Consider the following 66,948-nt stretch of genomic DNA (forward strand, 5'->3'; position numbering starts at 1 on the left):
CCTCTCCAAATTACTTTATCTGATTTTGTTTTCATCCAGTTTCGTTATCCGATTGTGCAATATGCATCAGAACCAATGATTTCTGGTAGGCCCTAAATCGTTCGCATGTCTGCAAAGAAATTGGACATCAAGGTTAATTATCAAAAGTCTCCAAACACAAACTAATAATTAGTTGTTTCACTGATAATCCATACCAGTCACCAGAAATAACCTCATGTTTTATTAAACAGGATATGTGTGGGTTTTTTTCGGAAGCAAACTTTCATAAGTAATTCTATTTTTGTTAAATAATGAATATCGATGAATCAGAAAAAAATTGAATCCCATGCATTTGCTTTTATTTCATAATGTCATCACCGTTCTCAATGCCAATAGTCTGGGTGATCAAATAAATTTACACATTTGTATTGATTTGAATTGATTGATTGATTGATTGATTGATTTATTGATTTATTTATTTATTATTATTATTTTTTTAATTTATTTATTTATTTATTCATTTATTTATTTATTTATTTATTTATTTATTTATTCATTTATTTATTTATTTATTTATTTGTTCATTTATTTATTTATTTATTTATTTATTTACTTATTTATTCATTTATTTATTTATTTATTTATTTATTTATTTATTTATTTATTTATTTATTTATTTATTTATTTATTTATCTATTTATTTATCTATTTATCTATTTATTTATTTGCTTATTTATTTTATTTTTTTTAAAGGATATTTTACTTCTTCCTCTTCAAATATGAAAATCATTACAATAAATCATGCATAATCATTGGAAGATTGTACATGGACGACTTTCCCATTCAAATCATACACTCGTTACAAATTACCTTGCGATTGATAGAAACATGTATACCTGTAACAAACATACACACACAAAGAAAAAACAAAAAAGTAAACAACGATTTTGATTGACAGAGAATGGGTATGTATACGTTAAACCTTCGTCTCGATCTTGGGCAATAATTTCTGTGCGGGGGGGGGGGGGGGTATTGCTGTTTGGGCTATTTGTATCAAGGAATGCCTTAATTCTTTAAATCATTGAGATGTGTATACAGCCCATCAAACACCTGATAAATAAGTTTATGTACATTTTTAACTTCTCATTCATGATCAGGAAATCGTCTAAGTTTGTGGAATATTGCCTTTACTATGAAAATAAGGAGAAGCCTCCGGGTGGCAGTGACGGGAGTAATGGGAGGGGGGGTAGGTTGGGCAGATGAAGATCCGGTACTTACAAACAAGGGGAGGGGGGCTTTTTAACAAAAACAAAAAGAAAACTTTGACAAGCAATAAAAAAAATCTAGTCTAAAGGCACTGCCCTAAACATGATCTCGCCTCCCCCCGGACACCCACGGGGGGGGGGGGGGAGGTAAATAAATTACCATCCTCATCGTTGGCCTTAAATCAGCCTTTCGATGTCCGGTACATCTGCTATACTAGCGTCAGATAAAGATTTCCTATTTCAAAAACACAAAGCAACCTTGAGAGATAAGGAATCCAAAAAAGATGATCTCCAGATAATATCATTCTTTCGTTTAACAAATGTTTGACATTGTACTTTTAAGCAGGAAAAACGTAAGCAATGATAACTAACTGCATTTAAAATAGTTGAATTGATACATTTTTTTTCGAGGATAGGCATTAATTGATATAACTATACCTTTTTGTCTAAAGGAATTGTATGTAATGCATTATTTTTACTTTTTTCATGCTCGTACGCATATTGGCTTAAAGGACAAGTCCACCCGAACAAAGAGTTGATCTAAATAAAAAGAGAAAAATCCAACAAGCATAACACTGAAAATTTCATCATGACATTTTTAAGTTTCACTTAATTTCACAAAACAGTTATATGCTCATCCTGGTCTGTATGCAAATGAGGGGACCGATGACATCACTCACTCACTATTTCTTTTGTATTTCATTATATGAAATATGAAATATTCCCATTTTCTCTTCATTGTCCTTTGTTCTTTCATTCTTCCTTGAATACGTGGAATTACCGTTGCCTAAACAATGGTTCAGTTAAGTTGGTCCTTATTGTCAAATCTGTAAAAATTGAAATATTGTTTATTTCAAACAATAAAAAACAAAAAATAGTGAGTGAGGGACATCATTGACTCTCTCATTTCCATGTCATTGAGTTGTGCATATGACTGTCTTTGGAAAAATAAGCGAAACTTTAAAATGTCCTATTTTTTACATCCGATTTTGATGACATTTTCAGCGTTATGCTTGATCGATTTTTCTCTATTGATTCAAATCAACATTGTTCTATGGTGGAATTGACCTTTAAATAATGAATAATTTTTAAATGAAAAACAATGTTTGTTTGGTTGGTTGTTTATAACTTACATCTTTACTATAAATTCTTGATTTATGTTCCCGAATTATAGGGTTTTCTCTTTAATGATTATATTTTCTCTTTGTGTGACCGATCTAACTTCCAAGGGTCTAGGTGGATTATACAAGGTAGAGATATCTATATTGTTGTAATTGAGCAGATTTCAACCATCGCCATTTTACCTTATCACATAATTACTTTTTTTAAAAGTCCAATCGGTAAAAAGTATCTTCAAACTCTTCGAATTAAACATGAAATGTATTTAGATGGTATCTAGAAGAGATAAACTCTATTTCCCCAAGGATGATTTGCCAATCACATCAATCTTTCACAATCTGATTTTTTTAATTCCCTATAAATATTATCTTAAATAAGAAAAGGTCTTTGAGTGCGCTGGCGCGAATATGTTTCCTTTTACGTCTACACTTTGACTTGACTGCCAAGTTCGTTGAACTTGACCTTTTCTGAAGTTGTTGTACACGTCCATTTCAATTATAAAAGCGAAACAATGAATACATGTAGATGTGTTCGAAATTATGTGAATAATAATAATATGTCCATTTATATAGCGCAGTTACTATGTGCATATATTGATACTTGGTATCATATTGTTACCCCGGCTGTAGCTGAGCCGTCATATTAATAGGCGCTAAAGCATTCAAGGAATGAATCCTACCGGGTACCCATTCACCTCACATGGGTCGAATGCAGCACAATGTGGATAAATTTCTTGCCGAAGGAAATTACGCCTTGGCTGGGATTCGAACCCACGACCCGCTGTTTCAAAGTCCGGAGACTAATACCCCTTTCATAAACCCATCCTCCAATTAGCCGCCTAAGAGTAATGCGGATAATTCAATAAAAGTTGCGTTCACAAACTCCAAAAATAATCCGCACTATTTTTATGAGCGCCCGTCCTGAAAAAGGCGGATAATCGTCATGGCAACTGCACACACCCCTCCGATGCGGTTGTGTTGGAAAAGGGTGACCTTGTGACCGCACCATGGCAATTATCCGCATTACTTTGGAAACGCGTTCATAAAGTCAAAATCTGGTCCCGATGCCGCTATTATGCGGATAATTGCAGCATCAAAATAATGCGGATAACTCTGGTCCTCCTCCGATTTTACGACCAAATTATGCTGCTATTATACCCCTTTCATAAACCCAATAAAACCTATCCTCCAATTAGCCGCCTAAGAGTAATGCGGATAATTCAATAAAAATTGCGTTCACAAACTCCGAAAATTATCCGCATTATTTTTACGAGCGCCCGTCCTGAAAAAGGCGGATAATCGTCATGACAACTGGACACGCCCCCTCCGATGCGGTTGTGTTGGAAAAGGGTGACCTTGTGACCGCACCATGGCAATTATCCGCATTATGTGGAAATACGTTCATAAACTCAAAATCTTGTCCCGATGCCGCTATTATGCGGATAATAGCAGCATCAGAATAATGCGGATAACTCTTGTCCTCCTCTGATTTTACGACCAAATTATGCTGCTATTAGCCGCATAATTGGGTTTTATTGGGTTTATGAAAGGGGTATTAGCCGCATAATTGGGTTTATGAAAGGGGTATCCACTATGGGCCACAACGCTCCACGAATGGTCTTAAGTAAACACTGCAGAGGGAGAGAGAGGGGGGGGGGGACAGACAGACAGACACAAAGAGATAGATAAAGAGACGAAGAGAATGAGCGTGATATACATGATACAGGGTTGGTACAATACCATGCAGCACCCCAAGGGGTGCTAATAATTTGTACATTGTGCTCATCTCTGCATCGCTAAGGGTGCAGTTAGCTATATTTCTGCACCCTTTACGATGCAGAGATGAACCATGATAAAAAATTGCTAATTTGAACCTTTTTACTGTCAAGTATTATGCACCCTAAAAGGTGAAAAGTTGCACCTTTTAGGGTGCAAACGAGCATTATTAGTGCAAATAATAATAAGAAGGGTGCATTTTACACCCTTTTCTACTAAGGGTGCAAGATTACACCCAGAAGGTTGGTATAAGTGTTTAATTTAGCATGTTTAGGATGCAAACATTTCTTAATGTGTAGAAAGGTAGAAAGAAAGTAAGAAAAACAGTCAGAAGAGACAGAGTGAGTGAGTGAGGGGTGAGAGGGGGGAGGGTGAGAGAGAGCGGCGGGGGGATAGCGATAGGGTCAGGGAGACCCAGAAAGTTTATGAATGAACATAATAATTATTCTTTCTTTGTAAGTGTTTTCATAACATGAAATACAGATATATTATGGCAGTATCAGTCTAATGAGTGGCATTCTGATCGCAATCGCTACCATCTGTTAAAAATAAATCCGATTTATTTAACAGCCTTACATTTTGAAATTTGATTATCTCGAACACAGTAAAACCAAAATGAAATAATCATAGATTGATTAACATCAAATTACAGGCTAGTTTGTTTTTCAGATGTATTTAGAACGATTCCAGGTGAAATTACTAGCCAAATGTTTATTTTTTCATTCCGTAAAAAAAATGTATTTATGTTCGAGCTATGCTTTTTGATGATTTAATTCTGACATGTCACGCACAGAAAACCATGATACAGGTGAATGAGCTATATATTATACTGCACAGTAAAAACGCTTTTTGAATTTTTATACAACGCTGTTCGCTAAATGAACCTTACTGTATAGTTGTTTAATTGTTTAAACAATCATGCTTATTATTTTGAGAAATGAATATTGATAATTAAACTTTGTTTTTTTATTAAAGATGTTAAACACTTGTTTCAACTGGTATTTATCTTTAAACAACAACATAGTAATACAGCTTTGTATATATATTTTTTTCAACAGCGTTTTTAATGTATGATTTTCTGATGGAAAATCACTTGACATCGTGAAATAAACGGACAGAATCTCTTAAATACATTTTCCCCATTTGTTTTGTAGAAAAATATCTTTAAAACATTGATATACTTAAGTATATAAACGTTTTAAAGATATTTGTTCTACGAAACAAATGGAAAAAATTAAGAGTGTACACACGAAAAATAGCACAATCATACATAAAAGAAGATTGGAAATTTAATTTCAATATCAGGGCGAAAATAAGAAAAGGATCAGCATGAGTAAATTACAGAAATAATAAGAAAGGAAAGAAAAAAGGGGAAATATAACAGGAAAAAAATACAGAAAATGAGAAATAAAGAAAAAAAAAAGAAAGAAAGAAAGAAGCAGGAAAAGAAAGGAAATACAAATGGGTGTACATTGAATATCAAATTAATAAAAAAGATATCGCAAGCGATTGGCATATAATACTGTTTAGCTTTCTTTTCTCTTTTTTAATTTCATATTGTCTATATGTTTTTTCTGGATTAATTATCCGATTTAGCATGTAAACATTTATATCAAACATATTTTATGATATGAGTTTTCGTTTAATAAAATGTAACACAAATATAATAATTACGTCATAGAATAAATCTTACATAATACGTGTAATACGTGCACCGTCGTGCTACCTGACATGCCTGACGGAAAACATGAAAAAATACATTATGACAAAAGTCTTAATCATCAAACATTTGTCAAGAAAATGACAGGAACTATGCCTTTCTGTCACGTTTGAAACAGAACAATGAGGCTTTAAAAGATACCTTTTGATGAAAACTGATACTTTATAATCCGTGTATCACTGTTCTGCTACCATGCTTTGTAAATGTCACGAGACGTTTTGGTGCCAAGCGCTCATTAAACTGCGGTAGAAAAAATAATGATAAAAAAGAGTCCTTCAAAAAAATGGAAATCATGACTAATAATGTCCCTGGATTCTAGAAATTCAACGCCACGGGGGAGTTCTACATGTTCTAGGTCAGCATTTCTCGAACTATGATGACAACAGGGAACAATAGTCGAACATTGCTCATGTGAAATATTTGATTTCCTGTCAAACATACTTGGCGCCAAGAAGAATATGATAATAAATCATGCCTTTTTGTTTTAGTTTTTACGGCGCATATCATTCAGTTGTATATGTGCTAAGTATTCGTTTTGGTTATACAGAGAAACTCATTTATTTTCACTTCACAAACATACAAATAAATAAAAAATGAAATCAATATAATTAAGAATGTTACACGGATAAAATGAATATATCAATGATGTAGATAAAACCGGACATTAATCAATAGATTTACAAATAAAAAAAAATCTGTTAGATGATTATTGATTTTTTTTGTGACGTCACGGACGACCAGCTCCTCCATTAGTCTTGTAATATAATCCCCCCTCAAAAAAGCGATATTCTGAAGAAAAAAAATGTAAATGATTTTATTTGAGCATGGGATTTATCATCATACATAAGAATCTTATTCATGTTCCAATGAAAAATGAAATATGGAATGGATTGACTTTGGTCAAACCTTCACAAATTAATACTTCTCCCCTTTCAGCTTTTATTTCAACAAACTTATAGTCAGGGTGAACTTTCCCGTTAAGCCTTCAAAATGAAGGGCAGTGTCACATGACTCTGACCACGTGACTTCGAGGCCATGTTGATGTATGATGTCACATCGCGTGATGTCACAATGAATGTTATTCGCCAATCAAAACAGAAATAACTTGTTTTGGGATGTGTATCTTTTAATCTAAAAACCTTGAGAAGTTTGGGAACATGCACTGCACGTAAAATAAAAGAGTGTGGCAACGTCTCCGCAGCTGAAAGCCCTGGTGGGTGTTTCATAAAGCTGTTCGTATGTTAAGAGCGACTTTATAAGAACGACTGGTGATCCTTTCTTTTGGTAAATGGTAAACACCATTGGCGATGGTTTAGCGCGTAAAAAAGGTTGACCAGTCGTTCTTAAAGTAGCTCTTAAAACCTCAGTCACATTTGCTCTACGGCGGGCGTACGGCGGCCGTAGATAACTGAATTCGAGAGATTTTTGCGGTGGCCGCAGGGTCGACGTACGGTGGATTCCTATTTTTTTTTATAGGACGTAGGGGTGGCCGTAGAATTTTAACGCGGAGTTATAACATTTTTTCTTTTCTACTGACGCTCGCCGTAGAAATTGGACTAGCCGTAGCTAGGCGTAGAACGGTCTACGGCGGCCGTGCGGCTGCCCTTGTGTTTTTCTCCCCACTTTCCCCTTCTCTCTTTGTGTTACTAGTATCTGCTTGGGAGGAACCAGGCGCATATCTAGGATTTTGCACTTCGGGGCCCGACCTATAATTTTGGCCCCTGTGTACTTTTCGAAAAAATGGCGCCCCCTCCCCGTCAGGCAAGCAGGTGCCCTAAATGCATGTTGAATTATCTTATTTCATAATCACAAGAAAAAGGGCAACTGCATACCACTTTTTTAAAGATGTGCTGATGAATAGCAAAATATCCATGATAACTTTTTAATGCGTCCCCATGTCAACAGCATATGTCGTAAAGCATCCTTCGCCCTAAGAAAAATTGGTAAAATTCGAAAATATCTCTCTAAGTCATCTACTGAAGTCCTCATTCATGCATTTATTAGTTCACTTCTTGACAGTTGCAATAGCCAGCTCCATGGAATTCCAGAAAAGGATATTTCTAAGCTGCAGAGAATTGAATTCAAAACTCTGCAGCCCGTCTAGTTTCCCACACTAAAAAACATGACCATGTAACACCTACTTTTAAACAATTGCACTGGCTCCCCATTAAATTTCGTATACAATTCAAAATTCAAAATTCAAAATTCAACATTCAAATCTCTCCATGGACATGCTCCAAAATATCTCTCCGAATTAATCCAGGCATATACTCCCAGTAGGTCCCTTCGTTCTGCAAATCAAAATTTCTTAACAGTCAAAAAAGCCAAAACTAAACTTTTTGGTGATAGGTCCTTTTCAAGCTCTGCCCCACGTCTTTGGAACACTCTCCCAGCTTCCCTCCGTATCCCAAATATCACTTCGTTTCAATCCAACTAAAAGACGTACCTCATGAAGAAAGCATATTCAACATAGCCCCATTTACAGTGTCCTTTAGGTATATGAATTCTAATTTCACTTTTATTTGTATATTTCTTATGTTCTTCATTGTAAAGCGCTTTGATATGATTTCATGAAAAGCGCTATATAAGACTAAGTTATTATTATTATTATTATTATTAATGACGTAATACCACAGGAAGCATAGATTTTTAAGCACTTTCAATCTGTAGTTTGACTTCTCATCAGAATAAGCCCTATTAGAATTATGTGGATGGGAGCTTTTATTCCTTTACCAAGGGTGGATTTAGCTTTCGCCAATAGGGAGGAGGGGGTATTTTCATCCATATTTTCCCGATAGGGCGTGGGGGCGTCATGGTATAGTGGTTACGACTCTCGTCTTTCAATTAGAGTGACGTGGATTCGAATCCAAGCCGTTGCGTGTTTCCTTCAGCAAGAAATTTACTCACATTGTCATGATTGTGCTGCACTCGACCCAGGTCAGGTGAATGGTACCCTGTAGGAAGAAATTCCTCGAATGCTCGATCAAGGTATAGCTGTGATATTAAAGCCGGGGGAATAACAACATTATCATGTTAAGCAGGGCCCGCTGCATGGGAGAACAGTTTTCAGAGCTGAAGCGGCTACCCTGTGTACTGGTGTAATATGTGACGCTCTTATCATCATTATTATTATCATTATTGTTATTATCATTATCGGAAGTTTAATGTTTATTTTTGTTGTTGTTTTTAGGGTGTAGTTCTTACTAAAGACTAACGCGTTTATTAACATTAACTTTATTCATACATGCAAGTTAAAGGTAAATTCCAGTTCTGGTAACGATCTCAAAACGACTTTTTACAGAATCTAATATAATGACCACCCAAGTGTCTGTTTGTATGAATAAAAAATAAGTGCCAAAGGATTCTGGAAGAAATTGTGTAATTGCTGAGAAATAAGCAAAATAAGCGCGGATTCGATCTCTTCCGTCGGGTCTTTATTCCAGCAATAATAATACACTGTCCCACGTGTGCCTATCTGTGTTGGCGATCTTCAGTGTGATCGTATTTCAGCTTAGATTTTATGATTTCACAAAGTTCAATTTATGTAACTGTACCAGATCTAGATCCACGATGATATAGTCATACTTAACCTTGGTTTTACAGACTTTCTCACGAAATTAGTGTTTACTACAACTACGTTCATTTAGCTTTAAGGGAGATTTATTTAATAAGTCCAAATAATTAATGCGAACGCGATATTTTATATTTTATGTATAGACCTGAAAATAGAACATTCTGAGAAGTTTTGTGAGCATGAGCACGATGGTTATCTATCTATCTGTCAGTGCGAGCTGAAAATGTTTGATATTCTGACCCAAAGTTTGGAAATTCTAAGCACAATTGGTAATCATGAACATGATGGACACCTTAATATCATTCGATGCGAGCGCGAAGCGCGAGCTGAACATTTTTTGTATTCCATTTCAAAACTGGACATTCTGAGCAATTTTGTTAATTATTAGGTAATCATTAACATTATGTCCATCTAACTAATCATTCGATGCGAGTGCGAAGCGCGAATCACCCCAAAGGTCGAATCCCCCTTCCTAGGTCGAACATTACTGATCTTATAATATTCAGATCGGAGTCGAACATCAATTTGGCGGCCCCTCGGGCGAACGTCAATTTGACGCCCCTTGGTCTAACCAAAATAGGTCCATGGTCTAACATAAAATTGGCGCCCCGAGTGTAGAATATAAATTTGGCGCCCCCCTTCCTAGGTTGAACATCAATTTGGCCCCCTGCACTTTTATTATTGCCCCCCTCTTTCTCTTCTACTCTTTTCTCCTTTTTCCTTATTCTGTTTTCCTTCTCTTTCTTCTCTCCCTTTTCTCTTTCTCTTCTTTCCCCCTCCTTTGTTATCTCCCTTTTCTTTCCCTCTCTTTCTTCCCTCTTTTTGGCGCCCCCTTATTGCCTACCCGGGGGCCCGAGCCCGAACCCCCCCCCTCCCTCCCGCCCAGAATACGCGCATGGGCATGGTGCGACACTTTGGAAACTTTCTGAAATGAAATGTCTAATGTAAAATATCATGATGAGTGTGACAAGCAATTCATTGTATACTCAGTGTATAGTCCCCCTGCGGCCGCCGTGAGTGCGCCTTGCGGCCACCTCGCGTCTGCCGTAGTATTTGTAAAAACCTACGGCCAGCGCAGGGTCGCCCTAGGGCGACCGTACGTCATGATTTCAAGGACATACGTCAGCTGCAGATTTTCTGTTTCCATAAATTAAAAAATACGCCGTGCGGCTACCCTAACATATGTGACCGCTAGAGTAAGTGGCCGTGGAAATTCTGCGGCGACCGTACAATTGCTACTCGCCGTAGAAATTTTAGAATCTATGGCGGCCGTAGCAAACGTGACCGAGGTATAACTTACGAAAAGCTTTATAAACTGGCCCCCTGCTTGCAAAGCTAAAAAACATGATGAAGAGGAGAATGCTCCTGTGGTTTTCGAAAGATGTTTAAATATTAATAAAGGTTTTTCTAAGTAATTAAGAAACAAGGAAATTAGGTTATTTATTTTCTAGTTTATCATTGTATTCTTGTTATAATGTTATATCTAACTTAATTTGTTTTGTTATTTTTATTTCATTAAGGGGACCCCTTTCACAAGCTCTGCTTCTATGGGGTCCCAAACTTTATCATGTCTTATTATTTTTGTCAAACTGTGTAATATGAATCTTGTTTGAATGGTTCAAAGAAGCTTGAATTTGAACTTGATTAAAATATGAATGCGGCTGGAACAGTCAAAATCATTATTCACAAAAGTAATTATGTTTACTTATATTTCTTATTTTTTGGTTATGAAATGGCAAATTATTAATATACATATTTTTGGATGACTGAAAACTCGGGGAGTGAGGGCGGGGGGGGGGTGGTTAGGCACGGACTATACCCATCACTGCAAATTGTTTTGCCAGACGAGAAGTGAGCAGGGACTTTGGTTGGGAGTTAATGATTAAAAAACGTTGTTTTTCGACCTTATTATCAGGCGGAGCGAAAACGTTGAATCATAACCTTGCATTTGAAGTTGATACATTGTCTCGTTGTCAGACGATCCGTCGCAGCAAAATATTAGGCGCGGTTTTGCGGTGCTCCTAAATTTGGGCGTCTACGCACCTGTGTCCGCGAGACAGGTTTCCCGCCATGCCCTCGGTTAATAATTGGATGAGCTGGGGGAGCTTTGCCGGTCAGATGACAGAGCTACCTGCAAGAGCAGCATGGCGGAAAACACTCAAATCCATACACTTTTCTATTCGTCATTAATAAAAATCAATAATTGAATATTACTTTGGGAAGGACACTCACAAATGACTTATCATTTCCCGGTTGTTATTCTTTTTACGAAGGTCATTTCATTTCATGAAAGTGTATTGTCTGTGCTATGTAAATAGTGTGATGATATTGCGTTACTTTCATTGGTCGTCAAGATATAAGCGTCGATTTTTTTTATAATAATTTTTAATTCTGTTGTATATGCAGGCTAGCTGAAATTAAATATAGGCTAACAGCACGAGAGTCGGACATAGCCATACGCAGATTTTTGCCCCCCCCCCCCATTGGAAACTCGAAAGCCAGGAAGCGAAACGACTGAGCTTGTCGAGGGGCGCTTTTGCATTTTTAAAGTGAAATTAAAATGAGTGCGTGCACTTTTTGTGAATCTTGTGAAGAATATCAGTTTTTAAATATGTAAGTTTCAAAACTTCTGGGTGAGGGGCAATTGCCTCCCATGTATTATATTTCCTGGTTGGACAAGAATATGTAAAATTTGTGAAAACATAGAACAAGAGAGTGCAGCGACCGAACTTTTATTTATTTTTTTAATCCTTCATCTTAACCTTTACGTTGAAATAATCTGGCGCACTCAAGTTGATTTTAATGAAAATTTGCACTTAAGAATAGAAAAAAAATGTTTTCAAAATTGCAAGAGGTAAGTGCCCCTAAACCACCCCGCCCATCCATTTTATAACGTCGGCCATGAGTGCGGATAACATTTGTCACCACCGTTTTCATCACTTTACCCAACCCCTATTCCAAAGCCCCATTCTTGTCCGATTCAACGCAATGTCGACGACTGATACAAAGCCAAGTTGCACTTATTGTGTGGGTAATTAAAGAAGATTGAATTCAATCCGTCAGAAGCTCCCCAATAGGCCATTATCTTTGATAATCATCAAGTTCCTGTCAGGGGAAAATAAAATCATGATTTTAAACATCAAAAAGTCTTTGAAAAGGACAGAGGGTGGTGCGAAAGGTAGGTCAAAATGAAATTAAATCCAAAAGTATAATGAGGAGTATGATGATATGGGCGTGAACGACAGTGTGGGCTACAGAAGCATTCCTCGACAAATCCAATTATGATAAACCGTACGGAAAGCAACGAAACATAACATGTGTAACGGTAATTTGTTTCCATAAACTTGATTTTGACATGAGAAGTAAAAAAAAAAAAGGAAAAAGTTACAATAGGAAGGATAAAAAAACAAGAAATGAGTAGAATTTATAAATTGTAAAATTCCTGACTATGCTTTACTTCATCTTTGTGGTTTTTAAGTGCTATTTAAATCCAATTTGAATTCAATGTCAAATTTAATTCAAAATTCAATTTCAAATTCAAATTCAAATTCTGGGCGCATTCGAAAAATGTGTATGCACGTTTAATATCAATCACCCATTGTCATGCAAAGTATAAGTTAAATATCTTTGGAAAGAAATTCATTATCTTAAAATTGACAAATCATGAGTGAGCGATGAGTGTCTAACTATTAACAGATATTTTGATGAATATGAAACAGCTGAATAAATTGATTTATGGATTGATCGATTTGCATTTGATGAAAGATAAATAAATATGCTTCTTAATTATAGATTCCATAAGTTGATCCCTAATCGCAACAAACCCTCTCCTGTGCCATCGTGACGAATGGCCCCTAAATATTTTTGGCTCATCACCCCTATGGAATAGAGAGTCGATGAGAACAAAATAATTTCGAAAATTCTCCTCTTAAACATATAAGCTTTACAAGAATCAAAGTCACGAGTGTGAGGTCTTTCTCTTCTTGAAAGCTCACACCTTCAAACCCTCGCCAGCACTCAATATCATGAATAATTATCATGATTATGGTGTAAGTTTGCAGCGGCAATGGCAGCGGTTTGGCTCAAGTAATACGAGCAGTTGGAGAAATGTCACGAGGATTCCCAGGGGAGCTAGAGATTACTTTGCGATTAGTTGAGCTCCAGATAAGACCTTGACGATATAAAATTTTCACAATTTTATCCATCCTCTGATGAGATTTTATCGTAAGGAGGAAAATAGGCCATCAATGGATGGCAGAAAATAAAGTGCGAACCGCAATTTTTACGAGAACACAAGATTCAAGAATTTTTCCATACAAAAATACACCCACGCATACAATCCCAGGATTTATAAAATACATATCGGTACAACAGTCCGACGTCTTTGAAAAAATACCTTCCTTTGGGTTAATATGTCGCCAAATTGTCGAAAGAAGAATTGAAATTGAAAAAATAGCGAATCCTTGCTTTTGACGGTGCCAAAATTCGGTGCAAATGCCGATGGTATCATACAATTTTCTAAAGGTCATGTTTCAGTATGTGTAATTCATTAAGCAGTCACTCATTACATGTCAAAACATATGCTACCCAATACATTAGATGATATAGGGCAGTGACTTGGCTCAAAATGGGGAAAGTGTTATGACCAGCGCCAAGTACTTTCGAAATGAATATTGCCGGTTTTTATTTTCGTGTTTAACATTAATCATGATTAATTCTCCCATAAACAGCTTAGGACTATAATGGATAAAAATTCATGAAGCATCCCCTGAATGTGCATGAACGTGTGTATGGCCATAGGACAGTGACTTATGTTTTACTCATCGGTGATAACATTATGAAGGGTGTAAACGATTTTGTTGATTGTTAGAGTATACTAGTAATTAGTATCACTTATTCGTACTATTGCTATCTAAATCGAAGCAATTGTAATTATTTAGATGGACGTTTCTTTCGTGATCCGATAGCAGCGTCGATCTATAACTGTCTTAGCCAGACAAGATAATGTAATTTGGGAATCAAATATATTCACTTATATTACGATATTCATGTTTTATTACCCCCCCCCCATATAAATATATTGGGATACAAAAGCTTTGAGCTTTTGTATCCCTGACATGCCTGAAGAAGACATGTGTTTAACGTCGAAAATTTGGACTTCAAAATAAACTGTTGGAGCTAATGCAATTACCACTTTGCCTCATTAATAATATCATATATGTCCAACACGCGGAATGTAATATCGTCATCGTAATATCGTTATATATATATGTATATATATATATATATATATATATATATATATATATATATATATATATATATATATATATATATATATATATATATATATATATTGACGGATGATTTCCTTGTCCTTTAACCAAGAATCGGTAGATTTATGGCGTAAAGATTGCTTTAAACGTGTAACCCAAAAGTAACAACTAATTAGGCGAATGAACAAGAAGGTATAAATTCTTTAACAGCTTCCCTGAAGTGATGTGGTGTAAACCCTGATACCTGGGAGGAATTAGCTGAGGACCGTTCCGCCTGGCGCACCATGGTTAGGGCTGGTGTGTCGGGCTACGAGTCAAGGCGCGTGGACACCAGGGTCGAAAAGACAGAGCAAGCACCATCGCTGTGCCTGTCCCACTGCCGCCCTTTGCTTGCCCACACTGCAACATACTTTTTTCGGGCGAAGATTGGTTTATTCAGCCATCTTCAAACCCACAGGTATTTTTAAAGTTGTGTCGTCTTCGCTAGCGTAGGACGAACATCATCATCATCATAGTTGAAATAGTCTTCAAAATAGTGAACAACTGTTTGAACATTTACATTTAGCATTGATAGCAAATATTCATTAGTTTAATAGTAATTCAAACAAAGACGAAAATTTTGAAGAGAGATGCTTGTTTTTATTTATTGGCATCTTTTTTCATTTCCCCCTCATGACTTATCCAATCGATCTTTGGCATACATCCGATAGCCCTCATGATGACGTCACAAGAGGATCATAGCTTAACCCAAACCAGATGAGAACATTATGCGAATACACAAATGTTGTAAGTATGTTCTGTTAAAGAGAAGTTCCGCGAATTTCGCGAAATTCGATGTCAATTATATCTTAAACAATTTCTTTGTCTAGTTCCTAATATTATAAGGAATATGTGCGAGTGCAAAGCTTTACAACTTATTTGCTGGGTATATAGGCAAGTGACGGGTTGAACAATTTCAACTTTCACCATGTTAACAGGAAAACTTTGCAGATATTTAAGATATTTATTGTTGTCTTGTCGAGCATTTGTCAGCTGAGAATTCCGTTATTAAAGATATACAAAAGGTTGACGCCTTCTTTGCATGCTCCGTGAGTAGATAAACTATGTTGTAAATTATGGGAGCCAAGAATTGAAATAATTGAAATTTACTCTTATAAGAATTGATGAGGGAAAGTGAGTTTATGGCGATGTTTGATCCTTCATTTGCATATACCAGGTATATATAACATGATTTATGACAAAATTGAAACACATCTTTCTGCGATTTTTCTCTGTTTTATTCAAATCAACTTGAAATTGAGTTAGACTTGGCCTTAAAGCGAGAGTATTGGCTACGCAACGAAGATGTAATGTCACTTTTCTTTTCTCAAGAGATCTCCAACGTTTAAGATTGTGTCCCCATGTTCTTGATATTGCGCCTATATAGATTGCTGTTTTGATTATGGCGTAAAATTGATCTTTTCCCCTACCCAGTCTCTGTCCACACCTAAATAGTTCGATCTTAGCTAGGAGGGGTGCTATTTTCTTCAAATTACAATGAAATACTGAAACAAAAATGTGTTTTTCAAGAAAGCCTTGCATTTCTTTTTTTATAAGTATTCTTATTTTGAATCGTTCCGATCTTGTAAATATATAATTATATCGATTTATTTCAATAAAACATAAAAAGGGTTATCTAGATGCGACAGTAAATAGTTTTTGAAAACTCCAGCGAAAGATTAGACGAATAGCCTACCTGCAGAGTTTCACTTTATTTGCCATCAACGGTGAAAAAGCATGGAAGAAATGGGTTAGTTACGACATGTCACTCGACGGCAGAATTTCATCGTTAATGACGGAATTTACGTAATACAGTGAGTCTCAAACCGAGAAACGTGTGACCCACAATCTGGAAAACTATCCACCCTTTTTCCACTAAGAAATCAGTCAAATCACAACTTCGATAGGCAACAATTGCAGCCAACGAATTTGACAGGGGGAATCATCAATTACATTCTCTTCCCCCATCAAACCCCAAAGGCTTCGGAAACAAAAGCACAGCAGACTACACACACATATCAACAACACAAACAAGCTTATTACCATGGCAACGTGACTCAGTTCACACAAAACGTTGCCCACAATCTCCTCCGGAAAAGTTGGGCTTTGCCCCGCTCCAAGAGAGTCAGCAAATATATTGCAAACTTGTTTCCGTTGCGGAAACTCTTTTCATGTTCTGATGCGAGTAAGTGATTGCAATTATTCGGCATTGGTTTGTCTTGCCATAGGCTGTTAAAGGGGTACTCCAGGTTGAAAATTATATGATCTGAATAGACAAAGAAAAATCAGACAAACAAAACACTGAAAATTTGATCAAAATCGGACAAGGAAAAATAAAGTTATGGCATTTTAAAGATTTGCATTATTCAGGTGAAACAGTTTCTAGGCATGAATATTCAATGAGCAAACTGATGATGTCATATCCCCACTTGTTCTTTTGTATTTTATTAGATGAAATTAGGTTTATTCATTTTTTCCCTTTAAGAACCAAAAGAAATTGAATGACAACTGATCTAGTGCATTACATATTCATTGCTGCTACTTATTTCATTACAAGGGAGACATGTCATTCTCAAATGTATGAAAAAAATAAAATAATTATGATTTCATTTGACAACCATGACAACGTAAGAAAAGGACAGTGTGGATGTGACATCATCAGCCCATCTAATGAATATTCATGACACCGTGCATATAACTGTTTTCACGATATATTCAAGAACTTCACTAATTTTTATCAGATTTTTATTCAATTTTCAGCATTTTACTTTATGAATTTTACTCTATTTGTTTAAATATAAATATCTTCCGCCCGAAGTACCCCTTCAAAGAAGGATCGATTTTGGTGTAATTTTAGTCCGTTTTTAAAATACTTACCCCGAACTGAGATTAAACTGTATTAAACTATATTGGACGTGTTGGACTGTATTGAATTTGATAAAAATCTTCCACAATTACAAATTGTCTAAGAATGTACTTATAGACGCGATATATGAGAAACGCTTTACAATTGCCGCGTCGAAACTTGGAACTGCAAGTCCTATTGGAAGCAACATATCGACTAATACCTAATTCATTTCCCAAGTGATTACATTAATTTTACATAACTGATAATTTTATGTTTTACTTTTATTTGTGGGCGATATATCACCATGCAGCTGGCGTATCCGGCATATATTCAGTCTACTCCAAGCGATAGCATGATCCCTTTTGCCTTAAAACTATCAAATTTTAAATTAAAAGATACGTGTTCTGAATAATGCCAAGAAGGAACACTTACGAAAGATAAATACATTGCTGTATCTTTAAACTGATTCTTTATTTCATTGCGGTTTCTGGCAAAGGATACTCTCGATATATTGGCTTTTACGGAGGCAGGTGCGTTTTGGCAGAAGACATCTTTAATGTTTCTTGCCATAAAGGGGTGCGGCCATATCACCTTGTTTCATATTCGTGGATCATTTTGGATCGTCGCTGTGGGATTATAAGATTTCCATTTTGTCTAAAGACAGTAAAAATTATTTGAGACGTCGCTTAATAATTTGAGACGTATTAAGAAATAGTACAACCTGATTAATAATCAAACGTATTTTGTACTGCGTGGCCTGTTAAACTGGTTTGTGCAGTTTATATTGACAGCTGTCTGCATTATTTAACCACGGAGCTAGTTGATAGGTTCATAATTTAACAGTACTTTCGATTGTCCATACTTTCTTTTAGTTATGTCACCATGTTTCTTACACAGTGACAGAAATATATCACAAAAATTGTACTTGAGCATACGGGTACAATGAGAGGGAGAAAGTAAGGAAAACAAAATAAAAAAGAAGAATGGAACAAAAAAAATGAGTAGGTGAAAAAGAGAGATAAAAAGGGAGAAAGAAAGGGAGAGGTGAAGGAAAAGGGAAGCAGGAGAGCATGGAGATCTGCCATGTTCAATCCATGTTCAAATCACGCGGGGGCTCTCTGGGGAATAATCACATGGATACCGTAGCAAGCAATACGAGAATCATGTGATACTGGCGATTATCAGGAATCATTGAACATATACTTTTGTAGAGGATAAGCATGTTTACAGATGCTTATATAATTTCTTCAAGTAAATACAACGATGACGTAACCCCAAGAGATTAAAGACCCAATGCAATATCTATCTTAAAATATGCATTGTTGAGGGGGAAAAATCGTGTGATTACATCAAAATTTAAAAAAATCCGCATTTTCTCATCGAAGCAATCCCATTGAAAGACCAATAAACAGGTAAATATCATTTATGAATATGACGTTTAGATGACGAAACAAGACGTCATGTTTCATAATTTTATGTCTTTAACGGCTTCCCATGTAGGAGGTTTGTGATATTCCCTCATCGAAGAGCCGCCCCAGCCTATTATGTTCACCGCCCACTCCTCAGAGGTTGTGCCAAACCATATATCTATGCGTCACTCCTCACAGCCAATAATGCGCCCACGATATACGGGACAGCCCCTTAGTAGCGTAATAAGCCTAACAAAATGAGTAGGTAGTGAGCGAAGCGAGCGAGTAAATATTTTATTCCCTCTTTAATATAAACATATATTTTTGATAGGTTTTTACCCTTTTCTCTTTCTTTTTATTTTCCTTTCTCCTTTGTTTCTTAGTCGCGATTATTTTTTTCATTTTCATTTCATTTTTTATTTATTTATTTGATTATTTTATTCATGTATTTATTTATTTGTTTGTTTGAAAATTAATAAAAACCTGCCCTGCTCAAGCTTCTGGCCTCAAGTAATGTCACTGATCACAATGGTAGAAGAAATTAGACTTTAGGTATACAGGTAATCATTTTAGTGAATTATAGATGTAGCATCAGATTAAAAATTAAGACGGCGATGACAAAGATGAATCTTAAAAGTACAACTTTACGAGTTGATGGTAATTTACTGTGCCTGTCAGTAGCCACATTGTGCTGCACTCAAATCCAGGTGAGGTTAAAGGGATGGTTCAGGCTGGAAATATCTATATCTCAATAAATAAAGTAAAATTCACAAAGCAAACTGCTGAAATGTGATCTAATAACGAAGTTATAGATGATGTCATATCCCCACTTGTTCTTTTGTATTTTATTATATGAAATTACTTCGAGGTTTATTCAAAAAATTTCTGCCAAGAACTAGAACAATTGGATTGACAACTGATTAAGTGCATTAGTTATTTATTGCCGCAACTTATTTCATCAAAATGGAGACACATCATTTTACACATGTATGAACAAATGAAATAATAATAACATAAGAAAATGGAAAGTGGGAATATGACATCATCAGCCCACCTAATGAATATTCATGACGAAGTGCATATAACTGTTTTCACAAAATATTGATAAAACTTTGTCATTTGTTATCCGATTTTGATGAAATTTTAGGCATTTTGTTCTGTCAATTTTGCTCTATTTATTTAGATATAAATATTTTCAACCCGGACCATCCCTTTAATGGGTACCTGGAAGGAAGGAATTCCTTAAAATTCGTGCGCGCTGTATTAATTACGGCCGCCATTAAGCTACAGCTGGGGTCCTTTAGAAGTGCATGTGTGGTATGTGCTATACAAGAACTGTTTATTATTGGTATTATTATAATTATTGTTATTATAACGTGAATAAATATGACTTCTTGATATCAGGTAATAGGAATAAAATTATATTAAAAGAGCTAATCTAAATCCACTTCGCAATCCAACACGACTACCATACTACCTTTGATCTGTGCTAGCTCCATGCTTTGATAGTCAATATTCTATCAAAAGTCCCAATAAAGCCTTTTCACATTTCATATCTATCTCAGAATAAAAACAGGAAATCACAAATGACACTCGTTTATCCATCGCAATAAAGCATGTCAGGTATAGACGCGAAAACCTGGATCATACGTACAAATCCTCGACCAAACTCTGAAATTGTACAGACGGAATTTATTAACCTGTTCGCAAAATCAATTTCCTCTTTCGTAGAAATTCTCCCTCAACCCACACGTCTCGGCACCCCGGAGTATCGTTATTGCACCTACAGCATGTACAGTATACGGTTTTCAGCGCGTGCCAAATCAGATATATCTACAAACAATAACTGAAGAAAATGTTTATTGAATCTCCATGAGGAGTGTTTTTATCATTGTTTTAAAATAAGTTTTTATTTTCAATTCAGAATAAGAAAAAATCTATGCAATGTTTGTTATGCCTCTCGAAGAATGTTTGTAATTGTCCACGTTGCACCCGAAATATCATCAATCATTTGTGTAAAAGAATAATAGACAGGGAAAAATAATCCCCTAACTTGGCTCTTTCCGCTGAAGGTGTAGAAAAGGAATTATTACACTGATAAAGCAGCAATTACACATACGTTTACTGCCATCAGAATTGGTAAAGTATTAAAAACTCATAATAATGATCAAACCAAAGAAGAATGCTCCCAACAGCAGAAACAAAAGCGTCATGACTTTGCAGTCTCCTGAGTCATTCATTATAGAGAAAATGACACCCTTGCGAGTAAACAAGTCACAACCGATTATCCCAGACCTAATTCAACACTCCCCGACAGTCTACATCAATTTTTTTTGTATAATGCCCGCACCTTATAGCCACACTTATTGCAAAACGTAGGTTCCCATGTATCTCTAAATGTAACTACCTTCCTGCGTGGTTAGGGAGTGTTTGCAACACTGCGCAGACGCTTTCTGGAACGTTGGGAATCTATTGTCGAAAGCCCTTCATGTCGCAGCAGCCTTTGTCGAAAATTGGTGAATCAAAACATCAGTGTTGTCCTACACTTTGGACAAACGACACATTTACAATTTTTCGTTAGCTTCGAAATTGATGACAAAACATGCTATTCCAGGTTCACCTTTTCCGTCAAAGACCTGCCAGCTGGTCTTTGTCATTTGACGGGCATTTTCAATACATTCAATGCGTTCTTGAATCCTCCCTACGTCACAGAGATAAAACTCCATAGTATGTTGCTACTCATGCGTAATTTGAATCGTCCAGTTTTGATCTTCAGGATGGTGTATTATTAAAGGGGTGGTCCAGGCTGAAAATATTCATATCTAAATAAATGTATTAAAATTCACAGAGCAAAATGCTGAAAATTTCATCAAAATCGGACAACAAATAACAAAGTTATTGAATTTTAAAGTTTATCAATATTTTGTGAACAGAAAGTTATATGCACATCGTCATGAATATTCATTTTCTGATGTCATTGCATGAAATCATAAATGTTTCATTTTTCATTAATGTGAAAACATAGGCGGCGGAAGCGGGGGGAAGGGGGGGGGGGGACCTGTCCCCCCTAAATTTTTTGTTGATAACTTTTTTTTTTTTCTTGTCAATTTTATTCCCTGCGTCCCCTCCCTCTAAATTCAGATCGACCCCCCCCCTAATTTTGGTGGTACCTCCTTAAATTTTGGTTGATACCTTTTTTTTTTTGGCTTGACAAATTGTTTACCTGTGGCGATCCATCCCAAAATTTCAGGTGGACCCCCCCCCCTAAATTGTTTGCCTTCCGCCGCCAATGTGTGTAAATGATGTGTCTCTATTAGTATGAAATAAGTTGCTGCAATCAATAATTAATGCACTTAATCAGTTGTCAATCCAATTGTTTTAGTTCTTGGTAGAAAAATAATGAATAAACCTATTTCCCATAATAAAATACAAAATAACAAGTGGGGATATGACATCATCAGCCCACCTAATGAATATTCATAAATACATGCCTAGAACTGTTTCACCGGAATAATGCAAATCTTTAAAATTCAATAACTTTTTTATTTGTTATTTTTTTGGGTCAAAGTTTCATCATTTTATTTTGTGAATTTTAATCTATTTATTGAGATATAAATATTTCCAGCCTGGACCATCCCTTAAATATCCCCGTTTTGCGCCAGTCAAGCATAATTGGCCCATCATTCACATTGCCCACATCTGTATGGAATAACACCCACACGAATCGTCACAATTATCTTCTAATAACCATGATGTATTTGACGATTGACGGATGCGTCATTTGCATTGTCTTCTTTAAGAAATATTTGTGCATGTCAATACCTCGACCCCTTTAATTATGCGTTTGGAAAAAGTTTACACTTGCATACTATTGAAGTAAACTAGCACATTACTACTTCTCCTCAATAAGAAATAAAAAGATGAGTAGGTGAATAAAAAAAATATGCACCCATACAAACAATAGTAGTGCTGTGCAAAGTAGTGGGTAAAATAGATAACGAAGTTAGCCCACACTGAACCATGAATCTAAACAGGGGATTACCACACACTCAAACACACACTCGGGACTACTCATCAACAAGTAATTTCATGAGCTTAATAGGTATTTGACTGACTAATAATGTAATTAGGGATCTGCTAACACTGGCAAGAGTGACTTGCTAATTAGACGTCATTAAGTTATTAACACGGAACTTGTCATTAATTGATAAAGGTTTATCGATATAATGTAGTTTCAAAGCATTATCTTTACAATCTACTTTATATTCCAAATACTAATAATCTCGATGTACGATTGGTCAAAAGTAAATCAAGTGGCAAGAAAATGTTTGCCTATCAACCCTCCCATGAATAGAAGTCATATAGGCGCTGCAAACCATAATGAAGAAACACTCTCTTTAGCCTAAATAAAATCACATTTCGCAACCTCATGATGTATTTGTGAACATCGGTATCGATATATTTTTTAAAAGAAATCTAGTGGTTACGACTCTCGTCTTTCAATCAGAGGGACGTGGGTTCGAATCCCAGCCATGGCGTATTTTTCCTTCAGTAAGAAATATACCCACACGGTGCTGAACTCAACCCAGGTGAAGTGAGTAGGAATGTACTGAGCGCTAGAAGGCAGCTCGAGCCAGAGCCTGGATAATGATTATTGTTATAATTATAATTATTCTTATCATCATCATCATCATTATTATTACATAATCGTAATTGATTTTCTTGAATAAAAAAACCACGGAGGTAAACCTCCACCAGGTGATAAAATTACACCCATATGACACCAGAGTGTGAAAGTAACATCCAAAGGTGTTGTAATAACACCCTTGTGTGTTGAACCGACACCGTAAATTTAACACCAGAGTAAAATAACTGATGTGGTGCTCCATTTACACCGACTAACACCAGAGTTGTTTGCTGTGTAGTATGAACCATCATGTGGACCTAGAGTATAGGTCCATGGATGAACCCAACACTCTCTTTTCTGCTGGCGCCAAAAGGGGTTGGAAGGAAAAATTGTAAAGTTCATGTAATGCATGGTCCTGACTCGACTGAAGCCGGTGTCACCGCGAGTGCACCTGTCCAAAATTAATTCGAGATGATGCATCAACTCTTTTTTTTTCGTTTTTCTTCTTAAAATCAGGGCGTGTTCTCTAATCAAGATGGGGAGAATAAAAGAGAGAGAGGGGGAGGGGGAAACGTGAGAGAGGGGGAGATAGGGGAGGCTATGATTTTCTTTGTCATGTTGTTTCTTGTAAGAATTCCAAGGCGATGTTGCAAATTATGAAAATTGATAAGAGAGGGAGTGAGAGAGAGAGAGAGAAAAGGTGGTTTCAAACCGCCTCGATCACAAGAATCCATGAATCCCCGTTAAATTACGAGAACTTTTTAAGGCTGAAAAATACCCATTAATTATTCCTGCATTCACACCGCCCTGAAACATACCCTTCGGAAGAAGTTCCTGAAGTTACGAGCATGCGCAGTATGGTCTGATAAGCAGCAAGGCGCGAAATTCAAAATCACTAGCCCAGCAGCAACCCATGCACGGCGCCGCACCCAATTACGACACGCTGGGCTAAAAGTTCCCGTAATTTGCTTTCAGACCGCCAAAATACCCACGACCTTGGAAAAATCCCCGCGAAAGTTCTCGTAATTTCGCCAAGTACCTACTATTTATCGGGTATTTTCTTTCGGGAATATTACGCGTAGTTTGCTTTCACACCGCCAAAATACCTGGTATTTTCTGATCGGGGTAAATTTCCCGATCAGAGAATACCTGGAACTGGCGAACTTCGAGGCGGTCTGAAACAAGCAAGAGAAAGAGAGAGAGAGGGGATGGGGGGAGAGACTGGATTCAGTGGTAAGGCACCAGCCTCATGAACGGAAAGGCGTGGGTTCGATTCCCAGCCAGTAAGTATGCCACTCGTATACCAACGTCTTACAAAAACATTTTATTCTGCCTTCTCGATAGGCACTCGAAATTTAACTATCGGATAGAGGACGGTACTCATAGCATTATGTCACGCAGGGCCAGTTATTCAACTTAGGCTGCCCTCGGTATAAAATTAAAGGCTTTCATTATCCTTAATATCTTAATTATAAAGCGTAAATGTAAGGGATCCGCGGGGGAAGGGGTGGAGGTGAACGATGGGGTTGTAGTAAAAACAAATGACCGGGTGCAAAAGTGGTGACGATGACTCGACTTAACACTTACATGAGTTTGCTATTGCTCGACCACCCTGTCTATGGAAATGGGAGGGGGAGCGGGGCATTTACCGTGTTTACTGATCGTATCAGGGGTAAACAAGGGGTGACAAGAGAGTCCCAAGTTTTACGAAAAAGCCGTTTAAAGAAAAAGACGATCGTCATCTTGCCAACCAGTGTAAGCACTCATGCAGTTACGTTCCGTTACCATGGAAATCTAAAGACCGAAAAAACCGGAGTGTAATAAAATTGACACTAGTGTCCCAGGAGGTTAAACTCTGAGGAAAAATCCAACAAAAAGTTTCTTCAAAATCGGATGTATGGATGTATATCAAGAAAGTTATGACATTTCGAAGTTTTCTTTAATTTCACAATACAGTTCTATTCACATCCTTGTCAGCATGCACATGAGGGGACTGATGACACCACCCACGCACTATTTCTTTTGTATTTCATGATATGAAATATTTCAATTTTCTCCTCGTCATCATGTGAAACAAAGCTTTATTTCCTCCCTGAACATGCGCAATCACATTTGTGGTTCACTCAAGTTGGTATTTATAGTCAAATCTGTAAGATAAAAAATAAATATTGAATAATTCAAACAGTGAAACACAAAAGAAATAGTGAGCGCGGGACATCATCGACTCTCTCATTTTCATAATCATTTAATTGTGCATATAAATGTTCTGTGCAAAATAAATGAAACTTTAAAAAATCTGTCTTTTCAGAACTTTCTTACTTTACATCCGAATTTGATGAAATTTTCTGCGTTATGTTTGTTATTTCTTTCTCTCTATACTGATTCAAGTTAGCATTTTTCTGAGGTGGACTTTACTTTTCAGCTACTCACTTATTCTATCAATTATGAGGTACATGTCCATTTTTGCACACGTTTCCACTTCAAGAAAGAGAAGGACAATAAAGGAAGAGAGGGAACTTCCGACAGATTCTTAATCCAACTGCCTCTCCGATTAAACTCAGAGGTTGGTTTATTATTGACGGTAGTAGAGTCTGTCATCTGTGGGATTAATAGCTTAGATATAGAAAGTTGAGCAAGGAAATGCACTTTGACAAAATGACGTCGCTTGACCTTGGATTTGAGAAAGAGCGAAACAAACGGTAGATAGCCATCTTCAGGTTTGTTATCTACGGTCTCAAAATATGATGTAATAAAATGATGAAGTTCACGCATACTTTTCTAATGTGTTTTGTAAGATTTTGTTCTATTTATCCTCAATTGAGGTACTTTATTGTCCATAAAAATATCAAAAGATACAGGTTTTTACATCAACAAAATACATATCATAGCGTACAACAATATTTTACAAAAAAATACAACAAATACAATAAAATATGCTTACACTACCAGTCACTATTCCTCGGCCCGCTATCACCCGTCGAGAACCAGAAAACAATAGATTCAGTGGACTGAATCCATTGTTCTCCGGCTCCAACTGGCCAGCCAACAGCGAACCAAAAAAAAAACGTGATCGGTAGTGTATTCACTCGAAGTAATAACGCATCTTTTCTGATTATACTTCAAACTTATGTAAAATCTTATTTCTGCTTTTTTGCAAGATGTATGTCAACTTCATTTCTCGTAATTGTGTATACTGTGACAATCGTTGAAATGAATGGTATTTTATCTTTTATAATTTTAACTCTGTGGTACCTTCTATTCTGGAACTTTGCATTAAAACAATAACGGTCTATTGTCATGTGACCTACAGCGTCGATCTTCAGTGGCCAGAGCCAGCACAACTCACAAGAAATATATACAATACTCTATACCATTAAGGTTTAGAAGAACTTATACGCGTCTCTGTTTTGAAACAAAGGTGTGTTAAGACTTTTTAAAAGTATTCATTTTTCATTAGACTTATGAAGAAAACTTTCTCTAAATATAAATGTATGCATACATACATGAATGTATAATGTATGATGATCTGAGGCTAAGTATTGTTAATTGCAATTGTGAAACTCTACTAACTACATGTACCACACTAAAAAGAGTCATCGCAATGATGATGTCATAAACTGTAGTAGGATTTCCACAAAGTATGGGCCATGACTATATGCGGTTTACGGTTATCTCCCATCCACCAACTCGACAAATTGATAAAGAATGCGCATGCGTACATGGTTATTGGAATATGAATATGCTGTCAAAATTGAAGTTTTAAGGAGCATGGCTTGGATTGTATCTGACATTCGCTTTCTGCTTGAAATGACGTCTCCTTAGGAAAACCCTTTCGATCTAGAAGATTAATTCCTCTCCGTACCAGGAGGGGGAAGTGCCTTTATTATTAGCAAAGATGAGCACATTCTTTTGTGATCACCTGTCTCTTTGAACGGTTGTTTAATGTCTAAATCAATTAAAGGGAAGTCCGCTTGTTTCTGCTCGAGAATAATAAATGACTCACTTTCTTATGTCCGAACCATATACTTCTAGACTTAGGGGAGAGGGGTGAGGGGGGCTATAACTGTATGAAATCTCAACTTCGAGATTTTGTTTTTCAACAATACAATGATAAAAAGCGAAAGTCGGACAGCTAGAGAGTGAATTGTCGGTTGGTCAAATGAATTCAGGCTTGTGTTTCGATTTGGAAAAAAAGACCTGTGATGGGTTTAATTTTCAGTAGATAAACATTTGGTGATTGAACCAAGTTCCGTGACAAACTTCAAATAGCGTTTATACAACTACAATGATCCTAGAAGCAAAACATTATAGTAGTTAGGTTGTTTCAATGTATGCACATTTACATGATTGTTAAGTCATGTAGCAAAAATACCTCAGATTTCCTATGCATTTTATGTGTTATTTTTTCATTATTGTAAAAAAACAAAATCACGAAATCTCACCTATCATTTGCATATGTTACTGGTGTCCACCAAAACCCTTCTATATACAATAGGTGCCACCTTAACAAATGGCAATTCGTATCATTTTATAATCACTGATGGTAAATATCTAAACATGTCCGCTCTCATTTGTTATTTCACATTCACTCTCAACATGTTCGACATTATTATCCGTGTATGGGTCCCATTGGAATAATCACGGTAATAGGCTCCGGATATCGAATTAAAGAATGAGATTCAAATCTTTAAGAGTATGCTGAAGAACGTGCTTATTTTGGCATCGTTCTGCCCCATTAGAAGACAGTTGCTAGAAAAAGGGGTGTTTAGAAAGTCTTTTTTTAATTCCTTATCGGATTTTGATCAAACTTTTAGTGTTTTGTTCGTCATTTTTTGCTTAATCTGTTCAAATCATATTATTTTCATCCTGGAGTACCCTTTTAATATAATCCAATTCAAACCAAAGTCCAAAATCCGAGCCGCTGATTTGTCTTAAATCAACTTGTGTTCGATCAATCGAGATGCGTTTTAACGAAATTCTTTTTACAAGTGACTCTTGTGCCGAAGATAACACCTCCTTCCCTCCCCGTATTCGTTCCCCATTCGTAAATTTATGAAACATATCTTGCTTTCTCCAACATGCGGCAACAAGATAACACTCAATCTGAATGAAATTAGAGAACATTAAGAAGATATTTAATTTTAAACAATGGGATCTCTATAATACATTTTTTTTTTACAAATTCATCTATCCATATAGATGCCTTAATAATCAGCTGGGCAATAAACATATCGACTCGTATGAATTGAAAAAAAAGGAAAAACTGTTGAAAATGCAAACCTTTTTTTATTAGAAAAAAAATACGTGAAATGCACTATGTATTTTTTCTCTCGGTTAGGATCATATACATGTATATACATGAGCATGATGGGGGACGTTCCGAAATGATCCAAAGATTTGAGGGGGTTTAAGATTCGTGTCCTAGTCACGTCTTTCGGATGGTGACGTCAACTACCCAAGTGGATGTACAACCACTCGAGTGAATGCATGTCAGTCACTTCGATGAGGGGGGTCTAGAAAACGATTCTAGCTCTCTGATTGGATAAAACAGTTCAATCACTCACACTCCCGAGCGAGTGATGGTAAAATACGTAGAAATCATTCACTCACTCGAGTGAGTGAGTGAGTGAGTGAATGAATGACAGCTTATGGCATGAACGACCCGTCATACAATATCGACAAACCTAATATGATTATCCCTCTCAGAATATATATGTTTATGCTTTTGTTAAGTAATTTTATCATTCATGAGGAAGTTATGTTTTCGAAAATATTAAACCATTTGCGTATGGATTTATGAAATAGATGAATGGGCAGTAATACCTACTCAGGCAAGGAAGGAACTCCGTCCGGGAACTCCGTCGGGGAGAATGATCTCCATGCCAGATTTTTGAGTAAAATGATAACCTCGACTTGTGTTTGACTTCTACTTCACTTCCAGAACACCAAACTGGGATCTTGAAAATATAGCCACTTGTGACCCTAAAATAGACTAATTTTGGCAAGGACCTCTTCTGATGGATTTAGAAAGGTCATATTAAAGAGGTGGACATACAGAAAGAAGGTGGTAAATAACTGTTAATTTTGTATGATACCGACTAGTAAATGTAGAGCAAAAAATAGAAAAAAGGAAGGGACTTGAAGCAGTGTTAGTAATTTGTGTTTTAAATTTTGTATTAACTATGAACAAATAACTAAACTAAACACCTCGGAAAAATTGTAACACTTCTTATTTAGAAGGGCAGCAACATAATTTCTTATCCTTCATGAATACTAACATTTGAATTTAGAAACTTTAGAGTGGTCTTGTCGGGTTCAAATTTTCGATGTCAAATTTCTGACCATCTGCAGGAACTGATTTGTAAAATGATTTTTTTTTTTATATAGGGGAAATTGAATTTATCGGGTAACAAAAGTGAAATAACTCATGTAATCAAACTCAGAATGAAGCTCATTTTATGTTATTGAAGATGTGGACAATTTTGTATCATAAGGGATAAAAGGGTTCAAGAAAACGGGTACTTAAAGTCAAAGAGAAACAATATTAGCATTCTTAAAATTTGTATCACCGCTTATCAAATCCACGATAATTATATAGTGTACATAAAGAGGAAGATGCTCTAGATTTCCACTCGTTTTCACTTAAAAAGACCAACATCCCAAACAAGCCAATAAAACAAATTATATTGCGGTGCTTTAAAAAATCATATTAGTGAACGAATCGGTTCCGCGATGACTGTACAGTTACCAGGAGTAATCTCGAATAGTAAAGAGCTACAGTAAACACTTGACCTGAGGCAGTCTTCGGGATTTGATGTAGGCAAAAATGTTATTGAAGGAATTCAAAGCATTAAATAAACACAGCGCAAAATTTGTATTATTCGGTTTTATATTTCTGAAATGCATGTTAAATGTGTTAAATAATTGCATCTAAAAAAAAAAAAAAAAACCGCATTGACTCAGAGGTAGTAGCCAAATGAATGTGTAGTTCTAAGAAGAAATTGAACAGTCCATTTAATTATAAAAAGAAATGGAACAGCTTACACATGACAGTCTCCGATTTTAGACTTGTTTGATCTTAAAACATGGGCCCCTATTACGACAATTTGCAACCAATTAAATATTTGAAACAATACTTTTGATTGGTTTATATCGCGCATTCTTTTCAGCAGTAGTTCCGACTGGCCATTGCCATTTTAATAGCCATTTATTGAACAACTATGAGTTATAGAATCCTGGAGTACATTATACTTTCATGTTTGCAATCGTGACTGAACCAAGTAACTCCTTGATTAAACACAACTTGCGGTGCCACCATGAAGTAATTACAATGCCGTCGCGGATGGTCGCTATGTTATTAAGAGCCTGGCACTTCTTAAAATAAACCCGTTGACACCTTGAAGCTTTCCTCACCCAGAAGAAGCGAAGAAGAAAAGATGACAGGAAGGAAATGGTCTCGCGCCAAAGACACAACTCTCCTGTCAAAAGTGGGTCCTGGCGAGACAAGAGCAAGCGAGGTTTACTTCAGGTTTGACAAACTGTGGCTTCTTTCTTGTACATTCTTAGCCAAATGGAGCTCAGGGGAGAGAAAGAACGATTAAAGGATCGATCAGACATATATATAATTTTGTCTTCATTTTATATATAACGATCTGATCAACAAAGTCTATATGTCAACCCCAATGGTTTGTTCTAATTTAGTAGGTCTGTGCCTGCCTCTAATAATTTTGATCTTAGCAATGAGTATGAAGATGTGGATGAGGCAACTGCTAATTACTTCGAAGGTAAAATTTGACAGTTCAAGAGAAACTAGGAAACTATTTATGACTTGAAACATCAAGTTCATGTCGCTATTCTTGTTTTATCAGTCAGATATAAAGGGGCCGCGGTACAGAGAGGGGAGGGGCTTGCCCGCCACTTTCATGACTTTTTTTCAGTAACCATGATCATCAAATTTGGATTTTATGCATCCTTACCCCCCCCCCCTTTCCCACTTCCAAAATTATTCTGCAGCACCTTTCTGATTCTTTTACTGTGCCATTATTCTGCAAGGAATGGGATGGAAATCATATCAATAATAGTCTGAAGAAAAGTGCGATAATTAGACATTAGACAGGTTCGACGCGGTATGGCTCAAACATAGATTTTGAGTGTTTCCATAAAGACAATAATAACGTATTTTAGCATCCACCTCGCATACGCTTTCTGCAACGTTGAGAATCTATTGAAAATTGCCCGTCGAATCACGATGGTCAGATTAGTATAGAGGTCATTGTCGAAAGTTGGTGGACCGGGAACAGCATATCGTCTTAAGATTCGGACCGGACAAAAAATTGCAAATTTATTATGTCGTTGGTCCAGACTCAAGAACGACACTGCTGTTTTGATTCACTGATTTTCGACAAAGATTTCTTTGTTATGAAGGGCTTTTGACAATAGATTCTCTGCGTTATAGAAAGCGTCCACGTGGTGATTGCTAAAATGCTCTATTAACATGATTAATAAGGCCTTGTCATACCATCCTGCCTGTTTCTTGCATGGGTTATGAACGGAAGACCGAAGAAAGACCACGGGATGTTTTGTATAGGAGAGAGCCGCCGAGTCATGTCATTGTTCATGACGTCATAATTTGAATTGAAGCTATTGGTTGTAAACCGATAGAATATCTAGGGCCTATGTTCATGATGTTCTATATCTCGGGCATTTGGCGGATTCTTTCCCTGAAGCTTTTAAGAGAGACCCTACGGAAATGAATTTTCTTTACTCGCTTGTTTTACACGATATAAGATTGTCCTTATTCCCACTGTGTTACTCTCTGTTTATTCCTTTTATGAAGGAACTCGAATTTAAAGAGACAGATTTTGAGACAGGAATTTAATAGAATTTCTATCTAAAAAATGAACAGTTCCTTGTAAAAATAAAGTCATTTTAAAAGAATAGAATAGATCAGTTTTGACAAAAATCTAGTCATTCTTTAATATAAATTCTACTAATTGCCCCTTCGGCAAGGTATCACTTTACATTTGTGTTAACTGCTTTAGAGTGTAGTTTGGCAGGGGGACTTTTCTGCTATAGTACATTAGAGTAGTGTAGATCAATTACATTATTATGTCATTTTATAACGTTAAGTAACGCATATTTTTCCAGTTCAACATGTTTTAAGTAGGCCTACATGTATAAATTACAATTAACGACTTTGAATGGGCATCAAGGGTAATTATCGTGACGAATATCAGGTATAGGCCTATATACTGATTAAAGATAGACCAATTATGCCTATCATTTCATAGGAATTTATATGAGCGTGAAAACCATCAAAAGATATTTTACCGCAGGTAAAAAAAAAAAAATCAGTTTTGATTTAGAAAGAGCGTTAACGTTGTTGACGTAATTCATTCAGTGGCGTATGGATGGGGGGGGGGGGGGGCGAGTGGTTGGGGGCAGTCCCCCCCCCCAAATGTTTCTCGACCATGAAAAAAATAGAGATAGAGAAAAAGGAAAGAGTGAGGATGAAATATAATATCTTTCTTTAGATATTATGTCAAAATCTATCCCAAAATTCGTATTTGTATCAAAAAGGTCAAAATTTTACCCCATACGTTATGTCTGGCCCATATTTTTTTCTCTCATTAGGCAACTGTATGGTTTTGTGATCTCATGATCAATCGGTCATTGCTAATGTAATTCTAATTTTGTTTCTTTGTCTCCATAGTTTAAATACTTAAAACACGTGATATTAACGGTTATAATCATTTATAGAACTGTGATGATAGAAACCATGGACCACTATATTCAATAGCGAAAATGAAATACATCAGCGCAATAGCATGACTCATTGCACATGACCACAGGAAGCGTTTTGATTGGTCAATCAACAAGATTGCCTTTATTCGCAGCGAGTCGCCGAAATCCAAGGCGTCTTTACGTGCGAATCCCTGGATTTAAACCACAAGCCCTTTAAAGAATATGAAATACTAAAGGAGATGTTAAAAATATAGGTTTATGGGCTTACGAAAGGTCGCCATGGAAATCTACTTAGGATAGAACTGCCCCGTCTCGAATTACCCAAGACATAGATTCTGCTTATTTTATGTCTGAAGAGGAAAATCAGTGTCCTAAAACAAATTTCGCCCACTCAGCGGTAGTTCCAGTGAACTGGCAGATTGCAACTGCAAATACTGAATTTGATATTGCACAACATGATAAGGGGAATGTTTTAGAAAAGAACAAGGTATATAAAATACTTTGCTCAAAGAAAGTGAAATCATGGTCATTACGGGCCGAAACCCTTGACCTTTCTGACTTATTTCCACGCCGAAAACATTTTTGCGACACGTTGCGTTTTGGACGACGAGTGCTTCTTCGGCGGCTGGAAACTACAACTGTCCCGTCGATCGGTGTACATGGTGGTGTATTAAGCGTTTCCGTCCTGTGAATAAACCGTTTCGATTTTAGAACGAGGACGTACTCGCGTTCACGGACCCGCACAACGCTGGGTTACCCCGAAAACAATTACAATTAAGTCTCAGAAACTGGAGGACGGACGGACGGAATCTAAGAGTTGACGCATGCGCAGATGGTTCAATTATCAATTTCATCGTCGTATCAGCCGTCGCGTCATCCATAACGAAAGCACATTAATGCCCGTAGATGCACAATTAGACAGCAATGCAGATAAAGTGTTTTGCTTAAGGCAAGGGCGGATCCGGGATTTTCCAAAAAGAGTAGGGGGGCACTATTTTACTGGAGAAAATTGACAAGCAAAAAAAGTTCTCAGTTCAAAATGAAGATAATTATATCCCAGGAAAAATTTGACTAGCAAAAAAAAAAAGGTTGAAGGTTTTCACGACGAAATGGAGATAAGTTTTTTTCCCCCATTTTTGTGTCTCTCAACAGCGGGGGGGGGGGGGGGACACGGGGTGGATGTGCCACCAGTGGCTCAAGGGGAAGTGGAGGGAGGTGGTGTCGTGCCGGGAGTCGAACCTCGGACCTCCATGCGTGTACGTTCAGGCAAGACCACGCGGTTACGGCATACCTCCATGGTACTTCTGCGCACCGAGATTCCTCCACGCACATTTCATTTTCATATTTTTTACATTTAGGTGTAACATTGACGCACCCCACTATTGTACACCCATCACTCACGTACCCCTTCCACCCTCTTTCTAACGCTACTAGGGTCCTACCCCACCTCTACCAATCAGAATATCGGTATCTGTCAACTGGGACACACTCATTTGGTCTAAATCGGAGGAGACGACAGCAATGTTTTGGACAATTCTTTCAACGAAGAAGACATCTCCCGCTTCCTGAGACCATCCCAGCTGAATTTGACCAGGAGGTATTTAATTAAAATGAGTTTCCATGTTAATCATGACCGATTCCAGTATTCTGGGGGATTCTCATTTGCATCCCCCCTAAAATTTTGGTTGATACCCTTTTTTTTTTTTGCTTGTCAATTTTTTTACCTGTGTCCATCCCAACATTTCAAGAGGACCCCCCTAAATTTTTTGGCTTCCGCCGCCAATGTTCAAAGCTCTTGAAGATTGATAAGATGTGACATCTAATCCTGGACAGTATCCTAGGCCTCAGACGCTGACACGACATTTTTTCCTGCGACATTTGCTCCGATCTCAATATCTCAGAGGGCATAGGGTTAGAGATAAGATCGCAATAAACTGATAAAGTTTTTGATTCGGAATAATTTTAAGATAAGGATTAGGGTTTAATTAGTTTTGGAGGTTAGGATTCATGTTTGGCTGAACATGCAGATTTTCCATCGGAGCAATTGTCGCCGGGGCAAATGTCACGGAACCACTCAAACCTCATCGTCAACATGGCATAGTCGGTTGAAAATTTACTTCACCTTGTCTTCTAAAGTACCGCAATAAAACTCTTTAAAAATGCATCTAATCAAAGAAATAAAACATTAAAACATATAATAAGCATAACCCTCAGCGCCTCTCTTTGAGAATAGATATACATGTAGTTGAATCAACTGGTGTATGTTTGGGTAAAACTTCAACGACCCCACCACCCCCCCCCCCCCCCCCGTCCTGTCCAATTTTGATTTCCCAATCCCCAGTCCTGAATGACTCATCCTTGATCTAGTTTATAAGTCAAGTCCAGTTAATGAAGGTCAGTGCGTATTATTTAGTTGGTAATCAGTAGGGTATAGCCTAGGGGTGCAGATTTTTTTGTTATGGGGGGGGGGGGGGGCGGGCTGGCCCAGGTACTTGTATGAAATGAAATAGGAGTATCTTTCCATAGCGAATGCTTTCGATATTATTTTTATGTTGGTCCACCAGTCTAGTTTTCTTTCTCCCTTTCTCTCGATCGTCCCTATGCACCCCTCATTCCGCCTAACGCTTTCTCCCCTTCTCTCCCCCTCCCTCAGTCGCTTTCACCTCAAACACGTTTGCCCTTTGTTTTATACGTTTGAGCAACCTCTCTTGCTTCACATTAAAAAAATAGCGCGTTGTTCAAGCCCGTCACTCTAACGACAAGTTCTTTAAACTTTTGAACAATTTTTCTACTCGTTAAAACTTTTTTAAACAACATTTTTTAAACTTTAAAGTTTGAAGTTATTTGAAGCAAGTTGTTAAAAAAGTTGAAACAAAAATAAAAGAAACAACTTTTGAAAAAATGTATACATTAGTTGTTTAATAGAGTGACGGACATCTCAGTTTTCTAAAATGACCCCCACCACAGAGTAGAATGATCTACAACGACAAATCCCTCTATTCCGAAGCCTGGTTTAACAAATATTAGATAATTGCATTCTTCCCTATATTGGATGACAGTGGTCTACAAAAGCAATTACTTCTGTTGAAAACATGACTAGAATGATGCATTATTATTGACCTCGTAATTCTCATAGGGGTAGAAAAATTATAAAATGTTTAAATTTAGGGAAATAAGCGAATAAGATAATAGGATTTAGTTTGTCGGGTCAGAGGTACCTGGGTTTCGCTTAAGTATATGATATATATTCTCATTACTGAGCTGTTTCCATTTTTTATGAATAATGATAAAGCTGAAGTAGTGATGAAAGTAAAAACTTCGCGAATTACCACTTACCTTGATATTTTCTGTTAAATCAATGAAATATAGCGTGTGCATTATTAACTCGGTTATGGGATAACTGGGTTTGTGTGTACCTGGAAAAATAATTATGTAGGGTAAATTTTTCATCTCCGCTCTACTAATCGGATCCAATTTGTTTCGGATATCTCCCTGCTTGGTAAAACACTGTGAGCCGGATATACTATTCCTACAGACCAAATCGGATACTTCCTCGACTAAGGGTTTGGTAAACCTATATCGGTTGCTATGGAAACTACTAATATGCATGGTTTGCACTCGATACGGTTTGACTGCTCTATCCAGACGAAAGCGAGTATATCGGTTTCATTCATTATTTTCATTTTTTATCATTTTATTCGGAAATAAAAACAGACATATCGTATACACTTAAAGGGATGTTCCAGGCTGAATATATATATATATCTCTCAATAAATAGAGTAAAATTCATAAGGCAAAATCTTGAAAATTTCATCAAAATCGGATAACAAAATAACGAAGTTATTGAATTTAAAAGATTTGCATTATTCCGGTGAAACCATTCTAGGCATGTCTTCATGAATATTCATTAGGTGTGCTGATGATGTCCCCACTTGTTTTTTGTATTTTATTATATAAAATTAGGTTTATTCAAAAATTTTATACCAAGAACTAAAACAATTGGATTGACAACTCATACTGATTAAGTGCATTAGTTATTTCTTGCTGCAACTTATTTCATAATAATGGAGACACATCATATATACGTTTATGAACAATGAAGCAATTATGATTTCATGTAATAACATAAGGAAAATGAAACTGGGGATGTGACATCATCAGCCCACCTAATGAATATTCATGACATGCCTAGAACTGTTTCACCGGAATTACGCAAATATTTAGAATTCAATAACTTTGATATTTTGTTATCCGATTTTGATGAAATATTCAGCATTTTGCTTTGTGGATTTTACTCTATTTATTTAGATATAAATATCATCAGCCCGGAGTATCCCTTTAACTGTGATGAAATAATGGTAATTGACTCGAAAGGTCTGAATTTAGTCTAGTTTTGTTTTGTTTTTGTTTTTTGCTGCCTAAGATAATAAAATCAAAACGTATCAATTTGTAGTACACTTATCATAGTGCTTAATACGTTTTTTTAAAGAGTTGCATACTATTTCTCTGGCTATATCACGGCTACCCTGATCGGGCGCTCGAACATTCAAGGAATTCCTTCCTACCTGGCATTTACTACACATGGGTGGAGAGTGGCAAAGGTAGATAAATGCCTTGCCAAAATGTGTTAATGAGAAATACATCAAAATATGACAACATGGCACTGCCTACATAATCTAAGATTCTAAATAAAAACATGGACAATATTGGATAGCTATGTCTAGACATGCTTTCAAAATTGAAACGTCGAACTCCTTATATTGGTTTATACATCGTCGCATTAGGAAATTTCTCAGTGAGTTACCGCAATTAGTGACCTTGGCAAAAGAAGAAATTGCTTTTTATAGGAAGGAATTGGTTTTCGTCACCACAGGATAATGAGTGTCCAGGCAGCTTGCCAATGTCTTCAAGGGCGATTCGGTCTGGGGTGAACCCCCTTCAAACACTAAAAAATGAAAAGTTATATAAAAACATACATGCCAGGAATATAAATCCATTTAAAATAAGTGATAAAAACTCAACTCTTTCCATCTTGATTCCATGATTATACATGGTAGTTTGATATTGTATTTACCTTTGATTATGAGTTTCATTCTGTTTGTAACATTTTGATATATTTTCTTTTTATTTCACCCATTAATTATTGTGTTGCTTTTTGCTGTCGAAACCACACTCAGATCGAAGTATGTGTTAGCGTTCAATAACATGCAGTAAAACACTATATTATTTAGGTTAAGTAGATTCGAATCAGTGATAGGTCAATACGCCATCACGTGATCATAGCTGCAAGGATCGCGATGGTAATATTCCAAGCACACTATTAAACCATGTAAACGGCGGCGGTAAAGCCTATTCACTCAGGTGACGTCACTCACTGCTTAAAAGCTGCGTAATCACGTATAGTAGTTGTATATTCAACTCCCCTCAACTCGATTAAACTTATATGTTTATTTTTCTTTGGGTGATCGTTTTTATAATTGTTTGTTTCTGAAAGTGCATATGCTGCACAATGATACGTCACAATCCAATATCTAGGTTCGTATTCTCTGAATTAATACGGAAACAATGTATAATTGTTTACAACTCGTGGTTGAAGGAAACCCACCATCAAAACGATAGAAATTCGTCACATCCCTACTTTTTTACCATTTACACCGTGGGAAAATAAACTAGATGTTATGGCGTGCCCCTTTGGGCCAGCTGCATGTGGAAATTACAATAGTGATTCCGAAATCCATGGTGCAAGCTTTGAAATTCCAATTCATCTCTGAATATCAAATAGTACCACAAAGCACAATCTAGATTACTTCAATTAAACAATAATCATAACCGCAAAATCTGGCTGATATTAAGTAAAGGATAACTCAAACTCCAGGTAACTTTATTCATATTCTTCAAAGGAACTAAAGTAATATGAATTGAGGGAAAGGATATAACAGTCATCACAAAAACAAAATTGATTGCAGCATCCATTTTACAACCGAATTATATAACTGTTAATATAGCTATTGAAAATAAGGGATGGGCGCATACGCCTCAAAGCACCCCTCCCCCATTTAGATGAATAGTGTTATTCCACTAATATAAAATGGGGACTTTCAACATTCTCTTTGGACTTAAAAAGCATAAAATTGAAGGTGCTTTTTTTTCTTTGAATTTTGAAAAGGATTCACTTTTGAAATTGGCACTAACCAACACCCAAACACCACCAATGGGATGCCGCTTAACAACTCGTTTAGTACCTGCATCATGTCATTGTTCCCATGTTGTGACACACCTGCTTGTTCTCGAAGGAAGGAAGACGCTCGCTATTGCTTACGACCTGGTCATCAGATATGTTGATAACCTTTAAAATATGAACATGCTTTATTAAATTATGTTAAAAGAGGGCTGGATAAATTTTGCTCCTAATGACTGTGTGAATTGACATTTTCAGTTTGCGAGTATAAGATCCCGTCGAAACCAGGAACGAGATGTATTTGCTTTATCTTGCAAAGATACTACCGTAAACCTCCGCACCAAGAGAGCACATGACCAAGTTTGGTCAAAATACTGGAATGATTTGCCACTTATAATGAGACAGTCTCCATCACTAGCAATGTTCAGAAAGGCATTAAAATTGAAAACCATCTCTTCTTTGGTTTGCAGTTTTAACATTATATTAATTCCTTTTTAATGATTTCATTGTAAGCGCTTTGGGCTTTATTGGAAAAGCGCAACATAAGTAATCACTACTACTTCCAGCTGCTGCTACTATTAGTTAGCCTCATTAATGTGCAGTTTCTAACACTTTCCTTAGGTGGAAGCCACAATTATAGTAGGCATCTATGAGTTGAAAATTATACTCAACCGACTTGACCCGTAGATCCACTAATGGCATGTTTCTGGCCTGACAAAACTTCTGAAACAAGAGTTAAGTGTCACTGGATGGTCCTTGGCACTGCGAACATCCTGGTGAGATTCTTGGTATGACTTTGACTTGGGTGAAACGAAATATCTTTAAAACCTTTTACATGCCATAATGTGTTAGCTGCTTACGAAGACGAAGAATACTCCACAGGGAGTGGAAAGAGTGCATGTATTGTGTGGGAGTAAACCAGAATCAGCTGACCGGGGTAAGTCGAATACTAGTATCTGGTGGAACAGTGGATATGGAATATTCTTCAAGAAGTTTGCAAGCACTCTATATAGGTTGCCATTTTCAAGAAGAAAAAAAAACATGGAAAGGAAGCGAGTTTCATCGGAAATGAATCGTAGAGTAGTAAAGGATGATACCAGGTCCCAATACTCCAGAATGATGATGACAAAGCCGCCATTGCGGTGTTTCACTTGGGAAGTTTCTGGAGCGTCGGAAGTGCCCTGTCAACACAATGCCCAAAACCAGAAGTGGACGGGAAGAACCTTGGTATTGCGTACATCCTGGTCACATAAAGGAGGAGGGAACCGGAGTTGATAACCTTTCTGATATCGGAGAGAATCTCAGATTCATCAAACATTACCGGAAGATGATCAGTGAACATGCACAAGGTCAAGATCCAGTACAGGGCGAACATCATTTTATGACGCAGGCATGCAGGGCCCTGGGAACGATATTTTTACTGGGAGTGCTGATGAAAATTTGACAAATAAAAAAAAAAGGGGGGGGGGGGTCACTACACAATGAAGGTCATCTTTTCCCCCAGAAATTTGACAAGGAATAAAAAGGATTTCACCACTACAAAATGAAGGTCATTTTGTTCCCGAGAAATTTGACAAGCAAAAGAAAAAAAAAACACACACACACAAAACAAAACAAGGAGTTGCACTACAAAATGAAGGTCAATTTGGTCCAGAGAAATTTGACAGGCAAAAAAAAGGAGGGGGACTTAATTTCTAAATAATGGTCATTTTGGTTACATTTCTCAATTTTTTAACACCTACCGAAAATTCCAGGGGGTGCTGCCTGTGGTGAATAATACAGGCATGCATCACCCCCCCCCCGCTTCCCACGGCGATGTAGGCATGCAAAATGTATTATTCGAGGGAGTTGCCAAAAGAAAACGTTCACTTTTATAAAAAGAGGTGCTGATTAGAACTATGGGCCTGGGAAGCGGGGGTGCTGCGTGTAGTATTCACCATTGGTAGCACCCCCTGGAAATCTGATTTGAAGTATGCTAAATAGCAGAAAATTCATCCAAAATCACCTTGATTTTGTATCGAAATCTTTTTCTTTTTAGTTTGCTTGTCATTTTTTTCTGGACCAAAATCGCCTTCATTTTTTAGCGAAACTTTTTTTTTTTTTTTTGGAGGGGGGTTTGTCAAATCTCTCGTAACGAAAACGATTTCATTTTGTAGTGAAAACCCCCTTTTTTGCTTGTCAAATTTAAACCAGCAACCCCTGTTCGTCCCCCAGGGCCCTGAGTTGACCCTTTCTATATCCCGTATTTAGAACTTGTTAAGGTTCTTTAAACAAGATCGAGGAAATGTGTTCGAAATAGTCCTTTAGAAGTGTTTTTGGTTCTACAAAGAATCGTTAAAGGATTCATAAAGAACCCTTTGCATGATGCTTCCCACCATCAAGAACGAATCACTGTTTCGAACCCCTTTTTGCTTACTTGAAGAACCTTAAAAGGTTCCAAATGCGGGATAAAGAAAGGTTCTAACATTTCTAAAACAGACAATGTTTTCCCCAGTATTTGCATCATGTTGATATTTTTTATTCACACTCTACATCAAGACAAACCCTTATACACCTTGGTAATTCACTTTACAACATTAATAAATTAGAACACAGAAGTGGTATGTATAAAACATCTTCAGCCATTTTACTGGACAGTGCTGGCCGGAGCAAACTACAGAATGGCCAGGTTTTAGACAACAGGTTCTGTCAAGAAAAACAACAATGATTACAAACTAATAATTACCAATTGCTTTTTAGCTCAGGACTGCATGAATCATGGGTTTGATCCAAACAAATACAGATGACAGTATATCCATGAATAAAAACAAATATGATGAAATCACATCAGTTAGATTATTTACATTCAATAAGGAGGGATGAAGGTTTAGAGATTAGCTAAAAGTATAGTGCTAAAACTGTTGATTGTCGTATTTTAACATCCACTTCGCAGACGCTTTCTACAACGTTTAGAATCTATTGAAAATGCCCGTCAAATCACAATGGACAGATTAGAGGTCATTGTCGAGAGTTGATGGACCGGGACAGCACATTGTCTTAAGATTCGGACCGGATGAAAAATTGCAAATATGTCGTTTGTCCAGAATCCAAGAAGACACCGCTTTTTTTATTCACCGATTTTCTACAAAGACTTCTTTGTCATGAAAGAACTTTTGACAATAGATTCTCTACTTTCCAGAAAAAAATCTGCTTAGTAGTGTTTGCGAAAACTCCCTTTTTGTGACAGATGATGTGAACGTTGATCACACACAAGCGAGAGCTCTGCTCCCGGTGAACTCATTAACACCGTCCATTGATACCAAGATTAAATCCCGATTAAAAGGATACCGGAAAAGGTCAAATACACTGGCCTCAAACTACGGCTTTGACCCATGAGTCAAAGCTATTTAGCCCAAATCAAAAGATTATTAATTGAGCTATAAGCATGGGACCCCACCCCCCCCCCTTGGTCCGAGCATCCATGCATTCCGGTTTAAGATGCCTTGTAAATTTTGTTTCTACCTGAAAATGTATTTTAAAATAAGACTTTGTTTTTGCCTGTATATTCATATAATCACCCCGACATTTATCATGTATATCATGAGTGAATAATTCTAATGGTTGCTGTGCAAAATTCAACATTTTCCTGGGAAACACCCTCGCATTTCACAGTAATCAATAATTTTTTCTTTTTATTCCAACCATTCTTGTTTCATTTATGTATGCCAGACTGTATTTCGTTCGTTTAGAACTGATAACCTGGGCATATTATTGTATTTGATTCCCTTTTTTACGAATAAAAGGTGATTGATAAAAAAAATATATACATGATTCATTATACGTATTTTTTTTAATGAATGAACTGAAACGATCAGTCAATCACTCGATAAATGCTCGTTTTTGACAAAAAGACTGTTTTACACTCATTGTTGCCATGGCAATATGATTCAAATCGAACATATGTTGTTAAGTTGTCAGCATGTATTTTGAGAAACAATGATATAGAGCTATCATCCCAGATCGCAGATTATTCATTGCCAAACGGAATGCGAAACAGAAATGTGATTTCATGTTTATTCACTCATTTCCTGGGATACCTCCGGCCCCCGGGGACTCGTCTAGATCGTGAGATGATTTAACTTCCATTAGTCCCTCTCAATCTGATAACTCAATCCACATGAATCGAAGACGAAGGCCGAAATCAAATGTAACAATTCTATTTGTCCATATTTCTGCTATGACTACAGCGCAAACTGATAACAATTTTATGCTTTCGACAGATCCAGATGATAGATTCAAGAGCATTTTCTTAAACTTTTATTGCAGTTACTTAAGATCTCCTTAAGATTGCAGCTACTTAAGATCTCCTTGAGTAACTGCTTGATGCTTTTCATATTTAAGATTTCCCAGATTGAGTCGTCCTTTTCTTTTTTTGGCTCAGTCCACGGTATTGATTAAATCCTAAATGTGATTAATATACGAAGATAATAATGCGGACAGTAATGCATTCGATAGAAACAAACCAACCTCGTCTAAGGAACTGTATTCCGAAAGTCAACACATATATATAATTGTATCTTTGTTTCATCTGTTACCAAAGACTATAATGTATGTCTACGGATTTGTGTGTCCATGATTGGAAGCAGATCTTATCTGTTTTAAACGAATTATTAGTAAGAAAATGTTAAAATATGTTTTCGGGTTCTATCTTCTTTATATGTTTTCTGACACCATCTTGCTTTGTACAGTTCAGTTCAGTATGTTTGTTAAAGTACAGCGTATATTAAAGTTTATTCATTTATTTTGCTTGCAATGTGATGAAATAGCAAGTTATTTAAGCAATATTTTTATTTTCTTGATAATGAATAGAGAGGCCAATCTCTGTGTCTATCAAGAATCTCACGAGTCGGCCTTCAGCATGAAACGCCCCCCATTTGACATGTTTGACGTTTGATGTACATCTGGATATAATCACAATTTTTCGTCCCTTCATATACATCAGAAATTTTCCATTGACCATCGCCCTTTATATCGTATCTCATTTTCCATTTTACATCTGTAAATGTCATATAAATTTTGTATAGTTGTATCGAACATTGATTTTTTTTTTTACTTTAGATAAGGTAACTAAAGATGAAATCAAATTATTTGTGTCCTCTTATTTCAGATAAAGATTCTAAGATTCCGTGCTAAATTTCGGTCGGGTAAGTCGCCAAATTTTATTCAATTTTTTATTGAATTTGTTTTTTCATGTACATGTAATTCCTTTACAATCCCCTTAAATATCTGCATAGTTTAATTTCAAAGTAGCATTAATGTGTTATTCTCTACCATAGATAAAGTTGAAGAGGGCTGCTACCTTCACTATTTCATGGAATATTGACGTTGACATAAATATGAAATATTATGTAAGCCTTTTGGGAATCTGGAATATATTAAGAAAAGCCATTTCAACCTCCAGACAACCGGTCATCAGTCCTCATGACTCCCAGGTCCCCGTTAATAAAAAGAGAAAGGAATTAATCATCATAAAAATATACAAATACAAACAGTATACTTTCAACGTGATCATGGTCATTTTCATTGGTTGCAATTTCCACGCTATCCTTAATTTCAATAAGCTGTTGAGCGCTGTTAGTTTTTGTTCAGAGGAAATTAGAAAGGTTAACGTGGGAAGGAAAGCCATGGGAAGGATAAAGAAAATAGTAAATTTACACACACACACACACACACACACCCTCACTCGAAATCGAAATCCAAGGCAAATCCAGACAGATGTCGCTGTAATTGTCTTTTATTCGAAATGATGACCTCCATGAATTTTTGTTTTAAATGAACGCATGGTTTTTCTTTAACTCCAGGTAATCATGGTAATGCATTAGTAAAAATATGTCCAATAAGATGAACGCAAGGGAGCAAGCGACCGAGCTGATGACAGGAAGCTATATTTGTCACCTTTGAATCTTTAATTGGTTTTCTTTTATTGAAAATTTGTGATGATGTAAATGTGTTATGAAAAATATTGGAAGCGCATGTTGGACAGGGACTTCCACCCACTTGATACCACTGTCCACTTTATCAAAACTTTATCTTCTACTCATCCCACGCAGGCGCGATTTCATATTAATCAATTGGCGTTGTGTTTTATACAATTTTCGCAGGCTCGTATCTTACTACTGCGGTTAGTTACAGTGAATGATGTTTAATCATCACCATTCTACTATTGTCTTTATAAAAGAAAAAAACTCCACGTGAATTACTAAATGGGAAATGTTCCATGACAACACCAATCTAATTACCAATCAAGGATAATTTCCTTTTGTAAGTGGCAAAGAAAAGGGGTGAAAAGGAAAGAGAATTACGCCTTTTTGGTGTAATCAAATTAACCTATTACATAACATTATTATCTAATTCTCACACATTTCCTGCTCTTTTGTTTCTGCCAGATTTCATGAAAGTTAACCTGCTTTGTGACAGGTGTAGACAAAGTACACGAGGGTAGAACAGTGCTTTTGAATATGCTTTACAAGAGAGTGTAGCGAGAGAGCAAAATATACATTAATTTTTTTTTAAAGTTGATTAATTTCATCATAGTTTGTCATAAGTAAAAGATCAAAAGTCGATGAGGTCAGATATTTAACTTTAGTGAAAGTATCATATCGAAAAATCAGTTTCACATGATTTTTCCTTTTGGTACTCTTTTGTGATATTTTCATGAACCACAAGAAACCTCCGTCAAGTGAGAGGGGAAAGGAAAGAAGAGTGAAATGGGGGGGGGGGGTTGCAGATAGAGAGCACTGGCGTACAAATGGGGGTGCGCCTTGGGGCTATTGCCCTTCCCCCCCAAAAAAAAAAATAGATAAATGAATAAAATAAAAATAAAAATTATGAAATAAAATAGAATAATAATAATAACAAATCGCGACCAAGAAAAAAAAGAGAAAGAGAGAAGGGTGAAATATGATATCATTTACTGAATGATGTCAAAATCTTTCACAAAATTGGATTTTTGAAATAGAAATGTCAAATTTTTTGCTCGTTCACTTTGCTTGCAAATTTTTTATTAATTTCTATGTCCAGCCCCCTAATTTTTTGGCTCGTTACGCCACTAACAGAGAGTGACAAACGGATGCAGAAAAAGACAGGCAGGCAGGCAGACAGACAGACAGACAGACTGAGACAGACATACATGCTAACAGAATCCGACAGAAGACAGAAAGACAGGGGGTGAGAGACAGGGATATGAAAGCATTGCAAAAGAAAATGAAGTTGAATAGAAATTGACCGATGTGAGTCAAACATTTAGCCTTGTCATATATATATTGATTTATATATGAAATTTAAGATTGGGGATAAACCTTTATTAGTTGCAGCTTATTTCGAAAATTAATAGTAATGAGGAGTAATTAATCTAATTCAGAAATATTTATCCCAATTCATATATATGTGATTATTCCCGAAACCTGCTAGGAAAAGGGAAAAATTCAAAATAGTACAGAAAATGACGTCATGTTTTATTGTTTGGTTGATGTGGTAGTCATGGCAGCAGCTCTCCATAACACAGGAAAAGTTTGAAGAAGAGGGCGCTATATAAGTCACGGCTTCGAGGCAATTGATTATCCTTTGTTACCATCAATTCCGAATTATCCAAAATTCCTCATATCATTATTTATCATATTGATTTCGCAAAACTAAGCCGACATACTGTATGTATGCGAGATCATGCGGAAATTATTTCCAAGGGAAAAGATTCCTCAATAGTTCAATTCATATTCTATTTCGAGTTTCAAGATTATTAGAGTATCCCAAAGGGAGCCCCCTGTCTACCGGAGATACATGACGATGTATTGAATGTTTCGTAAGAAGGGGTAGGATCCGGTATACCGGTATACCTGTAAGATACAACGATCTCAAATTTTATTTCGAAAGATGAAGAAGAAGAAGAAGAAGATGAAGAAGAAGAATATGAAGAAGAAGATGAAGAAGAAGAATATGAAGAAGAAGAAGATAAGAAGACAACATGGAAAAAAATATTTCAAAAAAAGGGAGAGTAAAGATTTTAAGGGAAAAAAAGAAAGGTTAAAGATAGTAGGAAAGAATAAACAATTATTTTAACGAGTTGGCGGTAAAAGTCAAATATGACTGGTCGCTATTATCATCAACAAATAACAACAACATCAAACTTTTTTTCATGATTGTGACGAGTTGGCGCGACTGGTCGCCATTATCAATAACAAACAACATCATCAAAGTTTTTATTGTTAACAATCAGCCCATGCCTATGTAATGTATGATGTTCATATGATACATAGATATAACATGAACATTTTTCCTCTTGAGTATCATTATAATTCCATTACCTTCAAAAAGTTCAAGAAATGCCACATTATTATTCTATACTCTCTCAAATCGACTTAAAGGGATGGTTCAGGCTAGGCTGGATATATCTATATCTCAATAAATAGAGTAAAATTCACAAAGCAAAGTGCTGAAAATTTTATCAAAATCGGATGACAAATAACGAAGTTATTGAATTTTAATGATTTGCATTACTCCGGTGAAACAGTTCTAGCCATGTCTTCATGAATATCCATTAGGTGGGCTGATGATGTCATATCCCCACTTGTTCTTCTGCATTTTATTATATGAAATTAGGTTTAATCAAAAATTTTCTACCAAGAACTTAAACAATAGGATTGACAACTGATTAAGTGCATTAGTTATTTATTGCCGCAACTGATTTCATCATAATGGACACACATCATTTACACATGTAAGAAAAAAAATAATTATGATTTCATGTAAAAACATAAAAAAGGGAAAGTGGGGATATGACATCATCAGCCCACCTAATGAATATTCATGACGAATATAACTGTTTTCACAAAATATTGATAAACTTTAGAATTCAATAACTTTGTTATTTGTTATCCGATTTTGATGAAATTTTCAGCATTTTGCTCTGTGAATTTTACTATATTTATTTAGAAATAAATATTTTCAGCCCGGACCATCCCTTTAATATTGAGGGCGATTTAAAAGGTATGAGGTCCCATTCCCCTGCCCGCACCCCCATCCCCTTCTATTTGTGCGTATGTATATTATTTTGTATCCTGTCTATATATGTCTATACTTTGATTCCGTTAATTGATGCATTCATTAGAATTGTGGTGTTTGAAGTTAATAATGATTTTAATATCATTTGACCGAATAACACAATAAATATATTTTTTGATTAATAAAGCAGACTGTTATTGACATATTGACCATTTTAACTAAAAACAAATCAATTCAATACGTAAGGAATGCATTTAAAGAGAGAGAGAGAAACAATTGAGAAGAGAGTGTGGAAATAAAGTCAGTTTACAATAGATCGTGGGCATGAGGCCTTTTTAGAGTTGGACCAAATAAATGAAATATATATATATATATAAACATGATAAACCTACTACATTGTAGTGAATCGTGACTTTGGCCAATTTAAGTTCAACCGGTCCTAAACATGGTGCACATTTGATTAATATTTGATTGCCAGGAAAAGCAAGATATGCCATATTCGCCAGGGTGCTCAAAATCTACTACCAACCGTCCTGCTTTGTAATACAAGATGGCGCTATCTACTGTTCTCTCTTTATAAAGAGGAATTTTGTCATTCCACCAGGCGCGCTTCTTGACTAAATTTGAGGGGGGGGGGGGGTGGGGTCTTGGGATCGTAAGAAACTATTTACGTTGGTCATTCCAATATAAGGGAAAATTCCATATCGTGGGCAGCATAATGAACAAGCTGTGCTTTCCAGTGGGTTCCCGTTTCTTGTTCATTTCTGTATATATAGGCCTATTATATTTGTGGGTTTACTGACGGTTAGTCTAACATCACTTGGTCTAATCATCAGATGGGCTAACAGCATGTGGGCTAAACCCACTTAGTCCAATTCCTTTTGGGTCTAATGACCACTTGGTCTAATAGCCAATTTGTCTAATGACCACTTGGTCTAATAGCCAATTGGTCTAATGCCCACTTCGGCTAATTTCCACTTGGTCTAATTTCCAGATAGTCTAACATTCATTTCTACATGCCACTTGGTCTAATTTGTAAAGTTTGGTGACATGTTTTCAAATTTCTGGTGAAATTTGTTAAGTTTGAAGCCACGCGCCGGCTTCAAATCTTCACACGCGCGCCCCTTGATATTGGAGTGCAGTTAGAGTGACGTACGGTATATTTAATTCCATCCTCAAATTATGAAAATTTTGGGATTTTCAAAAGCCTTTGGGGGAAAATAAAGTTTGGGGATTAAACAAATTTGGGGGATTATTTGTATATTTAATGGGACTTTTGAAGGTTTTGGTGAAAAACAATAAAAATGGCTATTTCTGTAAAATAACGTTGATAAACGATCATAGAGGTGAAAAATATATACAACAAAATATAACAGTGTCTGACTGACTATCGTGCTTTCGACTTATGGGCCGAACAAGATTCCCTGATTTTGCCCTCGATCATTTAAGGCTATTTCCCCTGATTTGAGGTAATTCCCTGATTTTTCCATGAATGGTAAAAAATCCCTTATTTCTATGATAAGCCTGATGGGCTACGAACCCTGCCAATCCATTTTAAGGAGGAGGCGAAGAAGTAGAACAAAAAACAGAATGTGAAGATATATAAGATTAATGACTACTGTGGTGATAACTGATAAAGGTCTGCAAGCGTAGATATACTATGTTATTACACGTCAGAATGAGTCATGGCTGCTACCAAGATGGTCGCCGTGATGTTGTCGCAGCTAACACAATAAACCTGTATAGTGTTATCAAACTGTATCTAGCTGGTCTGTTATTTGCCTCCAAATTTACTATTGAAATAACTAAACACAATATTCATAACAAAATTACATGATCTAGTGGCTTTACTTTTGGAATCCCCCAAACTGCATAACTATTGCTTATTTTCCATCAAGTTCAAGTATTATCCGTAATGGTGCATAACAATGATTTGAAAGAGGCATAAACATGTTTAATACCAGATACGTATCCACACAATTTGTCCTTTCTTCATAATGTTATTCTGATGAAACCCTGCCATTCAACCATTATAAGCTACAAGGTCCCCAACTTATTGTTCTGTAAATGTGCATGTAATGATGTAATGATGAGTATGATATAGTTTTAACCATCATATATATTATCGATATATAGGCCTAATTATAAGAATTATATTTGATTAGAATAATTCATTTGATGAGCAACTATAGTCCTTCAGGGTGAGGTTTTGCGCCCACCAGCCCTACGTACCCTGGCTCTACCCCTCCGGATCCTGGCGACATGTATTAACTGATGCATTATATTTATCCGTTACGTACCATATTTGTTAATTCTAGATCAAATAAATAATAATGAATTATGTTATATTAGAATAAATGGACATTAGACCAAGTGTGAATTAGACCAAATCAAAATTAGACCAAGTGACGATTAGCCCAAATGGGCATTAGACCAATTTGCGATTAGACCAAGTGGTCATTAGACCATTTGGCTATTAGACCAAGTGGTCATTAGACGAATTGGATATTGTACCAAGTGGGAATTAGACGAATTCAATTTTAGACCAAGTGAGAATTAGCCCAACTGGTTATTAGCCCAAATGGAAATTAGACGAATTGGATATTAGCCGAAATGTTTGTAGACGAAATGAGTTTAGACTGTGAAGTAGGACGAACTATTAAGTAGACCAAGTGGTATTAGACCATCCGATAATTCACCTATTTGTGTTGCTTAACAATGTCATGATTGTAGATTGTTGTTGTATTTGAAATTAAAAAGATTAAATGCACTAAATCAGTCACTCAATAATATTGGATGTTGGGAACTGCACTGTGGCGGTAAAATCAGCCCCTCCCTCCCCGCGAGCCCACGCCCGGCGAAAATATTAGTTTGAATTATTATGCGCCCGAGCGTAGAGACCGACTGAGAAAAAATCACTCACTCAAACCGCTTGTAAATGTATTTCAGAACCATTTCATCTCCATGTATAGCACCCATCAGATCAAGGCATTTCGTTTCACATAGCAATCATGATGATCGTTTTGATCGAATAAAAAAATTTGAACGGTTCCAAAATTTTCGGGATCAATTACCATGGTTACGAAAAGCAAATTGTGGCGTTCGTGAAGGATCACACGACATCCACTTCGCAGACGCTTTTTGAACGTTGATAATCTATTGAAAATGGCGGTAATTACGATTGACAGATTAGAGGTCATTGTCGAAAGTTGGCTGACCGGGACAGCACATCGTCTTAAGATTCGGACCGGACGAAATTTTGCATATATGTCGTTTGTCCAGAATCTATAGAAGACACCGCTGTTTTGATTCATCGATTTCGACAAAGGCTGCTTTTGACAAAAGATATCAGCGTTATAGAAAGCGTCTGCAAAGTCGGATTGCTAAAATGCCCTATTGTTTCGATATATGACGTTCGATCCAGTGCCGTATTAGATTACTTTGAACTGTTTTTTTTCTTTTGAAGAGGTCAATTATGTAGAAACTTTGATCAAATAACATTAAAAGGCATATTTTTGTTTATCGTTCTCTGTAAACTATCAGTTTCATTTGATGGTCGACTATCTTCCTGAATGATATCGTGTTAATGGTAAAGCGGAAAAAATACCTAAATGTCGGCCAATCGGTGAAAGATATCAAAACTTTTCAAGGACGGTTGAGTTAATAAAAGATTAAAGAAAGAGGACTATCATACTTTGTTTTAAAGAATAGAATAAATCGTTTTAGATTGACTTGTACGTTTATAAGATAATTGCAGAATAGCCGAGAGTCTTTTGATATTTTATATTCAGTCATTTGATAACATTTTGATTAGGACGAGTGACATTTGATTCTGTTATGTTGTAATGTATATACATGTACTATATACAAGAGCGTAGGCTGGTTTGATCCTGGGGAGGTGGAACTGAAGTGGTATGTGGGTGCACATCTTGGGGAGGTGGAACTTCAGTTTGAAAAATCGGCTGTTGAAAGCAGAAGAAGGGGTACAAATTTCGTTTTGATTGCCAGTGTCGGAACTCCTCTGCCTTAACGGGAGGGTGCACGTATACCCAATGTGCCCCCCGCCTTCGCCTTGATAAATTTTGCTGGGTTGATTAAACCAACCATGATGAGTTACTGCGTCTTATTTTAGATCTGTAGATATGTCTAGTTCGGTATAATGATTAATGTGACAGTATAGTGGCATTCTCGGAAAATTAGTTTTTGTTATATGACTGGTTTTCTGGGTCACCATAGTCCTATATGTTTGAAATTAATGCTTCATCAAACAAAAAGAAAACAAACGTCATGGTACAATAAATTCAATTTACAAGTAATAAACACGATAAAAGGCTAGACTGATACTAAAAAATTGGTCATGATAACTAGCGTTGCGCCTGAAGCGCTTAATGACGTTGTGTTGAAGTATATTTCTAATTGTTATCATTGCTTTGTAGTTGCTAGGTAATAGTTTGGGATATTATTGATTACTAACAAACGTTGTTGGAACTGATTCTTTTTAAAATCCTTATTCTAATTTTAGACAGCAGGCTTTTCTCAAAAACTAACAATAAATACGACTTGACTCATAACAGTGCTTTTTTGTAGCAACAATGGTAAATTCGACTCAAAAGCAAAGGCAGAGGCGTGGCTTCTGATAGGGGGCGACCAAACCTCTGTGATTTTTTAAGAAGAAAAAATAACGATACTTTGTCATCTATCCACGTATGCTATTCTTTTTTGAAAGGATAATCAGTTTATTGTAAAAAAAAAAAACGCGATTCGCCCTTCCGATTTCGGCGCAATTTCGTAGTTTGCACCCCCCCCCCCTCCTCCATCACTTTCTCTCGCTCTCTCCTCTTTCCTTTCCCCTTTCAGGGCGTGCGCTCTTCTCTTTTGACTCAGACTTCCGAATTTTTTCTCTTTCGCTCCCTCCCCCTCTCTATATATATCTCCAAATTTACCCCCCCCCCCCATTTCCCATTCATTATCTATCTCATTAATGCGGTTTCTTCTCCAATTATTTTGTTACATTTCTATAACATTTTGTCTCACTCTCTTACAGCTCAATCATTCTAGTTCTATTTCTCACTCCTGTAGAGTTCCTTCAATATTATATGTCTATAAGTTTGATGTAGACTGTAGATTTCACTTTGAAAACGTTACATCAAGATACGAACATTTCTGTAATCTATAACTCTTATCATTTCTTTTAATCAATCAGCAAAAATAAAAGACCAAATACGGAAATAGCGATCAATATATACATACATTATTGTAATGGTCCAGCCATTCACTTTAAGCACAATGCATAGTAAGAAATATATTCTAAGATTACACATATCTATACATTTACACAATTAATGAAACACTCTTTTGTAATACCAGTACATAAAACATTCACTTAGGGGGATCATATCTACAAATTGCGATTTAGAAATTGAGAGTCTTTTAGCATGGATACAAAATATTAGTTTTCCAGCAAGCCTGTACACGATGCCCCCCCCCCCCTCCACCGAAGGGGTGGTCATTTTGTTATATATTTATTTGTTATTTACCAAAAACAGTCTTCAATATAAATAATGCAAATAGATTTCTACTTCTCAGAACGTCTGACCCCCCCAACCATGCAAAATCCTTTTCTTTAAAAATAATATTTTATTATGTTATATTTAGGGGAGTGCACGAACTCCGCCCCCCCCCCCCGTGTACACTGCCCCTGGTAATCTCGCCCTCCCAAGACCCCCTCCCCTGCTTCTTTCTTGATACGCTACTGTTACAGTACTGTTTAGTCAAATAACGAGAATTGGATGGATTTGTAGATAAAAGTAATAGCCATCAAAAACTCGCAAATAATCAGCTAGTATTGATTGGTGACTCACTCTATCTTGATAATTAAACTCTGCATTAGAATATATTATTAAGCTACAATTGTAGGTCTAAACAGTCGACGACAAAAAAAATCTTCTTTCACTTTCAGGAAGATATCACGAACTATAATTTCAAACGTAATTCGACCTTATGTCATGTAAACAAATATGAAGTACTATTTCAAACCTGTATTTTGGATGAAGACAAATTATGACCATGAATGCCATTGAAATAATTATCTAAATCACTCGTCCTTAATTGTGGTTAAACAGTACTGCAGTCGCTTTATGTAATGCCCGAATGCAAGATGCTTTAATAAACTTTGATGACTGATCATTTTCGAAACAACTGAAGCATCACATATTTTGCTAATGTATGTTCGCGATATTGGATATGTGAGAACGATTAAATTCAATCGACAAAATATTATTAAAGAAATAGAATGAAATCAATCTGAACCATAACGTAAATCAGAATCTGAACGGAAAAACTAGAATTATAATCGAATTATGAAACTGTATTCCTACTTCAGGAACCGCCCTTTTTGGTGCAGGTCAGTTATGACCTTAACCGAAAGTACAATCTAATCACATTTAGGTAACGAATATCCTTATAGAACGTGTGAAAAGAACACTTTAAAATGTATCCGGATATCTGGCCGGATATCAGATGTAGGGAACCGATATCAGTCATAATCACTTTAATTGACCCGGTTGGAAACAATGTCTTGTTCTATTGGTAAGAATATAATAATGATCTATTCCTTCTAAGAAAAACAAAATTAAGTAAAAAAAACATTGTTGCGATATGATGTGACAAATAGGATTCGTGTATGATCAATTGAACATCTTACAGTCAAAGTTTTAGAAACGTATTGAAAATTAAATGAAAAAGTTAATGTATATGCTGTCTGTTTGATCTTTGAAATGCACCATATTGACGATGAAAACAAATATAATATATAATAAGTGAAACAGACTATGATCTGGTCTGGTTCATGCATGGTGTTTGGTTCTCTTTACAACACATCAAATGGACCAGCCACTGATATCGAGTAAATTAACGATATAAATGCAAAAAAAGTTTCAGTCATTCATTTGATACGTTGGTGATGATAAATTATCTAATCCTCTATATTCTCATTTTGCGGGAAGGTTAGAACCCATAAATGTATACTCTCGTTTGCTAGCGTCGGGAGGGATGTCATACACCTCATCGGGTGATGAAGAACTAGGCGGTAGTTCGTACACGTATCCGTCATCATCGTGGTGCTTGTCAACATCAACGTCGTGGTCATCGTCGGAATCCACCACCGGATGATCGTAAGGATTGTACACTTCGCCATTCAACCTCGCGCCTTGCTGGAGCACCTGGTCAGCGTAAGCTTCGTCATAGTGGCAAAGGCTGAGGTACCGGCTTTCTGTTCTACCAGGGGTCAATCCACAGTATTCGTTTTTCTCAGGGACTGTACCTTTTGGATTGGACTGGCGTTTATCAGCTGGGACTCTTGGCGGGGGCTTGTTGGGTGGTGGGGAGGTAACGACGACGGGAGGGCGTGGTGGGTTGCCGGTGGGTGGAGGAGGACGCCTGGGTTCTTCCTCTGCCTCCACAAATGGCACCGAGTCGTATCCGTAAGGGGATTCTGAAACAGTGGACGGTGACGTAGGTGGCGCTGTCGGAGGCGGTAGACGGCCCTGGGATGACTGATTACTTTGATCAAGAGCAACGGCATTGCTGTAAATTGGCGAGCGAGGGGACGCCGAGGAACGTTGTCCGCTTTCTGGAACATCCAGAGGAGATGCTGCAGGGGTACCAGCTACACCTAGAGAAACACCCACAGGAGGAGATGAAAGTCCCTGAGAATAGACCCCTTCACCCATGCTATCAAACGACGAATCATTTATGCTACTATAAAACACCCTTGGTGCACCGGTTTCTGGGTCAATGTCACTCCGATCATTAGGCCTGAGACTCACACCACCAACATAGATGTTCTCTCCCATATCATCGACACCTTTCCCTCTCGGTTCTGGAGGACTTCCCATATCCATGTCTCTCATCACAGGGGCAGAGCGACGTCTTGCTTTCCTATCTTTCATCATCCTGTTTACATACCTATGGAGAGCATAAACCATGATGACAAACAAGACTTGTCCGACGATGACAGCGATGACGATTATTGCAATGATGACACCGGAAGTTTTATTAGGTAACTCACCCATTGTATCGTTATAAAAACCAGTTGCGTTAATGGTAGTCGGTTCAACTGTATATAATTCTTTGACTTGGAGCAAAGCTCCTGAAGTTGATGATAACCCATGCGTTGTAGTTGCAGTACAGTGGACAGGACTTTCGTCGTCTTCAAGTGTAATATCGTTAATTATCAAAGTTCTGCCATCTCGGCTTACCTCTATTCGTTGGATGTCAGCAACTGGATTGTTGTCGAATAACCATTCGTATCGGACAATTTCGGGCAGGCCGAACGCGACGCATGTAAAGACAATACTTCCTCCGACTTCAGCGATGCCAAGAGGAGGCTCGACTCGAACATCGGGACGAATCGACAAAAGAGTGACGCTACAGAAACGCGGTTCGTCTACTGCAGGAGACTCGCTGTCGCAGATGAATTGTCGTCCGTTGTGCTCACCGCTAACAACGACTGACAGAATGTTGGGTGATTCTTTCGGTTCTGTAAGGTTCCTTTCTCCTAATCTCCACGTCAGCCTCGCTGGCGGTCGACCGCCTTCGGATCTGCATGTCAGCATCGCTACGTCATCAACGTCTGGTCGGTCTGGAGAAAATTCACACATCGGCGAACCCTGATTCGGTGGCCTCAGCACAACAAGCACGACACTTCTGAAGGTAAATTGCATGTTGGGAATTGCAAATCCGCAACGATAGGTGCCGGCATCTTCGAGCTCAACGTCCCGAATCTGCAAGTGGTACTCTCCAAGATTGGCGTTGCCCAGAATAGAAAGGCGTTGATGCTGTGGTACGTGAGAATGAACCATGCGGTTAACCGTTAAGAACCTTCGCGTTGACAGGCGAAACCAGTAGACATTCTGGTTGCTTTGTAGGTTCCTGATGATGCAACGAAAGAGAACGGTCTGCCCTTCTCGAATAGTCTGGTCCTGGGGACTTTCCACAAAGTTTTGAGACAATGCAACATTGCAGAAACAAATGCAGAATACGGCTAACACCGTATATCTCATTATAGATTGCATGATCTATCGGCTCAGTTATGACTAGACGACCAACTTCGATGTAAAAGTAGATCTGTTGCAGCAAGGTGTATATACATATGTACCCAACCGCTCGCTTATCTTATCTATGCCCATTCCCTGAGCGAAAGTGGTGTTAAATAATCAATTTTCTATCTTGAATCTAAACTGACGTTTTATCAGTTGACGTACGTCATTTCCAATAGATAGCTATAGGAGTTAAAAAAAAATAAGGCCAGACTAATCATAACGCGATGTCATTGTAACCGTTTACCCACTTCCTGCATCCGACTTCTTTCCGGAGCTGGTACTCCAAAGGGGCGGCGGAACCGGGGAGCAGGCAGGGGGCAAGTGCCCCAAAAAATTCCCCGTAGGAAAAAATGCCCTTTTTCAAAATGGAAAATGCCCTTTTTTCAAAATGAAATGTGCCCTTTTTCAAATTGAAATACCCCTTTTAAAGTAAAAGATAATACATTTTAGGTTAGAATATCACAAATTTTTGGCTCGCGCTTTGCGCTCGCATCAATTATTGTTTAGTATAAGGTATTCGCCCTGTTCATGGTTACAAAAATGCATAGAATGTCCAGTTTTCAGGTTGGAATATCACACATTTTTGGCTCGTGTTTCGCGCTCGCATCAATTATTGTTTATTAAGGTACTCATTTTGTTTCTGGTTACAAATTGTGCTTAGAATATACAGTTTTCAGGTGAGAATATCACAATTTTTTTGGCTCGCGCTTTGCACTCGCATTAATTATTGTTTAGTATAAGGTATTCACTTTGTTCGTACAAAAATGATTATGATGTCTAGTTTTCATGTTGGAATATCACACATTTTTGGTTCGTGTTTTGCGCTCGCATCAATTATTTTTTATTAAGGTAGTCATTCTGTTCCTGGTTAATTAAAATACTTAGAATGTCAAGTTTTCTGGTTAGAATATCACAAATTTTCAGCTAGCGCTTCGCGCTCGTATTATTCGATTGGTGAGATATGTAGCACGTATCCTATTCATAAGTCACTAAATGCAGTATTCAAAGGGTTCCTTTATTGGTTAGTATATTAAAAATTTTAGCTCGCGCTTCTTTTTAATCTCTTTTTTATGATTACAAAAACTGCTCGGAATGTTTACATTTCATGCATGGCTTATTACATGAAATTTCCAAAATTTTGAGCTCGTGATTCGCGCTCGCAACATCTCGCAAGGATGCCCTTTTAACAGTAATCATTAGGTCCATAATTGACCTAAAAGCGAGTTTTACAACTTCAGATTTGAAAAAAATTTCAAACCGCTCTCTCGCTTCGCTCACTCGCGAAAAATAATACCTTAATATATATTTTATCAATCAGAAATCACTTCAAAATACGATTGCTTAACTTAATTAATACAAAACACACGCATGATAATCTCATGGTGAAAATATCCGTTTGCACCAAAATGCTCTTTTTGGCAGATAAGTGCCGTGTTTTCGCTTTGCCCCCCCCCCCCCCAAACGAAAATACGTTCTGCCGCCCCTGCTCTACTTGCAAGTTTAGACCATGGATGTAGTTTCTTTTCTACCTCCGTGTTTAGACTAATGTGGATTAGACGTAGCATGGGACGGTGCTATGGAGGGGGATTAGGTGGCCCCATGATTTTTCACTTATCATACAGTGTTTTATTTCGAATGAATGGCAGAGTTACTTGTTTGTTTGTTCCCCCCTTTCTTGAGTTTCTTCTCTCTCCTCTCCAATTAGATAATAATATGAAATGTTGCACATAATGGGAGAGAAAAATAGGGTTTTGTTGGGTCATTGGGTTTCTGCAGAATATCATGTTTTTTTTTATAATATATATGTCACGATTGCGTGGGCTTGCTTTTGGTAAGGGTTTGAGGTGGCTATTATGGGGGGGGGGGGGCAGGCGGGGCGATGAGAAGGTTGAAGGAGGATTAGTGTTCATTTAAGTTTTAAGCTCGGATGTGAAGGTGCATGTGGCTGTCTTTTCTCTTATCCTTTTTTTTTTCTATTTTTGCATTATATTTCTTAATCTTTATTTGAGTGAAAGGTAGTCGGAATTTACCAGTTGAAGTGATTTATAAATCATATGTACATGTTTGCAATTGTTGTGCTCTTTGATTTTATCGGTACCTTAATTGATGTATATGAAATTATTTGTCAGTTTATATACGATTGTAAATGTTTTTCATTGCTGTTGTCAATGTTTACACTGTAAAAATTAATATTAATATATGGTAAAATTTGTATACGAGGGTAATTATGTGTCCAACTAATTTGGGGCAGTATTTTACCCAATGCGGGAAGCATATTGTCCAGTAAGGTTAAAAAAATAAGCAGCAATTACTTTAGAATGGGCAAAATTTTCATCACACTGGATAAATAAAAATGCCCAAAAGAAATGCCCAATGTTGGTTGGACACATAATTACCCTGACTCATGGAGCATTTTTACCCAATATTTTTCAGAGTGTATGTCACTGGAAAAATGGCGATTTCGTTCAATTCTTCTTGCACCCCCATCCCCTCCTGTTATCGAAATAGCCTTGAGCTACCAACGGGTCTCTGGACGTAGCCAATATTAATATTACTTACGGTTTTCTTATGTAACACATTGTTTTGGCACACATATATCTTTTCTCGGAATAATGAATAATGTAGTGAGGGTAGTTAGGTTTTTTTTTATTCGGGATATACTCAATTAATTTGGTTTAAATCATTATTCAAATTTTAAAAAATATGAGAAGAGATAAAGAGTACGAATAATTAATACATTATTAGGTCATGAACATGTTTTATTACTTTTTTTCATTTGTTGCTGCAAGTTCATCCCATTGAAGTCATTTTTGTTTGTTTCTTAGATTGATTTTAACTTTTGTTTACATCCATTCAAAGGGTGCCAGGGCACCGATGCACGATAGTAGCGACCAAGGTTACCTCAGTATCCCAAGATCAACCAATAAGAATTTATTATTAGATCTTTTCATTGCAGGCAAATAATTACTGTAAAGGGCAAATATACTTCATTTTCATTTGGTCGATTTGTTCTTTCGCCTATATTTTTTTCTCGTTCCCCCTGTTTCTTTTGTACGCGACCTTTCTTTAATAAACTGCAGGTAACTTAATTAAAATAATCTTTTAAATATATCTGATGGATTTTTGCTATCATCTCAAGACTCTGCCTACTTACTTTCTGACTTACACTGGCAACTAAGCCTGCTTAACAGGAACCGCGGAAGCGGGGGGGGGGGGCTGAGGTGCTTCACTTTTTTTCCAAAACCGTGTACAAAAACGAAAAATGACCATAGTTGTGCTTTTTTGCATGGTCAGCCCCCCCCCCCCAAAAAAGGGCGGCAACTAAATAAAATGCAACATGATATAAATAAAGTCGAACGAAAGCAATATAAAGTCACTCATGTGGTGTTGAAACTATCAAGACTGGACAAAATAATATTAATGAAAATTTGATTAACATTGTGTGGTTAAAATATAATGGTGAAACCTTCACAAAGTTCACTGTGTGACATATTATTACACGGTCGTCAAGTGAGATCCCTCCACTAATACCGGTACATTTCCTCTCTCATAAATTACACTGCGGTGGATATAATTGATGCTCAATCGTTCCAAGATATGATTTCAACATAATTATTCATATCATGATTCAACATGAGTAACATTTCATGTCCGTCTTAGATTTGCATCCTTAAATTTTGGCTTTTTCTACCCATTTTCCATGAATCTCAGGAAGAATAAAAGTGACTAACATGAATTCAAACTTTAAATATCGCCATTCATTTCTTCAATACTCCCCAACTTGCTCCCCCTCTCTTTTTCTTCTTTTCTGTTTCATGATAAATCAAATAGTAGATTTTGAACCAAAAATGTGATAATATTAAGCCTACTTATCTATCATTATCATTATTTTTTTTTGCAGTAGTCCTTATGAAATAGAATATACAACCGGTATGCAACAAGAAACCTAACTTTCATTTTACGAATACATTTAGTACTTTGTTTTCGAGGTTTTCGTAATTTTTCTTCTCATCATCTACATTGTATTTCAGCGAATATAATTACCTCTACCCCCTCCTACTCCGATGAGGGGGGGGGGGACAACTATAGACACTTTTTCATACACGACTTGTGACATAGGAGTGCATATGAACAAAGAAACCAAAAGTATACATTTAAAAGTTGGAGTGTTTATTACATCCTGGCATCTCTCCAATTGTGCATGCACTGTTTTTTGTTCATCTAATATATATTGAAGGATTTTTTTCTGGACCAGGGCAAAACTTTAAAGAAAGGTCTTGAAAATATTTAAAAATGTAAATTTTGAATGGACAAAATTAGGTTAGATTGAAGAATATGTTGTCCCGTATGTACAACAGATTTTAACAGCCCCCTTCCCGCACCCTCCCCCTCTCCCATTAAAAAAATTATTTCAGTTTACTAGGGCATGTCAATTGCTTTTAATTGCTTTGTAAACTGATATTGTCTATATTTTAAAATACAAAAATAGGCTCTCCATCGTAGCATCACCATGGAAACCAAATAATGAAATTGGAACCATGCACAACATGACAATAATGACAGTGAATTTGCGATTCGATGTCCGTCCGTAAAATCACTTTGCAGAGAAGGCGACATAATCACACCCACGCTTCTGGGCATTTTTACTTCATTGCTAACTAAATAGGCTCTTGAGAACGATATCCGTTAACATGGTAAACAGCCGAGTTTCGAGAGTCACTCTGTTTATTGCACTGGCTGAAATATAAATACTTTCCAATTTCGTCCTATGCAAATGTGGGAGGCTAAAACAATTCATTAAGAATAGCTGGTATAAAATACCAGCTACTAGTATTCGTAAGGAATTGTTATTGAACAAGGAGGAGTGATTCTTACTCCCCCTCCCCCAAGTTTAATTTAGTTGGAGCTGTATTTCTGCATTCGGCATGTTTTTACCATGAATTGTAATCCATTTTCTGAAGGAGACTTTAGAAAAAAAAATTGTTTCAGCGAGATACGCATCGTATTCTTGACAAAGAAAAATTAAGAAAAATTTTCAGCTCTCGCTTCGCGCTCGCATATTATGATGCCCATCCTGTTAAAAAATTACAAAAAAAAAACTTTTTCCCCTCAGCTCTTTTGAATAGTTACATTATAGTTTCTTACTCTACTTTCCTCCCATATCTCATACAAGCTCAGCTCCAATTTTTCCTTCCTTATTCAGGCGATATAATAATTATTATATATATATATATATATATATATATATTTGTTTTTTCTCCACTCACCTCTTTTAGATTTACCACATTTGCTTATTTACATGTATACTATGGTTTCTTCATAATACACCCCCTCTCTTCTATATTTGCTTTTACCTTCTTAGGCAATTTGCTTCCTCTTTTTCACATATACAGGTTTTTTTTTTTCTTCTTTTTTTTTCCCTACTATATAGTCTTATGTTTTTTTCCCATCACACCTAGCGGATTACAATATCAGTTACACCATATGTGTATTTATATATTTTTTCATATACATTTCTTTTTTGGATATATTTATATACATATCACTTATAGATACATATTTACACTTACCTTCTTCTCTTAGTTTGTTTAATGCTTTATCATATATACTTATATGTCTTTTGCACATTATCAGTTGTTCCCCATTCTTTTTCTTTTTTTCCCCCCACTCTTATGCACCAGTTTATTAAGCCTTTCTTTGTAACCTGTTTGACCCACCTCTCACTAATTCTCTTGTTTTTCATCCCATTATCACTGTTTTGTTCCAGATCCTGTTTGATGTTGCCTGCCTCATTATTTTAATCCCTCTTGGCTTGAGGTCTTTTACTGGCCTTACTTACACTAACTTCCCTTTGTGTCTGCCTACTCCTTTTCTTTCATCCCCTTCACTAACCTGATTGGTCTTCTCTACTCACTAATGCCCCTTTTGTCTCCTTGTTTCTAGTGTTGCTGTAGCTTGTTTGTGGTCTATATTATGGTTGTTCCACTTTATATGTTTGTCATTTTGCCTCCGACGAAGATTCTGCTAGGATCGAAAGCTTAGGCCCCTTTTTGACTTTCTAAACAAAAAACTGCTTAGATGTCCTTTTTTAGGTCTAAATCACCAAAAACTTAAGTTCGCGCTCATAACGCTTAGTACATTATTTTTAGAAATGCACTTAAACAAGATTTATGTCGACATATAATCCCTTCGAACTTGCATAGATATTCTTCTACAATACGTTAAAAACCAAGTGCGTGTTTAGGGCTTAGCGGCAAAAGAAAACAAGACTGTATAAGGCAGGCGGCGGTAGGAGGATGCTTACTTTCTGTCCAATCGTGGAATACATGTCAGACATTCTGACCTGCTGTAGTTTAGATTTGCTTCTTGTGTATCAACACCAGGTTTTGTACTGCTATATTTTACACTTAAAGTGGATAAAACGGGCCGCACTCGTGTTGATTTGTTTTCCATTCTCTTTGGAAATCCAAACAAAATCAATTTTGTATCTAAGGTAAAATTATCACGTAATGGACAATACAAGAAACATTACCAAAAGTTTTACGACCAAGGAAAAAAAGAGAAAAGAAGAGGAAAGGGGAAGATTAAATTATTTCATCATTTTCTGAATTTAATGTCAAGATCTGTTGGATAAGGTAATTTTTTTTCTCGCTCGCTTCGCTCGCGTTTGAGAAATTTTGCTCCAGTCGCCATCTGCGCCTCTCCAAATTCCTGGCTCATACTACACCACTGTTTATTATAAATGTTCACATCAGTGTTAACTTATAGACCACTTAATTCACGCAATATTAATATTTTGTGTCACTCGAAAATAGGGGCAAAAACCCATCCAGCGAGGTTATATTCTGAATAAAATACATAAAAATGATAATATACTGTTTGACTCCGAAATATCCGGTATTTCAACTACCCAAATCAGGGTCCCGTAACACAAAGCTTTGCGATGAATTGCAAATATGAAAGAACCGCATTGATTTAGAGTTTGATTGCAAACCTTTGTGTTACGGGGTCCCCTGGTCACCCTGCCTTGAACAGAATGCAAATAAAAGTCTTGAAGCCTAATTCGAATACTCCCAAACGCGTGATACGGAAAACGGGCAGGAAAAACGATTTCGCTGAAATTCGCTCCCAGGAAACGGGGGGAGGGGTCGAGCTAAAATGATCCCTCGACCAGTTATCATCCTGCGATCTCACTCAGTACTTTGTCATTAAGGCACTTCACAAACCGGAATATATATGCCTCAAATATTCAATTTTTCAACATACAGTAGGATGAAAAGTATACCCTTTATTTTGGTTTTGGCAACATCGATATCCCTTTTCACTCTTCGTGCCTACATCGCGGGGGCGTGAAAGAAAACTCTTTTACGATAGGCCCTATTTTGTGTACAGGCCGCATAGCGCGCGTCTTTATAATGGCAGCGCCCCCCCCCCCAGGGAATACTGAGGATACGAATTATCATATGGATCAAATTTTCTTGAAATAACACTTGCTTCCCTTTCTCATTGTAGGGCATTTGTCGATATTTTACATTATGTGATGAAATCTCCTCCCTAATGTCACAGACTGATACAGCATGACTTAAAAAAAAAGGCACTGCAGCCTGCAGTGGCGTAGCTAGGATTTTTTTCCTGGGGGGGCACTGGGGGGTCCTTGCTTTTTCAGAGGGGGCACCATTTTTTCCGGTGTGTGTATGTGTCACAAGGGCGGATCCGACTTTCGTCAATAGGGGACGGGGCCCGAAATTATCTTCACCTATATTTTCCCCGATCAGTCCCTTCTCAGTTTTATTCTTATAAAACAACATAAACATGAAATAATCTCATAAGCCTTATAAAAAGTGCGAGCGCGAAGCGCGAGCGATTTTTTTTTTTTTACTTTCATGTATTTTGTCCTGAAAATTTGATATTCTGGGCAATGTTATGTGTGATCCTGAACAAGATTCGTATGTAACTATGGTTACTGCGAACGCCAAGCGTTAGCAGAAATTTTTATTAACTGTTCTAGCATTATCGAAAAGGGACCTGTTAAGGAAGACGGTATATATTTCAATAATGCGAGCGCGAAGTGCGAGCAAATTTTTTTGACATTCCGACCTAAAAAAATGGTCATTCTAAGCACTTTTTGTATTAATGAATGGGATAGTTATGTAACTAAACAATTGATGCGAGCGCGAAGCGCGAGAGGTAGAAAATTGAGATTTTAGACCTAAAAGCGGGACACTATATTCATATTTTGTAAATCATAAATAGGATATAGTTAATTGGGTATCATTAATAATGCGATCGTGAAGCGTGAGCAGACAATTATTGATATTTTGATGTGAAACTGGATAATTTAAGTACATTTTAAATAAAGAACATGCAGGCTATCGCGCATGTTTTAGATTTAGACCTAGAATCTGGGCATTCTGAATACATTTGTTTAATGGAACATTATGGAATACACGTAGCCGGGACGCGTAGACAATATGAACTTGGCAAATCAAACAATGTGACCACGCAGCGTGAGCTTAAAATGCTGATATGTAGACCATAAAATGGACATTTTACAGAGCACTTAAATTTGTAAATGAAAAAAAATAATGAAAGCTCGATGTCCGAGCTAAAATATGTTTTGTATATTGACTTCAAAACTTGCTCCATATCAGCCTATTGAGCAAGATATGAATCTCATCGAACAGGCAATTCTGGCGCGAAGCGCAAGCAAAAATTTTATAAAGTAACATGAAGGATTTTTTTTTTTGCAAGTCTTCCCCTCACATTATATCATTCACTCGTCTTCCTCCTCTTATTTTCCTCTTTTTTTTTTTCTTCTGTCTTTCTTCTTCTTTTCCTTTTCTTCTTTCTCCCTTTTTTTTTGCTCTGCCATTTTTTTTCAGGAGGGGCTCCTGGGGGGGGCACACCAAATCTCAGGGGGGGGGCACGTGCCCCCCAGGCCCCCCCCCCGTAGCTACGCCACTGACTGCAGGTTGTCATGATTAACTCGACGCCATCTCCTTCTCTACTCTTAGCCTTCTGTACCCTCAATACTTTAGCGGTTCCAGGTGGGGGCACATCCGTACTGTACGTGTCCCCCCACCCCGTACTTTAAAATGAAAATGTCGTGGCATAAATCACCATTATTCTGGAGTGAGGACCCTTTTTCTTTTCTTTTTCTCTCTCTCTCTCTTTTTTGCTTGTCCATTTTTTTTTCTGAACAAAAATGCCTCCCCCAGAAAGTCTTGGATCCGCCCCAGCCAAATTTTAATATCTCC

At 36.8% G+C, this 66,948-nt stretch overlaps 1 protein-coding gene across 1 annotated transcript; it reads right to left on the minus strand.

Annotated features, from left to right (window-relative positions):
* Window positions 1-53,763: 53,763 nt before the first annotated feature.
* LOC129262495 (uncharacterized) lies at window positions 53,764-59,828 on the minus strand. Its single transcript, XM_054900618.2, has one exon. It carries the CDS (start codon window positions 57,662-57,664, stop codon window positions 55,580-55,582), a length of 2,085 nt encoding a protein of 694 aa, XP_054756593.2. The 5' UTR covers window positions 57,665-59,828; the 3' UTR covers window positions 53,764-55,579.
* Between the last annotated feature and the right edge of the window lie 7,120 nt (window positions 59,829-66,948).

Source organism: Lytechinus pictus, chromosome 5 (assembly GCF_037042905.1).
Source record: "Lytechinus pictus isolate F3 Inbred chromosome 5, Lp3.0, whole genome shotgun sequence".
NCBI classification, from domain to species: domain Eukaryota; kingdom Metazoa; phylum Echinodermata; class Echinoidea; order Temnopleuroida; family Toxopneustidae; genus Lytechinus; species Lytechinus pictus.

Coding starts and splice junctions, on each gene's coding strand:
- LOC129262495 (XM_054900618.2), bottom strand. CDS start 57,664: ATGCAATCTATAATGAGATATACGGTGTTAGCCGTATTCTGCATTTGT.